Genomic DNA, 68135 nt, shown 5'->3' with positions numbered 1-68135 from the left:
ACAGCAGATAGGTCAGGAATTGTCCCCTTCCTCTGAGCGGGGTAGTGGAGCTTGCTTCTATCCTGTGGGAACTTGGGGCTGGGAGGGCCTAGGGAAGGAGGCCGCAGGCCTTTTGATGACTGGGAACAGGCAGAGGCTGTGGGCAGCTGGGCCAGGTTTGCCCACACACTCCCTAATCCCTAAATTAGGGCCAGAGGCTGGGGACTCAGAAAGCTGCACCACAGTTGTGAGGAAGCTTCAGGAAGAGCAGTTAGAGTCCGGCCCAGTGCCACCCCTGTGCATAGGGCAGCAGTGTGGCACCTGACAGCTAGCAGTCCTCCCCTCCCTACTATGTGGTTCCATGTTCTCTTTCCTATAGCGTAAGATAGTCGGGAAAGGCTAGGCCTGGGTCCTGTCCCACTGTCTTGCTCTGAGAGGTCCTACTCAGTTTCCTGTGGGTCAAGGAGAACAGCCAAAGATAGCCAGGGGTCCCTAGATTCCAGAGGGGAGATGCCACACCATGTTCCTGTCACTTTGTCCCTGCCTCTGTTTTCCACCAGGTCCAAACCCAAAGCCACTCAGAATGGGACCTTCGGGTCAGGAGCCACGGTGGTTTATGGAGTCAGAAGCGACTCCACAGCTCAGGAAGACAAACTGACCCCCTGGGGAGGCTACAGAGGCCAGCTGTGGGCAGCACCTGTGACTTGGCTGGCTATGGCTCGACGGAGCATGAGTGTCCAGTACCAGCAGGCTCTGCCGAAGCCATCGGTGGTCCCAGCCATCCCTCTGGCCCAGAGCCTGCATCACCTTCTTTGAAACAGGGATGGCCAGGCGCCCCCTGCCAGCACTCCCAACACAGCGCCCCAGAGCTACCTGGCAACCTGGAAGACGCACCCCTATGGCTCCACCCGGAGTCCTTTCTCACAGCAGCAAGGGCAAAGGGTAAGCCCGACACCCCAGGGCCAGCCGAGCCAGAGCCAGAGCCCGTACACACTCGTCTCTGTGTCAGAAGAACCCGCTACCATATCACTGTCACCCTGCGAGGGTGCGGACGGGTACCTGGGGAGGAAGGTAGGGAACCGGCCAGACCAGCTCCCCACCCCTGCGGCCCTGAGGAATCCAGGGGCTGGCAGGAGCCTCCTCAGGAACTCCGCCCCATCACTGGGTATCCAATCAACCCGCCTGGGGAGCCGCCGCTGAGAGCCCCACAGCATCAGGCAAGCAAGGTCCGGCAGAAGCTCCTAGTGGGCTGGGAACCTGGATTCCCACACAGCCGGTAAGTAAAGGTTGGCGCCCGAGGGACGTGATGGCGGAAGGTGAGTCTGATGTGGCAACTCCTACTTGGGTCCCTCTGCCTTGTTCCTGGACTCCCCAGACTTGAAGCTCCCATTCATTTTGGTACCCTTGGGTGTGAGACGGGGCTTGGGGAGACTCTGTGTCCACTCCCTCATTCTCTCTCTCATATTCTCTCTCTCATATTCTCTCTCTCATATTCTCTCTCTCATATTCTCTCTCTCATATTCTCTCTCTCATATTCTCTCTCTCTCTCTCTCTCTCTCTCTCTCTCTCTCTCTCTCTCTCTCTCTCTCTCTCTCTCCACCCCTAGGCTGAAAACCACCTCTGCCTTCCTTCCCTGTCCCCCCACCCCTGGAAGGGAAACCTCATCATGGAGAAGATAGGCTAGCCAGGGTAACCTTCCTTTCAGCTACTCTTGTTAATCCTGGGTTCTTTGCAAGAGATTGCAGACTCAGCCTGGGAATAGGCACCTTGCCAAGGTGCTGGGCGCCCTGGCACAGGTTGCTTAACTTCTCTGAGTCTTGCTTTGCTGAATGGGTATGGTAGTCAGAGATGAGGAAGAAGGGGGTGGCTACTGGAGCATGCTTTGAACTCCATTGAGCTGGGCTGGCAAAATAACAGGGATGCTCATTAAGTACACGCCATTGGCAATGGTAATTATCCCACCGGGCTCTGCGGGCAGCCACGAAAAGAGGCGCCGAGACTCCCAAGCTTAGAAGAGTTTTATTTGTGTTGAAGTGAGTCCCCTAAATCATCCTGGTAGGCTCGGAGCGGGGAGGCATGGCTTCTTCATAACTCAGTGAGGAGGAATGAAGTTGGGGCCTCTTTAGGCGAGTCCTAGGCCACCAGAGGGGCCTCTGAGAAGCTGCTGCTGATGGCAGAGGCACCAGTCATCTATGCTTTGTTGTTCAAGTGTAAGTGTAGTCTTCTTTAATCCACAGACTAGGAGCTAACCTTCCCATCAACCCCAGCTAACAAGAGCAGGAGACTGAGGTTCCGAAAGAATAAGTCACTTGCCCAAAGCTAACCAGCCAGTCAGAATTCAAACTCAGGTCTGTCTATGCCCTAGCCACCTCCCCAAACCCCCTAAGGCTGCACACCTTGCAAAGAGGTCTCTTTGGCCCTGTGCAGAGCACAGGGTAACCTGTGGTTGCTGTGTGGAAAATACTATGGATCTAAAAGCACCCTTAACAAAGCCAAAGTGAGGAGGTCCAGGTAGGGGTTGGTGTGCCAGCTCTGTGCCTAGGGAGGAGGACACAGATGATCCAAACTGGCCCTGAGAGCTGTCAGGGTACCCCAGCATGGGAAGGCAGTCTGTACAAGGACAAGGGGATGGAAAGTGAGCTGGTTTTAGATGCAGATGGGAAACAGGCAGGAGGGTGAGGTGGGGGACATGGGGTTCTGGTTGACTGGGGTCTAGGTATGAATACAGCCTGGAGTTGGAATGTAAGAGGTCCCTAGAGAGGAAGGAGGTGACTCTCAGGGACACTGTCCTTCTGGACCCACTCTCTGCTGGAGGGTTCTTTAAGCAGGTTTGACTAATGTGGGGAAAAGGGCAGAGTACAGCCGGGTAGCACGCAGGAATGTGTGAGCTCTGCGTGCACCAAGTACAGGTCCCTATTCAAGGGCAGATGAATTGCAAAGCAGAGAGAGCTTGTTTGTTGGCTGTGAGCTGAATGGGTGTGTGCCGGAGATACGTGCACACATGTGCTGTGGTGCCTATGTGTTCTATAACGGAGTGTGTGGCTTGCACGCCTACAGTGCCCCTGTGTGTTTGTGTCTCTTGGTGTGTGACCATGTGTGTGTTGCTGTGTGTTCCTGGCTGCGTTTGTCTAGGCGGGTATCTCTGTATTTCTGTGCTGTGTAATGTGGTGGGTCTTCGACTCTGTGAATGCCTGTCTGATGCGCCATGTGTTTGGCAGCATGTGGGCCTGTGGACTGGTTTGGCCTAGTTTGGGGGTGACTCACAGGTAAGCGGGGAGAATCCCAGGACTTGTTGGGTTAGCTGAGATTTTTTTCCCACGCTCCCCCCACACCCCCCTTAGCCTCTCCCTTCCCATACCCACACACCTTGCTTAGAGGTCACAGGTCACCTTGCTAGCAAATCCACTTGTAGACGTGGAGAAGAGAGGGCTCTTGGAACAGGCCCTTGTGTTTGCAGGGGTGGTAGCTAGGTTACTGGGGTGTGTCTCCAGACAAAGACAAAAGTGGGGAGCTATAGGCAGGCACATTCCAACACACATGAAAAACACCCTAGCCATCTTGACTGTCTAGGGATGGGACATGTGAACTGTCAGGAGGTGACCTCCCTGTCCCTAGAAATATTCAAGCAGAAGCTATGACCACATGCTTAAGGAATGAATGGCCATCAGGGGGTGTTGTCCCTGGGTTGGGCTGGGCCCAGAATGGCATGGAGCTGATTGCTGGGACGTCATCAATACAACCCTGCGCGGACTGCCTTCCTTCAGTTTCCCCCGAGCTGTTTCCCTGTGGCCTTGCTGAAGCCCATGGGACCTTCCAAACATCTGACCCTTTAGCTGCGGACTCCTGGGATATCAGCTTCTTAAGAAAGCTAGCCTTGGGTGAGTCTGGCCAGGACTTGGCACTTGGCCCCAAATAATTAGCACTGAGTGAATGAATGAGCGAACAGTTCGAGCTCAAGCTTTGTCACTTGCCGCCAACAACAAGCGATCTCGGGGGATGAAGACAGGGGACTCTGTGAGGAAGAGGCCACTTGTGTGGTGCTGAGTAAGGGACAAAGTGGGGGATCCCAGGGGAGAGAGCACGGCTTCGGTGAGGGTGGCAGGGTCGGGCTGTTGTAAGGAGCCGAGTTTGGGCCTAGGGTGTCTATGTGTGTCTGTTCTCAACTGACCCTGGCTAAGGAAGTCTTGGGGGTCATCCAGGACTCCCCATCCTTATTCACAGGCTGTCAGAGGCCCCACAGACTCTATCCCAGACACTAGTAACAACCAGCAGGGGTCCTGGAGTTGAGTCAGACATCTGTGGGCCTCAGGCCCTTTCATCTATGCCCTCTTATAAAACCTGAGTCACTGCTGGGCCACAGGGCAGGTCAAAGTTCTGTTTCTTCCAGTTTCTCAGGAAGGAGGGAGGTAGGGAGTGGGGAGAGAATTAGGGCAGTGGGCCTATTTCTCACTCTGGGTATAGCTGTTGGGGGCTAGGTGAGCAGGGTCTTTGGAGTCCCTGGGTCTGAAAACAGCCTTGCTATGTCATACTTGGAGATATAAGCGAGGATTGCTCCTTAAGGTCTGAAGTGAACCCCAGGGCTGAGAGGTACCCCAGTTGGTAGAGGGTTTGCCTAGCACCTCTGAAGCCCTAGGTTACATTCCAGAGCTGGGAAAAGGAAGGGTTGGGCATGCCTATCATCTGACCAACCATTCAGAGGAAGTAGACACAAGAGAATCAGAAGTTCAAGGTCACGGCTAGGGAGTGGACAAAGGTTGTCTGCAGTCTGCAGTAGTCAACCCATATGGTGGAAGGGGACAACCCACAAGCTGTCCTCATGTGCATCGTGGGACACACACACACACACACGAATGTGGACACACATACAGGCACACACACTCACCAAATGTAACTTAAGAAAAAAACAAGTTCAAGACCCTCTTTGGAAACAGAGAGTTCAAAGCCGCACTGGTCCACATGCGGCCCTGTCTCAAACAAATGAGCAAACCCTGGGGTGAACCCCACTCAGCCATGCTAGTATACGCATATAATTCCAGCCCTCTGCTTGGGAAGGTGAGAAAGGAGACTTGTTATAAGTTGGAGCCCACAGTGGGCTACATAAATGCTATCGGGCCAGCCAGAGTTACATAGCAAAATGCTATCTCAGAACATCAAAAAAGGGCCAGGCGTGGTGGTACAAGCCTTTAATCTCAGTACTTGGGAGGCAGATTCAGGTAGAGATCTCTTGTGAGTTCGAGGTCAGCCTGGTCTACATAGTGAGCTCCAGGACAGCCAGGACTACAGAATGAGACTCTCCCTGAAAGGATAAAAGCAAACAAGTAAATATTAAAAAAAAATTTATAGAGTAACCATCAAAACAGAGACTCAGTTTACCAGATAAATATGTAAACCTATATAAACATTTATATGGGGAGTTTGGAATGTGGCTAAGCTCTGAGGTTGGGGTACAAGTCTCCACAGCTAAGGGATGACTCTGAATAATAGTTTTGCATCCATCTGAACCTTCTAAATCTCATTGGCAAAATAGGCGTGTTTGTTTATAATTTACTAAAGATTTATCATTTGATGTGTGTGTGTATCTGTATATATGGTTATGTGTGTGTATGTATGTATCTGTATATATGGTTATGTGTGTATATGTGTGTATCTGTATATATGGCTATGTGTGTGTATGTGTGTATCTGTATATATGGTTATGTGTGTCTGTGTATGTGTGTACCTGTATATATGGTTATGTGTGTGTATGTGTGTATCTGTATATATGGTTATGTGTGTGTATGTGTGTACTGTATGTATGGTTATGTGTATGTATATGTGTGTATCTGTATGTATGGTTATGTGTGTGTATGTGTGTATCTGTATATATGGTTATGTGCACGTGAACACAGGTGCCCTGGGGCAGGAGGCACTGGGTTTCCCAAAGCTGGAGTTACAGGTAGTTGTAAGCAGCCCAACATGATTGCTGTGGACTGAATTAGAATCTTCTGTAAGACCAGCATTTCATTCTTAACTACTGAGCCGTTGTTTCTCCAGCTCACGCTGAGCTCGCCATGAAGTCTGCACTCCCTGATCAGGCTCAGTAGAACAATGAAAGTGGAAAGCATTTAGCCAGAAATTCCCAAACCCAGATTTCCACTTCGGCAGGTGTGGTTCACTGTCCCCGTTTAGGGAAGAAAATAATAGAGACTCAGATGAGGGAGGGACACAAACAAGAGGGCTGAGAAGAAGACTCAGTCAGGGTGTCTGCCTAACACACACCAAGTCCTGGGTTTGATCTCCAGCACTGCAAAGAAATAAGATCCAAGGCTCCGGAGAGCTGGCTCAGGCGTTAAGAACACTTACTGCTCTTGGAGAGGACTGGGGTTCAGTTTCTAGCATTCATGTGTTGCCTCAAAACTGCCCGTAACTTTCATCCCAAGAGATCTGAAACCTTCTGACTTCTGTGGGCTCCTGAATGCATGAGGTGGACAGCAGGCATCCAGTCAAACACACACACACACACACACACACACACACACACACACGCAAGTGGCACGATGGAGTGGCACGTGTCTCTAATCCCAGCACCTCTCTGCACCCCTCCCCCAATTTCTCCACCTATGGGGCAGGGGGGGATGGTTTCAGGGGAAAGATATCTCAGGCGTAGTGCATTGTAAGGCTGAGGGTATGTGTAGGGACCTCTGAGACCCACAGTGGTGCCCTGTTCCCTGCCTACTTCCCATGTGACTCAAGTACACACTTGCCAACATATAGCCACAGACCCCTAAGGGGACACTGGGAAGTTCATGAGCCAGCATTTTAGTTTGCAAAGCCAGTTTGTGCTCTCTCTCTCTCTCTCTCTCTCTCTCTCTCTCTGTCCTGAAAAACCCCTTGAAGTGTGAATCAACCCACCAGGAGCCTGCAGTTGAAGAAGTGACCTGCCCAAGGTCATCTGCTACTGATTGATAGATGTCTAGATGTCAGAGACCGGACACTGTCACTGCTTGAGGCCAAACATTTTTTCTCAGCTTCTCTTTTAAGAAACCTTGGAAGGCAGAGGCAGGTGGATCTCTGAGTTCAAGGCCAGCCTGGTCTATAAAGTGAGTTTCAGGACAGCCAGGGCTACACAGAGAAACCCTGTCTCAAACAAACAAACAAAGCAAACACTTTGAAGGACCCAGGAGATGGTGGTGCATGCCTTTAATTCCAGCACTGGGGAGGCAGAGGCTAACCTGGTCTACAAATCAAGTGCCAGGACAGCCAGGACTACACAGAGAAACCCTGTTCTTAAAAAAACAAAAACAAACAAAACAAAACCAAAAGAAAAGAAATGTATGAAACCTTGGTGGAATAGAGACAGAACACAATTCCAGAAGGGTTCTGTTTCCTGTTTCTTAGCCTTTGGTCCCCTGCATAGAGACCCAGCCTTGCTCTATAAGCCAATGAGACCGTGACCCATCCTCTCTTCTCTCTCCTTTTGGTGTCAGGCCTTAGCCTACACCCTTTGGGGACCTGGACAATGGGCATCATTTGGAAGTGGTAAGGTGAGCCCATAAAAGTCTCTGGTGACTCCAATCTGAGCGGAGACTCTTACTCCATTTTACAGATGTGGAAACAAAGACCAAAGGGTCACATGACTTGCCTGAGGTTACTCAGCTGGGTCTGGGCCTGGCGGGTGCTTTGTGCTGTGGGGACCCCTCCTTCTGCTTCCTGGTGCTCATCTTTCTCCCTTTTTAACTTTCGGTAGGGAGCCAGTCCACAGGGTGACAAGGAAGATGGAAGAGACAGCTGGGTCGCCGGCCCGAGCTGAGGCCCGAGTGGTCAGTGCCACATTGACATGGCGCCAACGGCCTCCTGTCCAGGAAGAGAGCAGACACCGTTTTCACAAAGTGTCCCTGGTGTCAGGTGCCAGGATGGAAGCCCCACAGGAGAACGTGTTTGAGCACAGCTTCCGGCGAGAAGAAGTCAATGGCTTTGTTAAAAAGGAAGAAGAGACTGTCAATTGCCAGGGTTCTGGGGAGGAGCCTGGATCCACGAACTTCCAGAGCCATGGGCCCATCTTTTCCAAGAAATATATTCCACCCCCCAAGGAGAAAAGGCCAACAGTGAGGGTGCAGGAGGCTGCGGATTGGGGTGATGGTGGCCCCCAGGCTCCTAGACCTGAACTACCAGGCATGGGATCCATGGCTCGGACTGAGTTATTGGTGCCCTTGCCTGGGCCTCGTGAGCCAAGTCCGCATCCTCACGTGGGCGTCGCCAGCGGCGGTTCCAGGAATCGTGAGGAATGGCGTGTGACACGCACGGTGAGGACCACCACCACCACGACTGTGGTGGGAGGTCATGTGGACCGGCGAGTGAGCAGCTCCGTGAGCGTGGGACCGTCAATGTCAGGTGAGACCCTGCCAAGGGGCCGCAATGTGACCCGAACGGTCCGGGCAGTAGTTGTGAGCCCCAGAGCTGAGGGCTCACCCAGCCGCAGCCAGGCCCTGGAAGTGCTGAGCAACCTCATGCCCGCTGAGCGCATCCCCCCTGCCAGCCGAATCCCAAGGCTCACTATGCTTACGGCAAGGGGCTCAGGTCCAGGTGGCACAGTGGGAACGACGCTGGGACAACCACTCGAGACCAGCACAACTGAGCTGAAGAATAGCAGCTCAGCCTTGGCCCCAGTCGGTGTCCCTGCGGTTGATCGTCCTGCTCAGAACATAGATATCCCTGTAGCCCATCCAATCCGAGACCAAGGCTCGGATGCCAGAACTGAGGAATCTTCAAGGCTGCAGGGAGCCTCCAGTGTCCTACTTCCCAACCAGACTTCTCAGAGCCAAGTCCCAGCATCCTCTTCTCCCAAGCCCCAAACCTGTGCCGCCTCCTTGACTCAGTCTCCAGAGCAGCCTGTGGTGCCCTCACACCTCGAAGCCCAGTCCACCCCTCACGTTCTGCCCGCTGTGAAAGAGAAGTTTACAGGTCTCCCTACGGCAAAGGGCGAGGTTACAGTGCCGGAACCACCTCTGAGCCCGTCCTCTCCGAGGAGGAAAGCTGTCCCTAGCTCACAAAGCCCTTGTGCTCCAGCTTCACCAAAGAATAAGCTCGTTCCGGACCCCGAGAATGTGCCCAGTCCTGCCCTTACTCAGAAAGAGGTGTATCCAGGCCCGAGTATTCCTGCCCATTCCCATACCCCAAAAGAAGTTCTGCAAGCCCCTGGTGCTCCCAAAACTTCATCCTCCAGGCCAACCACGGTTGTTGAGAACGCAGAAGGAGGTCCTTCCATCAAGAAGGAGGTTGGCCAGCATCCTCAAAATATCCCTCCTCCCTGTTCCGTTCCCTGCAAAGAGGCTGTTGAAGGCCCCACCTTCCCTGCTCCCCTGCCCCCCAAACAGGACGAGATGATCCAAGATTCTCCAGGGAACTCTCTCTCATCACCTACCCCAAAGGGAAGTTTCCAGAGCCCTGCTGTGCCCTTTGCCCCATCTTCTTCAGAGGCCAAGGAGTCCCTCAGTCTAGAAGGCTCTCCGACCTCAAAGCCAATGGGAGCAGAGGCCAGCACAGAATCCCAGCCCATCCCAGACTCCACTGAGGGGAAGGTGCCCTCAGAGCCATCTAGGGAGGAGGACGAAGCAGCCTTGACTGCAGACCTGGAGATTTTCCTGGATACTCTGCGGAGCATGGAGCCCCCTGAGATCCTCCGAACTCACCGATTGCCCCGAGCTCCACGTTCCTCCTACCTGGCTATGTACGCCACGCTCCCCGCCATTGAAGAGGATCAGCTGGGGCCGTGTGTACCAGGGCCCGGTCCCCAGGAGAGACCTGTATTGGAAGAGGAGGAGGAGGGGGAGGAGGAGGAGGAGGAGGAGGAAGAGGAGCTAGAGAACCCTTATCTCAGTGATGATGAGAAGCTCCGGCGGAGGCAGGAGAAAGCAGGGCCCCGCCCCTCCCTGGGTCTCCACCCACCCACGCCCACTAAGGTCACCTGCTCTCCCATGGAGATGATGAAGAAGCTCGTAGCTGGACAAGGCCCGGAACCTCAGCCCAGTAACCGACCTACTTCCCGCCTGGGAGGCAGTCTTCTCTTTGGCAATCTGGTGCCAACCAACAAGGATGCCCCTGCCCTGGAACCACTAGGCACAAAACTATCTGCTCTGCCACTCCACGGAGCACCAGGGGTCAGGAAGGTGCCAGGACAGTTGCCCTTGCTCTGCAGCGGAAGGCCACCTCCAGAGAAGCCAGCACCTATCGAGCCCCCAGAAGGGTGGGTGAGTGACCTTGTAGGGGTAAGGGACGATACCTGGCTTCCCCTTGAATGGTTGAAGAGAGTGGTGTTGGGCGGCCGGGTCCCAGGAGGCAGGGTCATCAGATCAGAGCTTAGTTGAACTTTGCAATGCACAGCATTGGGGTCTCAGTGTCCTAGTATAGTGGAGTGTATAGTTTCCAAATGGCTCGCTGTTTCTCAGAGCCTGGAAGCTGGGGAAGAAAAGTCATCCCAGCTCCTGGGACAGGGTGATGAGGCCCTGGGAGCTGGAAGCGATGGTGTAATCTTCTCTGTTTGCTGTATCCTTGGGGTGGAGGCCAGGTGAGGGAGCAGTGTGGGGGAAGTGGTGACCCCGTACATTTCTAATCCTGTCTCTGTCTCAGAGTCCAGCACCGAAGACCCAGGGCAAGCTGAACACCAGGCCTGGGAAGGTAGGCGTTTGGGGGCAAGTGGAGGCTGGCAGGGGACAGTGCCTGGGGACAGGGCCTGAGGACACCTGCTATGCTTTCTCAGGTGATCCTCTTCTCAGAGCCTGGCTGCCGGGGCAGAGGCAGGGAGGTCTGGGGAGACATTGCGGATGCTTCAGCGTGGGACCCCGTTGCGTCCATAAGGGTGATCCGAGGCTGGTAAGTGGAGAGTGCCCGGGGAAGGGGGCCCTGGCTGTGAACGTGGGGCAAGGAGGGTGGTGAGCTCTTCGGCAGTTCCATCAGCTACTCAGACTCTCTGGGTGCCATCTCCTGCCCTGTGACCCTGGGGTGTCTGGGTCCACAGCTGGATACTATACGAACAGCCAGAGTTCCGGGGCCAGAAGCTGTCCTTGCCTGAAGGGGACGTGGAACTCAGAGCCCTGACGTCTGCGTGGAGTCTCCAAGGCTTTGGCTCCCTGAGGAGGGCTGTGCAAGTAAGTGGGCAGCTGCCTAGAGTGATACCCTCTCTCCGCAGGGGTGGGGTGGGGTGAGGGGGTGGGGCAGAGGTCAGAAGGGGTCAGAATGGAGTACCTCTCAGTTCCTGGCCATGGAAGGTTGGGGTGAGCTGATGTGTATGTAGGGCCTGTGCCCCTGGGTAAGCAAGCTGGAGAAGTGTGGGCTGGAGCTAGATCAGAATCAGGTCAGAGTGGTAGGAGTGGGCCGGAGCCACCCATCACTCTCGGCAAGGGTCCACGGGGCTTACTCATTTACTTGTTCATATCTTCATAGACACTCCCCTGTCTCATGATTTTAATTAAAAGTTTTATTACATTTATTTGTGTGTGTGTGTACACGCGTGCTCACGCGTGCCTCAGCATGAGGGAACGCAGAGATCAGAGGACATTTTGCGAAGGTCACTTCTTTCCTTCCTCCATGTGGGTCCTGGAGATGGAACCCTGGTTGTCAGGCTGGGAAGGAGGCACCTTTATATGCAGAGCCATCTTGCCAACCCCACATGTTTCTCATATCCATTATGTGTCCAGCTCTGTGCCAGGCAACTGGCATAGGTTTCCCTCCATGATTCTCCTTTGGGTAGACACTGAGGGCCCAGGAGAACAATAGGTCTGGCTGGGAACTTACAAATCTCCACTAGGTTTCCAGGAAGAAAAACCATGAGACCTGAAGGAGAGTGATTTCTAGCTTAGGGATAGCTCAAATTTTTTGAGACTAGCTCTTAGATAAAAATAGACTGATTCTTGAATTCACAGTCTTCTGGCCTCAACCTCCCAAGAGTCGGCTGGGATGGCAGATGCGTGCCACTTCAGTTGTAATTTTTGAGAGATGGGTGCGTGGTATGAAAAGCCAACATGATATTGCATCTGACAGTATTGTCTTCATGGATCGAGTTTACAAACTACTGATACTGAATTTGACCAAATGGTATCCGCCCCTAGAGAGATGCACAGCAATGCTAGCTATAAGACCCATCAGACACCTTGGAGGCTTGTTTCTGGGTTTCTGTTTTCTTTTGTTTGAGACAAGACCTCACACAAGCTCAGACTTAGCTAGAATTTACTGTGTAGCCTCAGCTGACCATGAACTTGCATCAAACCTCCTGCCTCAACTTCCCCAATGCTCTGCTTACAGGCTTACAGATGTGAACCACCATGCCCGGGGCCCTTATTATTAATTGTTAATTTGAGACAAGGCCTGATGTCAGCCTAGGGTAGCCTCAGACTCACCACGTAGCCAAGGCTAGTCTTGAAATCTTGGTCGTCCTGCCTCTGCTTCCTAGGTGCTGGGACTCCAGGAATGCTCCAGCATAACCAGCTAGTTGTGTGTTTAATGAGATGAGCACCTGACCCCAGAACTGTAGTTCTTTCTCTGGTAAGGATGATGGAGTCCGAGAGGCGAGGAGCTAAGAGAAAGGAATGGCGGTTTCCAAAGGCGCTGCAGATACACACTTGTTGGTGGGCGAGTCACTGTGAGACACAGTCAACTCATCCCTGTGGAGGAGGGCGTGAGGCACAGGAGGCAAACAAGAGCTCCGAGGTCACACAGTACTGAGATCACTTGATTCTCTCAGCACTGAGTTGGCACCTACTGTGTGCCAGGCCCATGGGATGTGCTGGGTTGCAACACTGAACAGAATGCTTCTCTGTCCTTGGCTGTCTTGCTTCTAAGCTGTGTGACCTTGGGTTGTTTTCTTAACTGCGCTGAGCTTGCCCTTCCCATCTGTAGATGGAGACCATCCCTATAGACGGACCAAATGGGATCCAGTAGAATATGGCCCTAGCACAATACGCAGATGATTGGTTCTCGTCTGAGCGAGGACATGGAAATGGTTCTAGAGAGGAAGAAAGACCCAGAATGCAAAGGAAACTTGCCGCAGCTTGGGATGAGACGCAGGCGCAGCCGCGGCTGGATGTGGGCGTTAGGAGGAGGGGGCTGGGAATGGAGCTCAGTCGAAGTGCTTGCCTTGTGAGTGTGAATTGTGATTTGGATTCCCCAGCGCCTCACAAAGCCAGGCACAGTGCCATATGCCTGTAATATCATCATTCAGGAGGTCGAGGCAGGGAATTAAAAAGCTGAAGGTTAGGACTGATGAGGTGACTCAGTGATGTGTCACCAGACATGACAACCTGCGTTTGAGCTCCTAGACCGGCATGGTGAAAGGAGGAGACCTATTTGCGAGTTGCACTCTGACCTCCAAGCACATGATGTGGTATGCCTGTGCCCCGTCACCCCACAGACAAACAAAAATCCAAAATATTCAATGTAAAAAATCAGTAAGCTTAAGGTCAGCATTGGCTACACTATGAGTTCAAGGTTCAAGGCTAGCCCGAACCACATGAAACTTTGCCTAAACAAAACAAACAAACCAACCAACCACCCTGGAGCATGGGGTTTGGTAAGAGACCTTGCCTAGCAGGTGCAAGGGCATGGATTCTACACACAGCACCCACACCAAACAATAACAAAAAGCCAGTCTGGACCAAGGTCAGAACTGTCCATCAAGGTAGAATCAGGAACTGGTTAGCTATCTTGCACCCCTATCCCCTCCCAACAGTGGAAAGTTGGCCACCCAGGGCGAGGAAGACCCTGACACCGAAGGTTAAGGGTTCTAGAAGTCGCTGGGCAGTGGTGGCACATGCCTTTAATCTCAGCACTTGGGAGGCAGAGGCAGGTGGATTTCTGAGATTGAGGCCAGCCTGGTCTACAGAGTGAGTTCCAGGACAGCCAGGACTGCACAAAGAAACCCTGTCTCAAAAAAAAAAAAAAAAAAAAAACCAAAAAACAAAAAACAAAACAAAACAAAAGAAAAAAGAAAAAAAAGGGGGGGGGGGTTTCCAGAAGTCCAGCAGGCACCAGTGAGGACTCCGCCTGAGGTCAAGCTGGCTGTCCTTGTAGAGACCACTCCCCTGGTTTCTTAGCAGCCAGCCAGCTGGGCTTTCCCAGAAGCCCCTGGGAGCCCTGCCAGGCTGGTGTAACAGGGAAGCAGGTGAGACAGAGAAGTCTGTAGTTTGTACTTGAATGCCCACCCCCAACCCCTTCTTTCACAGGACTACTGCACTCCCAGGATCAGCCTGTTCTCTGAGGAGGGCCTCAAGGGCAAGCCAATGACGCTGACTGGAGACTTGAAAGACTCTCAAAGTCTGGAGAGACCCCTACAGGTGGCATCTGCCACTGTCACTGCAGGACTGTGAGTCTGGCTATCTTGGGATCCCTTGACATTCTCTGCACTGCCACATGCTGGGGACACAGAGCAAACAAGACACCCAGTTCCTTTCTTCAAAATCAATCTGAGGGCGCGGCTCCGAGGTGCACACAGCACACAGAATGTTCTGGAATGGGAGGGTTGGAAGTGCCATGCACAGGGTTGCAGGGGCTAAAGTATCAAGCCAGCAGAAGATGGGGAGGTGGGGACCTGGGTGTAGTCATGAGGCCTTCCTGGAGGAGGAGATGCCTCCATTGCAGTGAGCTAGCTAAGAAGCTAAACTACAAGAGGACAGGATTTTCTTTCTTTTTTTTTTTTTTTAAAGATTTATTTATTATATGTAAGTACACTGTAGCTGTCTTCAGACACTCCAGAAGAGGGAGTCAGATCTCATTACGGATGGCTGTGAGCCACCATGCGGTTGCTGGGATTTGAACTCTGGACCTTCGGAAGAGCAGTCGGGTGCTCTTACCCACTGAGCCATCTCACCAGCCCAGGACAGGATTTTCTATTCAGACGTGATCGGGCACATTCAGAGAGAGATAGTCTCAGTTTCTGTGTTTTAATCAGTTCTGTAATCCTGGTGTTAGAAGCCGGCCCTGAAGTATTTGTTAACTATGTACCTGGGGAAGGAGTCTATCTGGATGAGGGACCAGCACATGACAAGAGGAATGAAAGGGCTACATCTACCAAAGTTTAGACCCGGTCAGGTGGCGCATCACATGATTCTAATCCCATCCCTTGGGAGGTGGCTGCAGAAGGATTGCCACCAGGATTTCAAAGCCACCTTGAACTGTGTCGATCGACAGACAGACAGACAGACAGACAGACAGATAGAATAAAATACAAAGCATGATCTGAGACTAGGAGTTACCCAGTGGTCGGGTGCACACTTTTAGCAGGTGTAAGCTCCTGGGTCCCAGCCTCAGAATCAGACTACAAAAGATCCAGTATGAGCAGTGATGCTCTGAAGTACCAAGGAAGGAGGATCATGGGCCCGTGTGTAGCTTGGCTTTCCTTTGAGAACTACTTGGGTTTTTATAAAGATTTATCTATTTATTTTATGTATATGAGTACACTGTAACTGTACAGATGGTTGTGAGCCACCATGTGGTTGCTGGGATTTGAACTCAGGACCTGTGGAAGAACAGTCGGTGCTCTTAACCGCTGAGCTATTGCTCCAGCCCATGAAAGAACTCTTAACTGCTGTGTGTGGTTGCAAGGGGCCAGCCACAGGAAGGGACATCAAGGATCAGCTTCTAAAATGGAGAAAGAATAGGGATGTCTTTTCTGCTATTCCTATGCAAGGACCCCTCAAAAACTCTAAACTGCCCCACCATGCCAAGTCTTTGTCCTAAGGAATTCAGTGGCTTCTCTGTTTCTCTCCCAGGTGGCTGCTCTACCCCAAACCATTCTTTGAAGATACTCCCTATATCCTAGAGCCCGGAGAATACCCTACATTGGAGGCCTGGGGTACATCAGGCCCCAGTGTGGGTTCACTAAAGCCAATGAGATTGGTAAGGAGCATGGGACACCCACAGGCCTCTCTGTCTCAAGTCCCATGTTGGGTGGCCCTGCACCTGAGGGCAGGAGATGGGGGAATACCATAGATCAGCTCCTTGGTGCCTCACTGCCCAGAGCTCCTACTGGGAACGGGACTGGAGGAGAGAGAGGACTAACCTGAGGTGTGGCACAGGGTCAATGGGAGGGAAAAGGGGAAATATAGGGCTGCAATTCTTAGGAGTCTTAGGATCAAGGGAAATCTAGATTTCCCAGGTCTTAATTTGTCTTTAGCCACCTCTGGACTAGCCTTTCAGCCATGTCTCCTTTGCAGGGCTGCCCAAGCGTGGAGAAGCCAGGGGAACCCAAGGTAAGGGGGACAGACCAGATCTGAGGGTATTTGGTGTGTCTGAGTGTTTGTCACTGTGACCAGGACAGGAGATTGGGGCCTTGAGGGGCTGAGGGCACAGGAGTCTAGGTGGGCAGGCCTGATGGGCTCATCAGGCTATGGCTTTGGTGTGTGAATCCGACTAGAGGCCAGAGCACACAGTCAGCAATGCTCACAGGGAGGATGGGGGCTCCAGGTTGGTGTTGTGTAGAGCCATTCCTAGAAAGCCAGATTCACCATTTATCACCGGGGCTCCCCTTTCATCCAGGCTGTGGTGTATGAGGAACCAGGTTTTCAGGGGCAGAGCTGGGAAGTAAGTGGAGACATCTACAACCTTCAGCAGCCTGAGGACAGCCAGAGTCCCCAGCTGACCTCCGTGGGGTCCCTGCGAATCCTTGGGGGCTGGTGAGGATTTAAGAGATTTCTTCTATCTGCCCTGTCCCTGCAGGTTTTACCCTTGGTGGGTGGAGAGTGACTGGGGCTGTCTGGTAGACTCACTGGTGTTTTGGTCTATCTTTCCCCTTCCCCTAGCTGGGTAGGCTATGAGAAGGAGGGCTTCCGGGGTCACCAGTACCTGCTAGAAGAGGGCGAATATGCTGACTGGTCACACTGGGGAGGCTATGATGAGCTGCTGACCTCCCTGCGGGTCATCCGGACGGTGAGCAGAGGCAATTGGGCTGCTTGGCCACACCCCAACTTCCACAGCACAATTTGAGAGAAGAATTTGCACCCTCAGTCTGTTCTCCCCGGCAGAATGCCCCCAAGAGCTAGCTTCCCTCCTGTGGCTTTTCCCCAGGATATGCCCCACACCTAATCCCGGGGTGGGTGGCTTCCCTGAGATCTGGGCACTCCTACGGGTTTGCATCGGTGGCTGGGAGAAACCTGACTGTCTCGGGGGGCCCCAGGACTTTGGAGACCCGGCCGTGGTGCTGTTTGAGGACATGGACTTCCAGGGACACAGAGTGGAGGTGAGTTCTGCACTGCCGGATGTGGAGCTAGCCCAGCACGGACCCAGCACGCAAGCCATCCACGTGCTCAGCGGCGTGTGAGTAATCCCCGCCCCAGGCGCAGGGCGGGCCCAGGAGCATTGCCGACCCCGCCCTCGCCGACCCATCCCACGCCCTCCCCGCAGGTGGGTGGCCTATGAGCGAGTAGGCTTCTCCGGCGAACAGTACATCCTGGAGAAGGGCGTGTACCGTAACTGCGACGACTGGGGCTCGGGCAATTGCGCCCTTGGCTCCCTTCAGCCAGTTGTGCAGGTGTGTATCTGAGCGATGGGCGTGACCGGGGGCGGGCCGTTGGGCGGGGCCAGGTGGTTCGCCTTGACTGCTTAGTTAAGGCAGGAAGAGGGAGGCCTTGGCTAGGAGGGACGGAGGCGGGAGGGTGGGCAGGATATTGAGGGCGGGAACTGGGGCTCAGTGCCCCGTAAGGGGGCGGGGCGATGAGCAGGAACATCTTAGGGGCGGGGCCTCAAGGAGGGGCAGAGCCTGTCGAGGCTGGACTGAGGGATAGCCACAATGGTTTTGAATCTCAGTGGCTGCGGGTAGAGGCTGACCTCCTCCTTCAGTCACAGCGCAGATCTCTTCCTTCAGGTGGGGGAGAGCGATCTTCACTTTGTCTCGAAGGTAAGGAGGCGGCTGCACGGAGATCTGGTAGGCTCTTCACAGCCTTCGTGTCAAAACTTCCCTTGGCCCTTATCTTTGCCCCTCGCCTCTTTTTTCACTCTAACCTCGTCACCTCTCTGTCTCCAGATTCAGCTTTTCTCAGGCCCCAATTTTCTGGGCGACCACATTTCCTTTGAGGATGATCAAGCCTCTCTGCCTGCTTCCTTCCATCCCCAGTCATGCCGGGTCCACGGTGGCAGGTGAGCAGGTGGATTGGGTAGAGCCCAGAGTGCTGGGAGAGGCAAGGGGAGGGGCAAAGGACACACATTTCCCACGATTTCCTTCCTTAAGATTAACTGTTATGTCCTGAGTCATAGAATGTGAAATGTAACCCTGGAGATATTAGATAGTATAGTACAGAAAACCCCAAGAGAAGGGCACATGGCCGTAATCCCCCCATTGGGGAGGGAGAGGCTAACTTTAGCTCAGTTACATAGAGGTTTAAGGCCTGAGTGAGACTCTGTCTTTTTTTTTTTTTTTTTTTTGGTTTTTCGAGACAGGGTTTCTCTGTATAGCCCTGGCTGTCCTGGAACTCACACTGTACACCAGGTTGGCCTTGAACTCAGAAATCCGCCTGCCTCTGCCTCCCAAGTGCTGGGATTAAATGTGTGCCACCACCACCCGGCGGTTAGACTCTACAAGTCTTGTTCCATTTATAATCGTGCTTTAAGGAAATCAGGGGTTGGTGAGACAACTCAGGAAGTGTGAGGGCCTGGGTTCAGTCCCAGGATCTCACAAAGGAAGCAGAGAATCAGTTCTGAAACTACTCTAGCGTTCACATGAGAACAGTGACATGCGCGGGTACATGCACAGGTACACGCACGCACACTCAGACACTCGAGTTTTTAAAAATTCTGACCCCCTTCCAAAATTTCAGAAACTTTCAAGACTGGAGAGATGGTTCAGTGATTAAGAGCACTTGCTGTATTTTTCGGAGGACCCAAGTTTGATTCCCAGGACCCTTGGGAGTCAGGTCAGGCAGCTCACAGCCATCCTAATTCTAGTTCCAGCCACTCCCTAGAAGTCTACAGGAGCTGTTTGCCTTCAGACCACTGCATTGGCCCTATGTCCATACAGGCTAGACACTCATACAAATAAAATAAGTTGTTTTGTTTAAATCTAAAAAGTAGCCAGGCGGTGGTGGCACACATTTAATCCCAGCACTCGGGAGGCAGTGGCAGGTGGTTTTCTGTGAGTCTAAGGCTAGCCTAGTCTACAAAATGAGTTCCTAGACAGTCAGGGCTACACAGAAAGAAACCCTGTTTCAAAAAAAATCTAAAAGTAATTTTAAAATCTTTAAAAAGAAAGAACTTTCAGAGCAAGTGCCTGTGTTACAGGAAAGCACTGGGGATGTTTGGAGGGGCAAAGTGGGGAGCCATAGAAAGGATCTCCACACCCACATAGGCACAGGTCAGTAGCATAGCTACACACATAGACCCTGTCCATGTCCAGCGGATTAGCTGCTGCTCTTGGGACCCAGTGAAGGTCACAAATGGCCTTGCTTGACTTGACCCCATTCTGTCCACCAATCCTCCTCCCCTCCTTGTTTGCTACTATATGTTTGTTTGAAGGAACATAACCATCTTACTTTCTGCTCTCTCTTTCTCTCTCTCTCTCTCTCTCTCTCTCTCTCTCTCTCTCTCTCTCTCTCTCATTTTCCACAGCTGGTAGCTAAATTGAGGGATAAGTTGTCTGATTTTGTTGGCAAGTCTGTGTAATGGTGACATAAACTTTCTATTGCATAGGTGTGAGACCCATGAGTCTTGTCTTCCCTTTTACCAGAGGGTAATTACCAAATTTATTCCTTCTTCTTTAATTAAAACATTTATTTATATGCATAGGTGTCCATGGGTATCGGTGGAGATATAACAGGAAAACAAAAATTTTTGAGATAGCATCTCACTATGTAGACCAGGCTGGCTTTGATCCCATGGAGATCCACCTACCTTTGTCTTCTTGGGTGTGTTACTATGCCCAACAATACTATTTAAATACAAAGTGTTTGTGAGACAGGGCCTCACTATGGAGATCTGAACCAGCAACAGAGACCGTTGTGTGTCTGGTATGTTCAATCCGTGTAGTCACTCTTCCTGGGCATGCTCAGATCGCTCCACCTTTGGAGCCCAGTCTCTTAGTCCTTTTGACATGGCCCCATAGTCTGGGGAACATCCTTGTTTCAGGGGCACAACATGATGCCCCCTTCCCTAAAACAATTATGTATGTTTCTCGCCCAAATCTAGAATCAAGAATTTCCTAAGGAACTCCAGTTCCCTTTATAGGAAATGGTAATTAGCACCCCACATCTGCATACTAAGTGTTTCAAAATTATAACGCTTGTATTGCTCCCCAGGGTATTGATCTTAGGTCCAATTCTTCCTCTCAGCCCCATGCTTCCAGAAATAAGACTCAGACTCAAGATATATTTACAAATACCGTGGCCATATAGCTAGGCTCTTCTCTTACTAGATCATAACTAAAATACCCTATTTATATTAATCTATATTCTCCTTGCGTCTTCCCTGGTGAATCTTCCTGTGCCTCGCTCTATCCCAGAATTCCTTTGCCTCCCAAATGCCCCGCCTTCTATTTTCTATTTATTCTTGACAGGTGTCACATCCATACAAACATAAGATATTCTCTCTACACCGGAGTGGAGCCATTGAGAGCTGTGAAGTCCTTCTGTTTCTTTTTACCCTCAGGACATTCTCTTGCATCTGCATAGTTGTTAATAGTCAAAAACTACCTTTTAAAGAAAATAGGCGGAGGCAGCAGGATCATGCATAATTCGAGGCCACCCTGAGGCTCTGAGACCCTATCTCAAAAAAGCAAAAATAAACAAAGCCTGGCACACAACTTTAATCCCAGCACTTGGAGAGTAGAAACAAGAGCGTAGGCTCATTCTTGCCTGGGTTGTGAGTTTGAAGCAAGCCTGAAATACATGGGAGAAAGAAAATCTGAGAGAAATTTAAAATCATCTTTTTGAGGAAGATGTACTTATTATTGTTTTATAGGTTCGATTGTTTTACCTACCTGTATGTATGTTAGTGTATGTGTACCATGTGCATGCAGTTTCTGGGCAGACCAGAAGAGGGCGTCAGATGCCTGGAGTTGGAGTTACAGGCAGTAGTGAGCCCCCATGTGGATGCTTTAAACCTCAGAGCCATCTCTCTGGCTCTGGAAATACTCCTGTTTGTCTATGATTATGTTACAAACTTGGTGTATAGTGAGGTTAATTTAATGTGTTTTTAACTTTTGGGAGCACTTTACCTATGCTCACGTATTCGTTTGTAAGGAAAAGGACTGATCCCCCGGCCTCACATGCGCTCGGCAAGCATCTGCCAGTGAGCTCTGCACCCAGTCCTAATCTCCACTTTTTTGGAGGGGGGTATAGTCTTTAAGATTATAAAATTAGGCCGGGCGTGGTGGCGCATGCATTTAATCCCAGCACTCGGGAGGCAGAGGCAGAGGCAGGTGGATTTCTGAGTTTGAGGCCAGCCTGGTCTACAAAGTGAGCTCCAGGACAGCCAGGGCTACACAGAGAAACCCTGTCTCGAAAAACCAAAAATAAATGAATAAATAAATAAATAAATAAATAAAAATTTAGGCTGGGCAGTGGTGGCGCACGCCTTTAATCCCAGCACCTGGGAGGCAGAGGCAGGCAGATTTCTGAGTTCGAGGCCAGCTTGGTCTACAGAGTGAGATCCAGAACAGCCAGGGCTACACAGAGAAACTCTATCTTGAAAAACAAAAACAAAAACCAACAACAAAACAAACAAACAAACAAAAAGATTATAAATTTAGGGGCAGGTGGATCTTTGTGAGTTTGAGGCCAGTCTGATCTACAAAGCGAGTCCAGGACAGCCAGGGCTCTGTTCTACAGAAAAACCCTGTCTCATAAAACAAACAGAAAAAAGATTACAAATTTATACAAATAAGCAGGCATGGTAGTGCACACCTTTAATTCCACCACTCACAAAGGCACAATCACTGTGAGTTGGAGGCCAGTCTGTCTACAAAGTGAGTTCTAGGACAGCCAGAGCTACACATAGTGAGGTCCTGTCTAAATCAATCAATCAGATAATCAATTTATGCAAATAACCTGAACAATTCAGTGTGCAGAGAGATACAGGAGGAGGAACGGCTGGGAAGAAGGTGTGTCAACTGGTCTGAGGCAGATGGACAACACACAAGCTCACTCCTGGCCAGGAGCTTAGTAGGTTTTTTTGTTTTGTTTGTTTGTTTTTAAGATTTATTTATTTAACACTGTCACTGTCTTCAGACACATCAGAAGAGGGCATCAGATCCCATGACAGATGGTTGTGAGCCACCATGTGGTTGCTGGGATTTGAACTCAGGACCTTTGGAAGAGGAGTCAGTGCTTTTAACCACTGAGCCATCTCTCCAGCCCCAAACTTAGTAGTTCTAATGATAGAAGCTGTTTCCACAGCTCCTGTTGTAACTCAGCTTCATCTAACAAGATAAACTGTGTGACTTAAATAGCAAAAAATAATCTTTTCCTGTTTTTCCCTCCTGCATCCTCCCTTACGACAGAAAGCAGAGCTCTTGTCTCTTCTGGGTTTTGAGTCTGGTGCTTTAGAGCCTTTGACACCCAGACATCCATCTTCCTGTTCCATTTTCTTTTTTGGCAGGGGTGGGTTCATGACAGGGTTTCTCTTGTGTAGCCCTAGCTAGCTGTCTTCGAACTCAGAGATCCACCTGTCCCTGCCCTGCTCCTGCCCCTGTCTTCATAGTGCCAGGACTAAAGGCATGTGTGCTCCATCACTGCTCAGCCCTCTTCCTGTTCTTAGAAGAACACTCGTCCAAGCTTAGGGACTCAACTTCCCAATCTTCTTGAAGGTACCCCGGAAGGCCACATATGGGAGACAGAAGTTGAGCCTCTCCCTCCACCATATGCGTTGTAGCAGTTGAGTTCAGGTGTCCTTCTCGGCATTGAGCACCTTTACCCACATAGCTGTCTCACTAGCTTGACTCTTCTTTGAGACAGGGTCTTACTAAGTTGCCTAGGCTGGTCTTGAACTTGTATGCTCCTCTGCTTCAGCCTCCCGGGTAGCCAGCAGGCCCAATGCTGGTGGACACTGGGGTTTCTACCGTGCTTTGCAATAGCAGTGCTGAGGGGTTAGACTTCTGACTGTGTTCTTTTGTGTGTTTGAAGAGTGCCCTCGTTTAGAGCACTGGCAGGCTGCCTGCCTGCAGAGCGCCATGTTCCACTTCAAAGGGCTAGCTTCAAACTCACCAAGATCTGCCTGCCTCTGCTTCCCTGAATGCTTGGATTGAAGAAGGGGCACCACTGTGCCCATGCCTTTACTCTTATTCCTTCTTTTCTTTCTTTCACCCTTGCTCCACTCAAGTCCTTTCTTATGTCTGTCCACCATGAACCTCTCCTTGATTAGACGAAGACCCAAGTTCACAGGCAGTGTGCACTCAGGGTACCTGGTAGGTGTAGCATAAGCTAAGCTCTGATGTCACCTTTCCCTCTCTGTCTCCTTCCAGCTGGGTCTTGTTTGAGGACAAGAACTTTGAGGGAGACCAGCACATTGTGTCAGAGGGCGAGTTCCCCACTCTCACAGCCATGGGCTGCCTGGCCTCCACGGTCCTGGGCTCTCTCCAGAAGGTTCCACTGGTGAGTTCCCCATCCAGACCACAGAGGTAGAGGGAGTGTCCTGTCTCACCTACCACCTAGTGGCCTGGATGAGCAATGGCTTCCGTAGTCTCTCAGTGTGCCCTTGATTCTGAGGCCCCTGAGGCAGTTCAACTGACCAGGTGTTTTTTGAACATTCACTGAAATAGTTCCTGGAGACATCAGACTTAGATAGTGGGACCTAAAGGTGACAGTGCAGAGGGGTGTGTCGCACTGGGATGGGGCCAACTGACACGCAGACTGGCTGAGAGGCAGGGCCAGCTTTTGCTCAGGTGATGGCCCATTCAGAGAGGGCTGTGCAGGAGAGACCAGAAGGGCAAGGCAGGGAGAGGCTACCTCAGTGACCCACAGTGGAGGTAATATGCTGTTCCCTGGAAGAGACTGACAGAAGCCGCATGCACACTGTGGGGACCAGGAGAGTGACTGAGCACTGCTGAGTCAGAACAGCTGACATTTGCTGAGCGACCCTTTTCAAAGTTTGTGAGTCCCCGAGCCACTCTGACTTGTTCCGGGCCACACAGCTAGAAACAGACAGAGCAGATGTTCTCCTGGGCTGCTTGGTTATCCAGCTTGTACCCTATACCAGCACATACACTGGGCGCTAGGGATCATTAGACCTGGGTCTGGAGCCCAGGTGTTGGGCTTCAAGTCATTGGTCTTGCCTTCTTCAGCCTCAGTGCCTTCTCTGCTAAATGGAGACCATGATAGTATCTATCTCAGAAAGGGATTGGACAAATTGTTCTCCCAAGGATCTGGCCTGCAACAAGCCATGGATAAAGGAGAGCAGTTATTAATCTCTGTGACGATTAGTTATCATCCCTGAGAAATGAACAGGAGATGATACAGAATGAGCCCCAAGTTTCCAGCCTACCCATTAGTTCTCAGGAGTTCTGACTCTCTGATAGGTTGGCGCAGGGATACACAGAGTCCTGTAATCCCAGCTAAGGCCTGTGCTATGTAGCGAGGGGATGGTTGAGTTTGAGGTGGTGCCAGTCTGTCAACACATTGAGACTGAAAATCTGGGGACACAGATAACAGTCAGTGTCCTCAGAAGGGAAGAGGCCCTCAGATCCGAGACACGGATCTTGGGGTCACAGGGCAGAGTCTGGACTCGGGTTATTTCGCGGCCTCATCCATCTCTCCTCCTCTAACCCCAGCACTTTTCAGAGCCTTCCCTGTCCCTCTTTGGCCTCGAGTGTTTCGAAGGAAAGGAGATCGAGCTGACTGGGGAGGTGCGAAGCCTGCAAGCCGAGGGCTTCAACAATCACGTGCTGTCTGTGCGCGTCAAGGGCGGCGTGTAAGTGTGTGCTCCAAACTGTGTTGGGAGACTGGTAGGATGGGAACCCCCCCCCAGGCCATGAAGGAGGGAGTAGTAGGTCTGAAGGCCTCTGGCTCGGGGGGGGGGGGGGGGGGAGAGGTGGTGGAGGTGGGGCTCAGTTGAATGCTGAGTTCTGAAAACCCCGAATGGATTTGCTAGCCTCTTCCTCCCACTGAGGGCCCTCACCCAGTGTCAGAGAAGAGGGGGCAGAGGTGGTTCTAACATGTGTACTTTGTCCTCTTGTCCTCCTACCTGTCTCTGTCTGTGTCTGTCTGTCTGTGTTCCTCTGTGTTGCTGGCACCTGCTGGGCACAGCTGGGTAGTGTGTGAGCACAGCGACTTCCGGGGCCGCCAGTGGCTAGTGGGCAGCTGTGAGATCACCAACTGGCTGACCTACAGCGGTACTCAGAGGGTGGGCTCCCTCTACCCTATCAAACAGGTAGGTAGCAGCCAGCTTGAGCACCTCGGCGGGTGTGCCTGTCCACACATACGCCTGCATGTGTTTCCCAAGTTTGCTGTTGGTGTCAGGTCACATGATGACCTCATTCTCTTCTTGCATTGCCACCTCAGTCCTTTTTCTCTAAATCAACTTGAAAACAAAGCAGCTTTACCTGTCCTAAAGGACAATACAATATATACAATAAGCTTATTCACCCAAAACTGCAAATCATCTCACGGACAGAGTTTGCATGCAAGAGTGTATTGTCTGTATCTGCTTGTCTAGACTTTGGCTTCAGTTTTGCACACATATATTTCTAAGCTATGGCTGTGGCCTGTGTGTGTGTGCGTGCATGCATGTGAGGAATATGTATACGCACACACATGTGCCCTTCTAAGAGTCTATCTGTACGTAAGCTATTTGGGGTCTGGAGGATATGGGTGTCTGTGTGCCTGCCCATGCCTGTGCCTCAGAGAGTTCTGAGCCATGTATGAGGACATGTGTTTAGTCTCGTTGTTCACAGACTCTCATGGCAACATTGTCGGAAGAAATCCTGGCAAATACCTCTAACTCTCATTTGGGGAGATAAAGACCCAGGGAAGTGAACAAGGAGTTTATCCGCAATTTTGGGCAAGCACTGTTTGTCTATGGATCTTGCATTGTGTGTGTGTAGTATAACCCTGGCTAGTATAACCCTGGCTGGCCTGGAACTCTCTGTGTAGACCAGGCTGGCCTCGAGCATCCATCTCCCTCTGCCTCCTGAGTTCTGGGATTAGACGTGTGGGCCATCTCGCCCAGGTGTTTCCTCATCTATAAAATGGGGATAACATTTGTGGTCCTGCCTTTGTTGAAGACTGAAAATCGATAATGACTGCAGAACCATTGGGCAGTGCTCTAGTGGGAAACATGGCTCAGATCGCACCGAGGGCTTACATCATCCTTTCTGCTACCATCACCGCAAACAAAGACCCTGCTAATGCTGGAAGAGCCACTTCTGATCTCTGGACATCTAATGTCACTGTTCTTCTCTTTAGCTTTAGCATGTATGTATGTATGCATTTTCTCTGTGTGTGTGCATGCGTGAGTGTGTGTACACGTGAGTGTGTGTACATCTGTAGTTTTATAATCAGCTGTACCTGTAGTAAGCATAAGTTGCTGGTTCAGAACAGGCTGGAAGGAGCTGTGTGTCAGTTATGATGTGAATGTGATGGCCGCATAGACCTGCGGGATTGTTTGTGCCTTCTATAAACTGTGCCACCTTGTGGACTGAGGGTATACCTGCCAAGGTCCCTTAACACATATCTATAGTTACCGCACTATGCATATAGTATGGGTGTGTAAAAAAGATGTGACGTTGTCAGGGGGAACATTTGGAGGCAGGGAAGGTTTAGGAGTATGGGTCCCTCGAGGGTCCCGAGTTGAGGGTGGTAGGGCATCCCTGACAGCAACGTCTCAGCCTCTTCTCACCATCAGCGCCGAGTCTATTTTCGCCTTTGGAATGCGGCACTAGGGGGATTCCTGTCAGTGCCTGATCACGTGGAGGACATGAAAGCAGGCCGCGTGGTGGTCTCCGAGCCCCGAGCTGGGGGCAGCTGCATCTGGTACTATGAAGATGGCCTGCTGAAGAACCAGGTACTGTTCCAGAGCTTGTTCTGCTGAGACCAGGTTTGCCATCCTGCCTTGGGAAGTCCCAGCCCAGTTAGATGCAAGCTGCATGCAACCCGGAAGTAGAGATGCGAGCTCATTCATCTTTCCTATGTTATATCTTCAAAGAACTAGTGTTTGGGGTTGGACAAGGGCCACAGTAGTTAAAAACACTTGTTGCAAGCCGGGCAGTGGTGGCGCTTGCCTTTAATCCTAGCACTTGGGAGGCAAAGGCAGGTGGATTTCTGAGTTTGAGGCCAGCCTGGTCTACAGAGTGAGTTCCAGGACAGCCAGGGCTACACAGAGAAACCCTGTCTTGAAAAACAAAACAAAACAAAACAAAACAAAACAAAACAAAACAAAACAAAACAACAAGAGCACTTGTTGCTTTTGCAGAGGACCTAAGTTCAGTTCCCAGCATAAAAATGATGGCATAGCCATCCCTAATTCTAGTTGCAGAGTATTTGATGCCCTCTTCTGACCTCTGTGGGCACCAGGCATGTGTTTATTTCACAGACATGCATGCGGTCAAAGCACTCATAAAATAAATCTAAAAATGAATGAAGAGACTTACCTAGGGCTAGCATTCAAAAGTAGTGTATGAGCTGGGCAGGGTGGCCCACGCATTCAGGAGGCAGAAAGAGTTGAATATCTATGAGCTCAAGGCCAGCCTGGTCTACATAGCAAGTTCTGGGCTAGCCAAAGCTACATAGAGAGATACTGCATCCCAGACAAAAGAAACAGCAACAACAAAAATCCAGCGAGCGAAGGATGGCTTGAGTATGGGAGATTTCCTAGGCCAAATCTCACGATCTTCTGGGGCCTCAGGTGGCCCCCACCATGAGCCTACAGGTGATTGGACCTCCTAGCCCAGGCTCCAAAGTAGTACTATGGGCCGAGAGCCGCCTACCACGCCAAACCTGGAGCATCAATGAATTGGGTCACATCTGCAGCCAAATGTTTGAAGGCCAGATCCTGGATGTGAAAGGTAATGTAGGGGTGGGGTGAGGGTGCACGAGAGGGGAGTAAAAACTGGGCTGCGTCCAGCACTCTCTGACCACCTCTGAATTTTCCCCCCTCCACCCCCCCCCCCAGGCGGACGAGGGTATGACCGTGACCATGTGGTGCTGTGGGAACCAACCAAGGACAGACTTTCCCAGATCTGGACTGTCCGTGTACTTTGAACCAACCAACGCCATCACCAGTTTCCTGCACGAGGCTTTTGCTGGGATGGAGTGTTTTATACAGATTTTGCTGTGAAATAAGCTATTTTCTACTATGCTGCTGGTGGTGTCATCTCTGTACCTTGATGTTGGGGTGGAGAGGGTCCAGTTGCCCCTCGGCCTCCTCTTCTGGTTGGTTTTGCTTCCTGTGCAGCTTCCCCTGGCCACCAGGGGGAGCTGCATACCCACACTGGTGTGTCATCCATTCTGCCTCTCTGACTGTGGGGACTAGCCAGCCAAGCCTCTGTGGTTCCCACCCCAGTGCAGGACTCAGATGGGTGTTCAGGGGACACAAGTGGATGGCTGTCCCACTTGGAAGAGGTACTGTAGGAGTTGGCCAGGCCAGAAAGAAGTAACAGCAGAAACTATTCCAGGGATCGAGATGTATCCAAGGGTGAACTTTCAAGGTTAGGTCTGTGAGTCCACAGTGGGCAGGGCAAGAAAGACAGGAGGGTCTACATTCCTGCTTCTTCTAAATCTAGTCACAAAGCCTGAAGGTTTAGCCTTGGGCAGAAAAGCTAGGAGAAGGGGCTGGGTCCCTAGCTGAGTGACAGGTCAGGATATCAGAGACCTCGAGCTGCAGTTACGTTGCCATCCTCTGTTGACATGGGTTCCTGGGAAGACACAGAGGCAAGGACCCTTGGGAATCAGTCTGAGCTTCCTTGTCTCCTCCAAAGACCACCCCCAAGCCCAGGAGGGGAGGGTGGTTAGAGGGGCTGCTGGTCCTGCCTGCCTTCCCTGGCTGAGGGTGTGGGTAACAAGCCTTGCCCCCTCATCCTCTTGCCCAGTGATAGAAGGCATGAGGTCAGACGACTTGGGAGCCGCCCTTCCGCAAACCTTCCCAGGCACGGGCTGCTTCTGGGTCTGTAGTACTCCCGTTGGGAGTTTTGAGAGAAACAGCCAAACGATATGTGATTTCCCAGAATCTATGAGTATGAAGACATCAAAGGCATGGGCTGGGCACCTGCCTGAACCTGGGGTGTGTGGGGCTTGAGAGTCAAGGGCAGTACTGGGTTCACTCCTAATACTGCCGCCCACGTGACTCCTGGGGCCAGTGATGTGCAGTGATCACACGTGGGACCCCATCTAAGCATAAGTATAACTTTATTGTGCCCTAGCTGGGTGTCACTCCCCCCGCTCCCATTCCGGCCATTGGCTGTCAACGTTAGCCTCCTTGGATATCTGCTGTCAACCCTTCCCGTGGGTTGGGATGTCTCTCGCTACTGATGGTGGCAGCAGTGTGTGGAGCACGGGGCTTCAGAAGCCGCGCCTTCACCTCAGCTGAGGTAGAAGAGGCACATTAAGGTATTGGCAAAGAAGAGGAAACTGCAGGCACCCGCATCGATGATGGATGAGGCCCCACTCTTTGAGGGGGTTTTTTTGGTGGAGGTGCTGTTTTTGTTAGTACCAGGAGCGGCCGTAGCAGCTTGTCCCAAGGCTCCCGTTTGTATCTGCAAGAGAAGCGCCGCTCAGTAGGATTTGAACCTCCTGTTGAGGACTCCTGCCCCTTTGTTCCCTTTCTTCAACTCTAGGCTTCCATAAAACTGCCATCAGCCCTGTTGAGGTGTTTGGCTTCCCATCTCATCACAGGCAAGGGAAAGGCAGCCCCCGTGTTTGCCATTCTTCCACCTCAAAGAAACTTCCCACCACTTTTCAGGCTGTCAGATCCTCCAACATAGAGGGAAACAGAAACCTGAATGTGGGCTTCCCCTCCCAGAGCCTCGGTTTCCTCATCTCCTGGTGATCAGAGTCCACCATGGTCCAGAGTATCACACGTGACAGGCCTGAGTAAGGCCCCTGGCAGAGGGTGGGGTGGGGATGGCAGGTGACAAGCTGTCCTTGATGCTTGATCGGGCAGTAACTGAAGCTGCCCTTGATGGGCATCAAACTAGTTTTGGTGGCCATCAAACTGCCTTGATGCATGGTCTAGATGTTCTTGATCAAGAACTTGATGGCTCCATTCCCTGTGTTAATCAGGCCTCTCTGCGTACATAGTGCCACAAAGGATGCCTCCCAGGGTGGCAGTTGATCTGCAGAGTATATGGGAGACTTCTGTCTCTGTATTCCTGCACACCCATGATTCACTATGGCAGGGGCAGGGGACCCTCGGTCACCTATGGCAGTCTATTAGACCTCTCTTCAGCCCTCTCAAAAGGGCCACTTCTGCGGCTCTCCTCAGCAGGGCTTCCTCTCCATGCCTCCTGATCCAGAATTGCACAAAACCCTCTGAGTAGCTTCACACACCTGACACCTTCTGAGGTTTCCCTCTCTGAGGCCAGTCTGATAGCGCCTGTGAGGAGTAGAAACCCAGCCATATAGGCCCTCCTAGATCCCTGGTTTCCAGTTGGCGACCATCTATCTCTGTCCCTGTGGTAGAAGGCAGGGTCTCCACCACCACCACCACCACCGAGAACCTGCATTCCTTCCCCGGAGCCTGGACCAGACCATTAAGCTGAGACCTGGTGGTAGCTGCAGTGACTCTGGGACCTGTCCTTACCTGAATCACAACCAGAAGAATGATAGTGAAGAAGAGGAGGAAGCCCTTCATCCTGGAGTCTTCCTGGGCTCTGGAGCAGCTTGGAGAGATGAGTTCAGGGCAGTCTGCAGGCCACTTTGAACCTGGCTGCTTTTGAACTCGGAGGCAGAAGAGAAAAGGAGGAGGCGGGAGGAAGGAGGGCCTAGGGGCGGGGAAAGGAGCTTCCTTCTTTCAAACCTGGGGGTGGATGAAACGAGCCTTGAGGTTCCTGTAGATGAGTTGTCAATTCTCAAAAGAAGCGCAGGCAGGGCATACAGAGCAACATGGAGACACCGGGCAGGATGGATGGATGGTTTCCAGGCTTGGAGCCCTGTGTCCTGGGCAAGGAATCTTGTTTTCATGATTTGACAACTCAGACCTCAGGCCTGAGGCTGAATTTATGAATCCTTAACATCCCCCTCAAAAAACAAAAAGTATGCTGCAGTGATAATCCTTATTTTTTTTAATCTATGTATTTTGAGACATGGTCTTTGTCACTCTGGATGGGTTTACATTCAAGATGCTCCTGCCTCAACCTCTGAATTCTGGAATTGTAGCCCTACATCACCCTGATGACTAATAAGTTACTTTAAAAAGAGCCAACAAGGGGCTGGAGAGGTGGCTCAGAGATTAAGAGCCCTGGTTGCTCTTCCAGGGGACCCAGGTTCAATTCCCAGCACCCACATGGCAGCTCACAACTGTAACTCCAGTTCCAGGGAGTCCAACACTCTCACACAGACACACATACAGGCAAATATATCAATGCATATACAATAAAAAAAAATCATTAAAATAAAAAGCACGCCAGCTCTTAGGAGACAGAAGCAGGTGGGTCTCTATGAGTCTGAGGCTAGCCTGGTCTACATAGTGAGTTCCAAGTTCCAAGATTGAACTACATAGTTAAGATTCCGGCTCAGGCCGGGTGTGGTGGTGCATGCCTTTGATCCCAGCAATTGCGAGGCAGAGGCAGGCAGATTTCTGAGTTCGAGGCCAGCCTGGTCTACAGAGTCAGTTCCAGGACAGTCAGGGCTACACAGTCTCAAAAATAAATAAATAAATAAATAAATAAATAAATAAATAAATAAATAAATATTCTGGCTCAAAACAAAAATAAGCCAAAACAACCAAAAAGCCCTGTATATTGATAATACCCAACTCTAGCAACTATTATATAAATGGCAATTGTGTTTTGTTTTAAAGATTGAGTCCCGCCGGGCGTGGTGGCGCGCGCCTTTAATCCCAGCACTTGGGAGGCAGAGGCAGGCGGATTTCTGAGTTCGAGGCCAGCCTGGTCTACAAAGTGAGTTCCAGGACAGCCAGAGAGCTACACAGAGAAACCCTGTCTCGAAAAACAAAACAAAGCAAAACAAAACAAAACAAAACAAAAAAAAGATTGAGTCCCTGTAATCCCAGAACTCAGGGTAGAGCCCAGGAGACGATCAAGGGCAGTTATATCTATATGGTGACTTTGAGGCCAGCCTGAGCTATCTGGGACTCTGTCTGAAAACAGGCAAGCAAATGATCAGACAAGAGAAGGGAGCTAAGAGAGTGCGGTGGATGTAGAAGTCGTGGGAAATGGTGGGTGGATCCTACCATTGGATCTATGGAGGAGGCTCAGGGCCACTGAGATGCAGGAACCGGTAGCAAGATTTGATTAGTTTTGGGTCTGGCCCCATTTCCTCTGCTCCCCTGCTCTTTATTTTAAGTGAATCATTTTTGAAAAAAAATAAATCCTTAACAAAGTGTGTGTGTGCGCACATGAGTGTTTCACCTGTGTAAACCATGCATATGCCTGGCTCCTGTGAAGGCCAGAGAGGATATCAGATGTGCTAAGAACTGGAGTTACAGCTGTTCGTAGGTGATGGTAATGGAACCTGGCTCCTTTGCAAAAGCAGCAAGCGCTCTTAAACCGCTGAGCCATCTCTCCAGCCCTTCCTGACGTCTCTTAAAGACTTGATGTTTTGGAATTTGGGTGAAGAAGGGTCATCCTACTCAGGGAGGGCTGAGAGGGGACTCTTGGGAGGACAAACAGGTAAACACAGTCCAGCATCCAGGAATTAGAAGGCAGCTATTGATCTCTGCTGTGGGCAGAGCGATGGGAGAGTCCCCAAAACTGTGCCCTGCCCTAACTTAGACAAAACAAATCTGTGGTCTCAGTGATACTGGGCAATAATTATCTCCACTTGGCTGATTGAAAAAAAAAAATGACTTGGTTCAAGTTCATGACTTATCGAGTCATTTGAACTTGAGTCCAGGTCCCTCTGATGTCACAGCCACTTCCGGGGCTGCTCTTGAATGAGCCAACCCAGTCTGTGCTGTTGTTGTTTAGTCCGCTTTAATGTGGTTCCTCACACAAGTTAGGCAAGTAGTCTCCAGCCCCTGATTAAATCTTGACTCCCTCTCCTTCTTCCTTGGCTCTGCAGCCCAGCTCCTGCCTCACCCATTCCCCTGGCTTAGTCTATGCGGTGTCTTATTTACATGCCAGATGGTAAAGGGGACTCCCCCGGCTTCTCATATATGGTTCCGGACTTTTGTCACAAGCCTAGGTAAAACCTGAGAGGGCCTCAGGGGCCTTGAGCTCCCAAGATAAAGCTGAGAAAGAAAAGAAGTGAGAGTCTGACCTAGGGGGAGAAGGGGGAGGATTGAGGGTGGAGGAAGTGGCATCACCACCTCCCATCACCTACCTTCTTGACTGTTTTGCCCTTAGACTCTACAGTCTCAGCTACTATGCTTGGGAGAGAAACCTGGGAGCCAGGGAAGCCACAGGAGACAGGAGGCCCATGCTGAAGCCCAAGATAACCCTGCTGAAAACTGGACAAGTGTCTCCCCTCTCCTGAGAAGAAGCTAGAAAGGGTGAACCCTAGAGCTGGCCGTGGGGCAGTTACTGTGAATTCATGTGATGGCTTAAACTATTTCTCTTTTATGACTTAAAAAACATATAGTGCATGCATGTGGTATGTGTGTGTGAGTGAGGGAGAGAGAGAGAGAGAGAGGGAGGGAGGGAGAGAGAGAGGCCATGCTGTTCAGAAGAGGGAATTGGAGTTACATAGAGTTGTGAATCACCAGAAATCCAGAAATGGGTGTTGGGATCCAAACCCAGGTCCTCTGGAGGAGCAGCAAGCGCTTTAAAAAAAAAATTATTTATTACTATATGTGAGTACACTGTAGCTGTCTTTAGACACATCAGAGGAGTGTCAGATCTCATTACGGATGGTTGTGAGCCACCATGTGGGTGCTGGGATTTGAACTCAGGACCTTTGGAAGAGCAGTTGGCGCTCTTAACCGCTGAGCCCAGCCCCTCCAGTCTGGATGTAAACCTTTTTTTTTTTTTTAATAAAGTATCAGCGTGGGGCACAAACATGCCACTGTTTGTGTAGAAACTAGAGGACAACTTTCAGGAGTTGGTTCATTCCTTCATCAATGTGGGTCCCGAAGACTGAACTGGGTAATCAGCTTGCCTGCAGGCTCTTCTCCCACTCCGGCATCTCACGAACCCCTTAAGCTTGGTGTATTAATGTATTTTCCAGCACTGGGTAGGTAGCATGCGCTCCACCACTGCCCTACTCTTCAGGTAAGAAAGGTTAGCTTGCAAACCCCTCAAAGTTTCTTTCTCGGATCCTGAGGTGTGAGGTGTGCGGTGGGGGATGAGTGGGATGGGACACAAGGATGCTGGGAATATCTTTAAGGACCTGGCCATGAAGAGATGTCTGCTGTCTGCCCATACCCAAGAAGAGAAGTAGAGCTTCCAGCCTTTGCCTCTTTTGGCCTCTGAGCAGCTACATTCTGTTTTGACAGCATCTGTGTAGACAGAAGCCAGGTTGCCAAACTGAGAGGAAAAGCCCCATTTGACAGATGGGGAAGCCGAGGGCAAGGCAGAGGCAATACTAGAACTACATACAGACTAGACTTCTCAATGGCTGTGCTCCCCTGGACACTTTCTCTAACGGCTGACTTCCTAGCCTTGACAAAGCAGGAGTCTGTCCACACGCCCCATGCCTCTCCTCACGAATTGAGACCAAATTTCCTTAGCTTGATGGTCAGCCTCCCTCCCCCGCCAGCCTTCTTCCTTATTACCAGACCCCATTTGGTAACATCCTCTACTGCCCAGTGCGTACCACTTCCTAGCTGGCCCTCCCCCACACTTGCCTGGCTGCCTCCGGCTCTCTGACACCTCTGCCCTTCCTTCCCCGGAGAAACTTTCCACTTCCTCTGTGAAACTCCCTCTGAGATGGCTGTGATCTCCACTCTTCAAGTGCTTCTTTGGCCGCTGTGAAGATGACTGTTTCCTGAGCTCGTGTGTAGCCCTGTAGAGCGCTTCCCTAGAAGGCGAAAGGCTTGGTTTTCCAGCCCGGCCATACATAATTTCGGGTGTGGTGGTGAATCCCAGCATTGAAGAGGAGTAGAGGTTCAAGGTCATCCTTGGCTACGTAGTGAGTCTGAGCTATGACGGAGCTACATGAGACCTTGCCTCAAACAAAACAAAGCAATAAAAGACTGTACCTTTTTGTGTGTGTGTGATCTGACCTAGAACTTGTCACCTCTCCAACCCAGTAGAGCCTTGAACATGGGACCAACTGGTGTCAGGTGCTACATCCACTCCAAGCGCGTGACAAGGTGAAAAGTTCACGGAAACTTAGTCTCCTGGAACCGTGGTGTCCTGTATAACGAATGCTCCAATGTCCTTGCTTGAGTGGGAAATGGATCTGAGTGCTTTCCCTTAATATTGAGGAACCAGAGTAGATACTTAGAACTGTATCGCCAGGCTGTCCAGGAACTCACTCTGTAGACCAGGCTGGCCTCGAACTCAGAAATCCGCCTGCCTCTGCCTCCCAAGTGCTGGGATTAAAGGCGTGCGCCACCACGCCTGGCATGGAGCTATTTTTGATCCCAGTTGTTAACATTGAATTTTATCCCAGTTGATTCCTGCCAGTCCTTCCATGTTTGCATTCCTCTGTTTTGTGTAAGAATCCAGTAACCTCTTTGTACCTTGCCGGTGTGTCACCTAACTTCCCTATTTTCTTCTGTATAAAAAGTTTGATGCTCGATTTGACAAATTACATTCAGATCCACACTCCCTTGTGTCAAGTCTGTTTGTCACCCCAATTCCTGCCGACTCTATGCCCATCTTCTGGAACCCCTGATTCCCACGGATTGAGGGGGGCCAATTAGGCCCGGTCCGTGGCAGTCAGGGACCACAGAAAGAATGATTGAAGGTTAAGGTGTCTGCTTTCACCCCACTACCAAGCCTTGGCACTGATTGGCCTGGTAACTATGGGCAGGCCCTGGCTCTGTACTGAGGAGTTGCCAGTACAGAGAAGAATTCTCAGGCTGAAAGAAGAGAGGCCTTCATTGGGGCTGCTTTGGTCCTAAAAGCATTTGTCTCTTCCAGAAGAGATGCCTAAGCGGCTGAATGGAGCTGAGTAGTGGTGGAAGCAGCAGAGATGAGCGGTTCCTAAAAGGATCTAGACAACTGGCTCTGATAAGGTGACTTCTGAGCACCTGTCCCTGGAATATTCAAAGGCTCATGTGACAAGAGCGCTGAAAGGTGGAGAGAAGAACTAAATGGAGATGTGAGAATGGAGAAACCCAGCCTTAGAAGAGCACAGAGGACAGGGTGGACCTCGGGTTGGATACAACTGAAGAGAAAATTAGTGCCATGGGAGGCAGATCATAAGGAAATAAATATTTCATTTCTCAAGTGCCTGCTCTGTGGCTGGTACTCGTGTTTGTTTTAGCTCTGGGGATAAAGCAGTGAGCAGAAAGATGAGTTCTCTACGCGTGGATTAGACCTTCAAATGGGGGAAGACAAAAAAGACTGGCATTTTCATGTTTCCATAAGTACTGAGGAAGTCGACATGTGAGAAAAGAGAAACGGAAAAAGGGCATCCAGACAGTGGTCAGGACAGGCCACACAGAGGAAGTGTTCACGTTGAGACTTGGAGGAGAGTGTGGAAACACACAAGCATCTTACATTGCTACTCGGCCCAAATGCACAGTATTCTCTCTCCTCTGCTTCTCCCCCAACCCTTGTTTGGGACAGAGCCTTACCATGTAGCCCAGGCTGCCCCTTGTGATCTTCCCAGAGCTGTGCTGCCTCTGTTTACAGGCATGTGACTTCCATGGCAGGCATGGGCTTCCAGGCCATGGAGTGCAGCTGCCTAGGGTTCTTTGATAACTATCCCAGGGCCCACACAGGATGAATGCTCTTTATGTACTTCTTCCATGATGACCTGGGACAAAGCAGGGTCAAGGTAAGGGATGGAGGTATTGCACACACCTTCCAGTGTGATCATGTGATCTGCTCTAAGATTTTTTATTGTCACTGAGAGAGGTATCCTTTATTTATTTTTTTAAGATTTATTTGTTTATTTTATGTATATGAGTACACTGTCACTGTACAGATGGTTGTGAGCCCTTATGTGGTTGCTGGGAATTGAACTCAGGACCTCCCGCTCACTCCAGCCACCCTCGCTCAGGCCCCCGCTTGCCCCCAGCCCTAAGATTTATTTATTATTATATGTAAGTTCACTGTAACTGTCTCAGACACACCTGAAGAGGGCGTCAGATCTTATTACGAATGGTTGTGAGCCACCATGTGGTTGCTGGGATTTGAACTCAGGACCTTTGGAAGAGCAGTCAGTGCTCTTATCCGCTGAGCCATCTCTATAGCCTCTCTCTAGCCCAAGAGGTATGATTTAATAGCACCATAGAGCACTTAAGCTATATCTTTGTTGTTACTGCTGTTTTTGAGACAGCCTACCTGACAGTGTAGCTCAGGCTTCTATTAAGGTAAATCACCCATCCATCCATCCATTCATCCATCCATCCATCCATCTGTCCATCCATCCATCCATCCACCAGCACACCCATCCATCTGTCCATCCTTCCATCCATCATCCATCCATCCATCCATCCATCCATCCACCCATCCATCCTTTTGTTCATTTACTCTTCAAATTTATTTATACTTACCAGCTTGGGCAAGATAAAGGAGAGGGGACCCTCCCCTTGAGGACTTCATAGGCCTGCACTAGGGCAGGGTGTCTATAGGTCACAAAACTTGATGGGAATATCACCATGGCATCAGGCTGTAAAGTAGAGTGTAACTCTGCTTAAGAGGAAGGAGAAGGCCCAGAGCTGGTGTCGCTACGGTTTGAAGGAAAAGCAGCGGAAGGTGTTCCAAAAAAAGCCCAACACTTGGGAAGAGCATGCTGTTCCTGGATCATGAGGAGGGTGGAGGGCGGGACTTTGACTATAGAGGCTTCAAGTATCCTAAGCTGGGGGTGATGGGCATTCATCAGAGGTGGAGGCTGTAGGGGTGGCCAAGGCGGAAGAGGAGTAGTACAGAGAGCACAATTGTCTCCTCAGGGACTCTGTGGGCTTGAAAGACTCCCTCTCTCTGCTTCTTTCCTCCCAGAGCTGCTAGCTCTCAATAAACTCCCTAGCCCCAAAGGAGCCATGTCTGCTAAGCATCTTTCAGTAAATGAGCTAAAAGTCAAGTGGATTCTGTCCACCCAAGAACAGAATTCTGCTCAAGCACTGGATGGGGTAAAGAGGCAGCCAGAGGAGCTACATCCCAGAAGTGAAGAGAGAGTCCTGGGTGGTGTGGAAGTTATGCAGACCCATCTCCAGGGGCTCCTAGCATTCAAGGCTGGAGACCCCAGAAAGATTTCCAGGGTCTCTAAGATGGAACACTGAGTGACAAGGGCTGAGAATGTAACCCTGAGGAGAGTTTAGCTGTGGTTCTCAACCTTCCTAAGGCTGTGACCCTTTAATCTGGTTCCTCTTGTTGTAGTGTGCTCCAACCGTAAATTTATTCCATTGCTACTTCATAACTGTAATTTTGCTACTATCCAATATGCAGGATATCAGGTATGGGGCCCCGAACTGGGTCACAAGCCACAGGTTGAGAATCCCTGGATTAGAGTCTTTATGGTTTTCTTCTTCTTCTTCTTCTTCTTCTTCTTCTTCTTCTTCTTCTTCTTCTTCTTCTTCTTCTTCTTCTTCTTCTTCTTCTTCTTCTTTTTTTTTTTTTTTTCGAGACAGGGTTTCTCTGTGTAGCCCTGGCTGTCCTGGAACTCACTCTGTAGACCAGGCTGGCCTCGAACCCAGAAATCCACCTGCCTCTGCCTCCCAAGTGCTGGGATTAAAGGCGTGAGCCACCACACTTGGCCTGGTTTTGTTTTTCTAAACAGGGTTTCTTTCTGTAGCCTTGGCTGTCCTGGGGCTCACTCTGTAGACCAGGCTGGCTCCGAATTCAGAGATCCCTCTGCCTCTGTCTCCTGCTGGGATTAGAGGCGAGTGCCACCACCACCTGGCAAGAAATATTTTTGAAAACATCTATAGAGGTGTTTGCTAGGTACTTTGCATTACCTTCCTAATCGCCGACCCCAGCAACCTTGTCAGGTAGGCCGTATTTTCATTTTACAAGCAAAGGAAAGGAGATGTGAATGTGTTCAAAGTCCCCCTGTCTGTACTGGTGAGGACCCAGTGCAGTCCTGACTAAAGTATCTCTAGTACTTTGGTGCTATTAGGATAATTTTAGTTTTCAGTTAATATTTATTTGGCCACTTATTTCGTGTGTGCATCTGGACAGTGCTCCTGCAAAAGTCGGAAGACAGATCCGGGAGCCGTTTTCTCCTGCCATGTGTGACCTGATCGAACTTGGTCTTCAGGCTTGGTAGTCAGACCAAGGCTTAGTACCCGCTGAGCCATCTAGCTATGAGGCTGAGGGAGGGAAAATTACTCATCATACTGGGAGTGGGGTGTTAGCCAATTCTTCTACTTAGGAACTAGAATTAGAACTTTCCTGCAGGGCATCATCTAGTCCATAAATTAGAGGGGGGAAATGAGATTTAAATATTTATTAAGTCACCTGCATCATTTCCATTCATCTTTGCATGATCAGGTGGGAAAACAAAGGAAACATGATTTCTTCAAGATCAAATAGCACAACAGTGACAACGTCGGGTTCAACACCTTCAGGTCTAGAGGCTTCTAGGGACCAATCTCTTGAACTCAAGACCCGGCCTTAAGAACGCCCTGTGACCTCTGACCTTTAGAGCGGTGCATTCTGGGATTTGAAGTCTCACGTGCAACTCTATGCCCGCCTTCACTGCCCGCTGGTTCGTTAGAGAGCCTCTCGGAATTAGCCAATGAGAAGTGCTCGGGTCCTGGTCGCCTGGGAAACCCCGAGACAACAAGATGGCGGCGCCGCGGGACGGCTCGCTGGCCCCGTGGTGAGTGCCATCTCCCGGCCTTTCTGCCCCGCTAAGTCTTCCCGCAGGCCGCGGCCCTCGTCCTGACTCCGAGGGTCGGCGACATGCATGACTTGGCTCAGGAGGGAAGTGGGGACCATACTCACCGTGTCCGCGCGTGGAGGCGGGGCAGGCGGCGGAATCCTGGGGCGGGCTTTGGGCGCACTAACCTTCAGAGTGCCAACGTGCCCAGCAAAGGATAAGGAGGATGTCGCGCAGCTATCAGGCTGTCGCCTGGTGTGTCTAGTGCTAACCGCCTAGGGCAGCACTCAGTTTGGTCCTCCAGATGAAGAAACATAGGACACGTTTGTAACCCTCACCAGAGGCGACAACCGTACCTTTACAGACTTAATGGGTCGTGACATAGGCCTGCACTCTATGTAGGGGCCGAGGCGAGAGGACTGGAGTAGGAAGCCTATCTGGCGACATTGCGAGTCCCAGGCCAACCAGGATAAATCAGCGAGACTTTACCTCAAATTAAAAAAAAAATAATAAAATAAAACAAAGCCAGGAGTGGTGGCTCACACCTTTAATCCCAGCAAAGTTTGAGGCCAGCCAGATTTACAGAGTGAGACTCATGTCTCAAAAACAAAAAACAAATAACTAAACAAAATAGAAGCTGGGCCTGGCGGTCTGCAGACGTGTAAATCTACTCAGGAGGCTGAAACAGGCGGAGCACATGTTCAAAGTCAGCCTGGACTTTAGAGCCAATTCAAGGCCAGTGGGGGCAAAGACCTTTATATATATTTAATATATATTATATATTTATTATTATCATTTCATACATATATGTGTCTGCATGTGTGTATGTGTACCACATGCATGCCTGGTGTCAAAGGAGGCCAGAGGAAGGCATCACTGTCCCTGGAACTGGAGTTACAAGAGGTTCCGTTCTGAGCTGCGATGCAGTTACTGGGAACCAAACTGATTCTTCAAGAACAGCAATTGCTCTTAACCTCTGAGCCATTTTCAAGCTTAAGACTTTATTTCAAGCTGGGCATGGTGGCGCACGCCTTTAATCCCAGCACTTGGGAGGCAGAGGCAGGCAGATTTCTGAGTTGGAGGCCAGCCTGGTCTACAGAGTGAGTTCCAGGGCAGCCAGGGCTATACAGAGAAACCCTGTCTCGAAAAAAAAACAAAAAACAAAACAAAAAAAAAAAACTAAAAATAAATTTAAGGGGCTGGAGCGATGGATCACCAGTTAACAGCACCAACTGCTCTTCCAGAGATCCTGAGTTCATTTCCCAGCAACCACATGGTGGCTCACAACCATCTGTAATGGGATCCGATGACCTCTTCTGGTGTGTCTGAAGACAGTGACAGTGTACTCTCATATATAAAATAAATAAATCTTCAAAGTCAATAAACAAATTTAAAGGGACTGAGTGTCTTGCTCAGCGGTAGATCCTCTCAGCCCCCAGTGCCAAAACAGCAACAAGAAAATATCTCTGGCCCAGGGGAGAGAGAAGGCACAGTGGTGCCCAGGAGAAATCCCCAGACGGAAGGCACTAGCTAGGTCTTATCCTCAGGGGCCAGGGCTCACAGGACGGGCAGTGTAAAAGCTACCAAAGAATTGTCCTGTGTCACAGGAGAAAAGAACCCACAGCAGAGACAGGGTGGCATTTGACCTGAAGGGTTTGGGAGCTGATAGAACGAAGAGAGACTAGAGAGAGGAAAACTTTGCCCTTGGGTGATGGGTCCCATGAAGAAGGGAAGATGGAGGGGGTGAGTCTCTGGGGCAGTGATTTTTCTGTGGTAGCTTTACTGATAACAGAATTGATACAGCCCGCACATCGCTCTGTACTGTGTAAATTCTAGTCATTTTTTATAAAGATTTATTTATTTATTTTATGTATGTGAGTATGCTGTAGCTGTACAGATTAGATGTTTGTGAGCCTTCATGTGATTGTTGGGAATTAAATTTTTAGGACCTCTGCTCACTCCGGTCAACTCTGCTCGCTCAGTGCCTGCTTGCTCTGGCTCAAAGATTTATTTATTATTATACATAAGTACACTGTAGCTGTCTTCAGACACACCAGAAGAGGGCATCAGATCACATTACAGATGGTTGTGAGCCACCATGTGGTTGCTGGGAATTGAACTCAGGACCTTCGGAAGAGCAGTCAGTGCGCTTACCCGCTGAGCCATCTCTCCAGCCCCAGTCCTAGTCATTTTTATGCTTCATTTATAGGAAATGTCCAGAATGGGCAGATCTATCAGTAGCCACCTGGGGTTGGCTGGGAGAAATAGGGTGGGGACTGGAAGGCAAGCTAATAAGGTGTGCAGGGTTTTGTGTTTATTTTTTAAGTAGATCTCCTCATGTAGCCCTGACTGGCATGGTACTTGCTCTGTAGCCCATGCTAACCTTGAATCCAGCCTTGCCCTTACCAGATCACAGGTGTGTACTGTCGCACTTGGCTTTGCAGTCTTTTGGTGAATTGGATCTGTGATGTCCACATTCAGAGGCAGGAGGATCCCCGTGACTTTGGGGCCAGCTAGGGTTATACAGTGAAATTCTGTCTCAAAATAACAAAGGGCTTAAGGGAGATAGGTTAGTTGGTAAAGCACTTGCCTAGCAAGCTTGAGGGCCTGACTTTGAGCTATAGAATATGTTCACTAAAAAAAAACAAAACAGCCGGGCGGTGGTGGCACACGCCTTTAATCCCAGCACTCGGGAGGCAGGGGCAGGCGGATTTCTGAGTTCGAGGCCAGCCTGGTCTACAAAGTGGGTTCCAGGACAGCCAGGGCTTCACAGAGAAACCCTGTCTCGAAAAACAAAAACAAAAAAAAACAAACAAACAAAAAAAGAAGTGTGGGGCTGGAGAGATGGCTCAGTGGTTAAGAGCATTGACTGTTCTTCCAGAGGTCCTGAGTTCAAATCCCAGCAACCACATGGTGGCTCACAACCATCCATAATGAGATTAGATGCCCTCTTCAGGTGTGTCTGAAGACAGCTGCAGTGTACTCATAAAATAAATAAATAAATCTTAAAAAAAAAAAAGTGTGAAACTTGGCAAGCTGACAGCGGGGCCAGGCTCCTGCTGCCACGGCCATGTCTGAGCACCAGAATTCCATCCTCAGCATCCACAGGATGGAAAGAGAAAACCAATTTCTTCAGGGTTATCCTCTGATTTCCATACACACTCCATGGTGTGCACGGGCCTATCTACACAAATAAATAAACAAATGTTCAAAACAATACAAAAACACATGGCTCGGGCCACCCCGTGCTGGGGAAATGCAGGCACTTGGGTCCCTGGGGCTTGCTGCTTGACAACTTAGATTGTTTCACAAGTTCCAGTCTGGTGACAAACCCTGTATGTAATTTTAAAAATAAATAGAAGTGTGGAGAGTGCCTGGGGGCAGGACTCCAGATGGCCCTCAGAGCACTGCCATGCAGATGTTCCTGTCTGTGAGTGCCATGGACACACAAATAAAGAGTGATGGCAGTTGAAGGACGGTGACACCGGGAGACTGAGGCAGGAGGATCACGAGTTAGAGGCTGACCTGGACTAGCTAGTAGGACCTTGTCTCAAGAACAATCAAACAAAACCCCAAAGCGTTAAAAAGGAACTCTTGCCAGATGGTGGCAGTGGCGCATACCTTTAATCCCAGCATTTAGGAGGCAGAGGCAGGCAGATCTCTGAGTTCAAGGCAGGCAGATCTCTGGTCTATAGAGGGAGTTCCAGGACAGCCAGGGTTACACAGAGAAACTGTATCTAACAAACAAACGGAAAAACAAACTGAAAAACTTTTAATTTTATACTTTGAAATGATGAAGTTTATGAAGCCTGACTAGGTAAAGCTAAGTAAGAAAAAAGGTAGTTAGCTAATATCTGATTCCACTTAGGTAAGGAACTTTATCAAAGAAAATTCCAGAGCTGAGCAGGAATGGTGGGTCATTTCTCTACTCCTGGCACTCAGGAAGCAGAAGCAGGTGAGACCTCTGACTTCTAGACTGACCAGGGCTACATACTGCGACCTTGTCTTAATAAATAAATAAATAGGGGCTGGTGAGATGGCTCAGTGGGTAAGAGCACCCGACTGCTCTTCCAAAGGTCCAGAGTTCAAATCCCAGCAACCACATGGTGGCTAACAACCATCCGTAACAAGATCTGGCGCCCTCTTCTGGAGTGTCTGAAGACAGCTACAGTGTACTTACATATAATAAATAAATCTTTAAAAAAAATAAAAATAAAAATAAATAAATAAGGAAAGGAAGAAAGAAAATTCCAGATGAAAGCACTGGTTGGCCAGCAGTCCCAGCCAGTGAGGGGGAGGGGAGCTGTGACTCAGGCAGCAGCAGGGCTGTGACTCAGGCTGTAGCAGGGCAGAGATGTGGGCTGTAGCAGGAGGCCCGTGGGGAGGGAAGGGGCTGCTTGGTGATGATGGTGGTTAAACCCTATCTGTTCCTGTTATCAGATGGCGCCAGCCTGTGCCTCACGCTCTGTTGTGGTTGTGTGAATGGTGACTGCAGGAGGAAGCTTGGTGCCGGGCACCACAGGGCCTCTCAGAACTACTGTCCTGTGACTGATAACTTCCAAATAAAAAGCTAAATTATGTCCTAAGAACAAATAGAAGGGACTTTGAGCTTAGCCAGAGGGAGAGTATATGGGTGAGGAGAGGCCAGGCTGCCTACTGACCAGGACCCCTGTGTTCAAGTCTTGGCTCAGCTGTCTTCCTGGCAGGGATAGTCAGGTGGGTAGGGATAAGTTGAGAGGCAGACAGGGCCAGATAACCCATGGGAGTTTTATTTTTCCTCTCCTTCTCCTCCTCTTCCTCCTCTTCCTCCTCCTTCTCCTCCTCTTCTTCCTCTTAGGATCTCACTATGTAGCTCTGGCTGGCCTGGTACAAACAAATCGTCCTCCCCAGGTCCTGGGATTAAAGTGTGTACCACCATGCCCAGTTTTTGTTTTTTGTTTTCATTTTCTTTCAGGGAAGAAAGGAGCCCCTGGGGAGGTTTGTTCAGGGTTGTGGCTTGTCTTTGTTGCTTGTAAGCATCCGTGAAGGGAGCCACTAAGGGAACTGCCATATTTAACTGCATAAATCACGAGGGAGCCCAGACCCACAGAGCAATGCCGGGAGGATGCTGGATGATGGGGTGAGAGGCCTCTGGTCCCTTCTGAGGAAAGGGCGGGGCATGAGGAAGAAGGTGAAGGAGGCTGCCTCCAGGCAGCATGCAGTGTCAGCTCAGCGGTCCCCCTTTGCTTTCTATTGAGGTGACAAAGACCCTGCCATAGGGAACCTGGGGAGGGGAGAATTTATTTCGCTGACTGTGACTTCCCAACATGGAGGGAAGTCAGGTAGGGACTGAAATAGAGACTTTTTATTCAACTCAGGACCCCTCTGCCCAGGAGTGGCTCCACCCACAGAGCCTGGGCCCTCCCTGTCAGTCATCAATCAAGGATAGGCCACAGCCTTGGCTGCAGCCTCATTTGATGGGGTTTTCTCAGTTGAGGGGCTCCCTCTTCTCAGATGACTCTAGCTTGTGTCACGTCGACAAAAACTATCACATCGGGCGAGGAGAGTGTTGCATTTCCTGCTTTGGATTTAGCCTGAAAAAGACTCATTTCAGACCCTCCCTAAGGAGATGCCCCTCTTTGGCTCTAGGCTTGTTAGATTTTAGTCCTGTTAGGTAGGGAGCAGAGTGGTGGCTCTGAGGTACAGCTGGCTGTACACATGTCCTTTCTTCATCAGAAGAAGTGTATGAGCATTTTTGTGTGTCAGTCCCATCTGTGTGCCAGCCAATAAGGATGACCCATACAGCTACAATCCAACCTTCAGGTGCTCCCTCTGAGCTTGGCAGATGTTTTAGGACTTTGTCCCCTGCCAAGTCATCTGCCTGCTAGGGGCTGAGACCATGCACATTTTACATGGGAGGAAATAAGGTGCCACATAACCATACACAGCAGAGCTTGTGTCCAAGGTACACGACTGTGTTTCCAATGACTTCTCTCTGTGGGCTGCCATTCTGCCTCAGAGATGGCGGAGGTGGTACCTGGCTTCCGGAAGCCAGGAGGAGATGCCTTGGCATTCTGCCTGGCAGCTCAGCGCTGAGTTAGTAGTGGCACCAGCCTTTTGAGGAGTCTGTGCCCACACTCCAAATGTGGAGAAGCTGCAGGCGCTGCACCGCAACGGGCAAGGACTTCCATGTTCAGAACAGAGAAGCAGCAACTGGGAGGAGTCACCATGCCAGGAACCTCACCCCATTCCTGCTTCTCCCCGGAACAGTGCTTCTCTTCAGGAAAAGCTGCAGCTCCCTCCTGTGACCTGAAGCCCTGGGTCTCTGTCTCCGAGGCCTGATTTCCCTCTTTCCCCTCAGGAGTCCCTGACAGTGAACGTCAAGACTAGAGCTATGAGCTCACCTCTGGCCTCTCTTAGCAAGACGCGGAAGGTGCCCCTAGAGTCGGAGTCTGTGAATCCTGGGTAAGGAGCCAGCTGGTCCTTGACCCCTGACCTGTCTCCTCCTTGATCCTTTCCTCACCAGAGGAAAATGACCCCTAGCATCTTGGGGAAAGCAAAGAGTAGCTAGTGGCCTTCTGTGTCTGCCCTCCTTCTCTTTAAACCTTCAGGAAACTGGTTTGTGCTGGCCAAAGATGGGTGGGACCTTTCTGTAAGGCATGGCCCTGTGAGAGTGGCTGAGAGCTTGCCATTCACTGTTTACCCACCAGCTCTGCAGACGTGAATGTCCTGCCGGCCTGGGCCAGGCTCTGTGCTGGGCTCTTTTAAATGCCGTTGCCTGATATCTTGAGGCAACCCTTGTGCAAAGCCTTTTTTCCCTCCTGTTCCCTGATTGCTTTCCTGAGCTCACTCAGAGTCTGGCTAAGGAAGGCCAAGGTGATCCAGAGCAGCTAAGCAGCAATCCCAGGGGTCCACGGTACTTCAGAGAGGAGCCAGGGTCAGCTTATGGGCTTTAAAGTCTTGTGGTCTTCCCATCTAAGATGGCCCTGCAGTGTCCCCTATTTTCCTCTGTTGGGAGGAGTTAGGCATTGGACAGCGTGTCTCTTGGCTCACCCTGGCTAAGGGTAGCTGGGGGTGGGAATCTTCAGGAGATGGAGGCTTAGCTTCTATCTCTTTAGCTTTGCATGGGGCCTGAGACTTTCCCTTGGTGGCATTCCAAGGGGGTTAACTTATATTTGTTCCTTTTTCTTGCCTGGGTTCCCAGGAGACGAGGGATAAGAATCTACGGAAATGGTGAGTGTGTGCCCTGTTCCCACGTCCCCTCCCCTCTCACCTGCCCACATCTTCTTACAGCTAGGCATGTAGGGAAGGAGCACGCTGAGGTCTTGTGAGACTGGGCATCTGGCCTGCCTTCTGTATTCACGCTCCCTACCTGTTGCTCAGGGGCCTGGGCCACCCACTTGCTCTGATCCCTCAGCAGAGAGCTCCACACCATCATAAAACTCTGCCCCCCAAAAAAAAGATGGTTAGGGGTACCTCAGAGCTATGGGAAGACCAGAGATGTGGACCTCAGCCTTTGCCTTGTAGTCTTCTCTCCTGGAGCCCTGGCCTCATCACTGGCCTGATTGTGCACCTTGTGGGGCAGTGTATAAGCTGTTTCATCTCGGCCAGGACCCAGGCCAGAGTGGGACTCTGGGTTGTGGTCCCAGAGCAGTGACCCGGGCATTCCTGTCTGCAGAAGATGAGGTGGACATGTGGAATGATGGCCAAGACTCAGAAGAGAAGATCTCTCTGCCTTCCTGCTATGGAGGCATCGGTGCCCCTGTGAGTAGGCAAGGTGAGAGTGGAGGGCTAAAGGGGCGTGGCTCTCCCTTGCTCTGGGAGAGGCTCTGAGAACAGTGGCTCCTACCGTCTCACCTGCTGTGTTTAGATGCTGCTCCCACCTCTGGCTAACTGCCCCAGTGCTTGTACCCCCACACCCATCCAGGACAGAGTTGACCTAAAGCCACAGGTTTGGAATCTGGCCAAGCCCCAAGCCAGGCTGTGGCTGGAAACCCTCCAGTTTCCAACAAGTGTGATGTCAACAGGTCTGTGATTGAGGCTCAGAGACAGTGAAGGCCCCGAAGGGCGAGCTCATCCTCATCTGAACGCTCCAAAAAGGGCTGAATTCCTTAGGAGACCGTTTCACCTGACCCTGTATCTTCAAAGGGCTGTATGGAGTCACCTACAGTAGGATGGGGACAGAGGGAGAGTGGGCAGACAGGCACTGGGAGGGATTAGGAGAAGTTGTGACGAGGCTAGAACTTTCCATCAGAGGTGACATCTTAAGCCTCCCTGTCGTCTGGGGGAAGAGCAATGGGCTGGCATGCTATGAGGATTGGGTGAGATGCTGCTTGCTGGGGTTCCTAGCTATCACACAGGGGACTCAGAGCAGAGGCCCCATTAGCCAAGGCAGTGGGAGGCAACTGCCAGGTCATCTTGGACCAAACTCCCCTCCATTTGACACTGGCAGGACTTGCCCAGTCCAAATCCTGCAGTGGCTTAGTCACAAAGCCAGGATCTCCCTCACCCAGCCAGGCACAGTGGTGGTCCTGCAGCCACCTCCTTCCCTTTTAGGGACTGTACATCCTCTCACTGCTGCTCCCTGCCACATCTAGCTAGTGTGTCCCCACTAAGGTCTCCAGTAGGACCTGCCTCTCCTGCTTCATGTCTCTGCTTAGCAGCCCCTCTCCTGCCCCTACTGCCTTCCTTTCTGAGCAGCTCCGTGCTGGCTAGACTATTGATGGTGTCCCTTCTTCCCGGGGTCTCTCTCTTACTGTCCTCAGCACCTCCTTTTCTTCCCCAGTATTCACTGTGGACATTCCAGGCTGCCCCCACGCCACACACTGGCAGGTCCCAAATACTTCCAGGCTGCCCCCACGCCACACACTGGCAGATCCCAAATGCCAGGCTGCCCCTATGCCACACACTGGCAGGTCCCAAATGCCAGGCTGCCCCTATGCCACACACTGGCAGGTCCCAAATGCCAGGCTGCCCCTATGCCACACACTGGCAGGTCCCAAATGCCAGGCTGCCCCTATGCCACACACTGGCAGGTCCCGAATACTTCCACTTCTGTGGCTTACGATGCTTTGTCTCTAAGCCCCTGACAGCCCTCACTGAGTGAGCATGCCCACTAGGGATGGTAATTCAGGGACTTGAAGATGACATCAAGGTCAAGTTAAGGTGTCTCCATCTTTCTCCTGAGCCATCCTGGGCTTCCTGTGTGGTCTCCTGACAGTGGCTGCAGTTCCTGCTGTCCGAGTTAGGGGAGTGTCTGGTGACAAAGAGGGCTTGTGTTCTTTATCTCACTCTTACCATTTTTTTTCCCAGAGACTGGGGTTTGGGACAGTCAGGGTAGCCTCAAATTTACTCTGTAGCTGTGGATGGCCTTGAGCTCTCTTTGGGATAAAAGGAGCACATCTCTATCCGAGGCACTCAAGCTTTATTGTGAAAGTTTTTACTGTACAGAAAAGCGGAAGTAGGAGGACAGTGCCTTCCCTCCCCTCCCCTCCCCTCCCCTCCCCTCCCCTCCCCTCCCCTCCCCTCCCCTCCCCTCCCCTTCCTTTCCCTTCCCTTGCCTTCCCTTGCCCCTCCCCTTCTGCCTCCTCAGAGATACTCTCTCTCATACAGGGGCTTCTCACAGAGGTCCTGACAGTCGTATCTAACTCCTTTGGTACCCTGCATGTCCTAATCACAAGACACAGACAATGTTATTGCTGCACCTCTGAGCATGAATAATCCAGTAACCCTCCTAACACCTATCTCTCCTATATTACAGGCTCCTCAAGAGTTCCAAATAGCTCTTAGAATGACTTGTCCCTGGTTGGGGACCTGAAAGGCAGGGAGGCCTCATGTGTCATTGCAGTGTCTATGCCTGGTTATATTGTACCCAGTTTTTTAAAAACAATGACATTAACTTTCCTTTTGGGGGACAGGATCTCACTGTGTAGCCCTGCTGTCCTAGAACTCACTATGTAGACCAGGCTAGCTCCCAACTCACAGAGATCCTGCCTTTGTCTCCTGAATGCTGGGATTAAAGATGTGGGTCACCATGCCCATCTGAGATAGTCCCGACCACTTGAGTTTCAGAGTCCAGATGTGTTGGGTGATTTACTTTGTGTGCGTTTGTTCCTGTGTGTGCACACAACAGTGAGTGTGTATGCGTCAAAGAAAACTCACTTTTCCTTCCATCGTGTGTGTCCCAGGGAATCCAACTTAAGTCACCAGGCTTGATGGCAAGGAGGGGGCAGGTTAGGTAAACACCCTTGGTATGAATGCAAGAGGCCCTGAGTTCAAGTCCCCAGGACCTGTATAAAAGGCTCTCATGGCTGTGTACACCTATAATCTCACCATTAGCTGTCAGAGATAAGTGGATTGTGGGAGTTTCCTGGCCAGCTAGCTTACCCCAAACAGCAGTCTTCAGGTGCAGTGTTTGCCTAGCATACGTATGGCCCTAGATTCGGTCCCCACACCCCACAAAAGGGTGGAGAGCGATAAAGGGAGGCATCCAATGTTCTCCTTTTCCTCTGCTTGTGTGTGCATGGGAGTATGTAACCCTGTACATGTATATGTGCATGCGCATGCGCGCACACACACACACATAAGCACGTGCGCGCGACTTAAATACAGCCTATATGTTCACCACTGATAAACATACCTGGAACAAGTTGCTGCACCCCCACCCCCACTTCCCCAAGCAGGCCCACTGACTGCATGGCCCACTGACTGCATGGCCCACTGTAACTGACTGCATGGCCCGCTGACTGCATGGCCTGCTGTAGCTGACTGCATGGCCCACTGTAACTGACTGCATGGCCCACTGTAACTGACTGCATGGCCCGCTGACTGCATGGCCCACTGTAACTGACTGCATGGCCCGCTGACTGCATGGCCTGCTGTAACTGACTGCATGGCCCACTGTAACTGACTGCATGGCCCTCTGTAGCTGACTGCATGGCCCACTGTAACTGACTGCATGGCCTGCTGACTGCATGGCCCACTGTAACTGACTGCATGGCCTGCTGTAACTGACTGCATGGCCCACTGTAACTGACTGCATGGCCCTCTGTAGCTGACTGCATGGCCCTCTGTAGCTGACTGCATGGCCCACTGTAACTGACTGCATGGCCCGCTGACTGCATGGCCTGCTGTAGCTGACTGCATGGCCCACTGTAACTGACTGCATGGCCTGCTGTAGCTGACTGCATGGCCTGCTGTAGCTGACTGCATGGCCTGCTGTAGCTGACTGCATGGCCCATTGTAACTGACTGCATGGCCCACTGTAACTGACTGCATGGCCCGCTGACTGCATGGCCCACTGTAACTGACTGCATGGCCCTCTGTAAGCACCGCATGTGCTGCTCTCTGTAGAGCTTCCAGCGCTCCTGACACCAAGCGGTAGCTGCTGTTGGAATTGCTGGTTCTGTTCTTGTGGCTTTCTCCCCCTCTGGCCCCTCTCATCTCAGCCTCAGCTCCAGGACTGGCACAAGAAACTTTGTCCCCTTGTCAGGACCCCATGACTCGGAGCTGATGGCCTCCATGACCAGGAAGCTGCAGGAGCTGGAGCAGCAGTTGCAGGCCCAGAACGACGAGATGCTGTCCAAGGTCGGCCCTGGGGAAGGACGGTCAGGGAGGACCGTTCCTCCTGTTGAACTGGCTGTTGGGATGGCAAGCCGGGACCTAGGAATGATCTTGGTCCCCAGAAGATGAGCAGAAGGCAGAGGCCGCTAGAATGCGGGCTGCTGAGCAGAGCTGGCGAGCTGGACACTGAGCCCAGGACATGGGCTGTGTCTTTCTCACCTAGTGTGACTGTAAGAGAGATGGGTTATCTGAGGCTCAGGAGCAGGGGCTGTAGCAAAGGTTGGGAGGGACAGGCTCACGCTCACACTCAGGCAAAAGCTGTGCACTGCCCAGTGGAAGGGCTAACGTTCACCTGGTCTCCACCTACTCACCCCGAGTCTCACTGCTTCAGGAGCAGAAGATCCTGGACCTGGAGGATTTGGTACAGGCCCTCCAGCAGCACCAGAGTAAGAAGCCCTTGGTCAGGTGCTCGGTTGGGTCCATGGGTCGTGGGTGCTGGACAGAGACTTATGGGTATCAAGGCTCCAACAGCATCAGGCAGACTGCTGATGGGGTCAGGACAGCTGGGACCAGAGAAACAAACTTTACCCAGTGCCTTCTGTACAGATGGCACTGTCCACAGCATGGCAGAGCCACACTCCAAGGGATGAAGGGATGGGTGGCTCTTGAGAGTCAGTTCAGGCAACCCTCTCCCCCCACGCCAGTGTTAGAAGAGAGGTCTAGGGTCTAGACAGACTCAGGGGCTGTTCTCAGAGGTCCCCAGAAGACCTTAGGGGCAGTGCACCTGCAGCCTCCAGTTGTGACAGTAGAACCCCTCACCCACGTCTTCCCCCAGACAATACAGCCCTGCAGAGGCAGGAGGAGCTGGAGACACGATGCATTCAGCTGCAGCGGCAGATTGGTGAGATGGAGGTAAGACTGGTGGAATGGATGGCCAGGCTGCCCTCCCTAGTCCAGAGCCGCCTAGGATTTGCAGCAGCGCCTGCCCCTCAGGATTCTCCAGGCCCCTGCCTGTTTCCCTGCTCTGGGCTGACTCAGAGTTTAGATCCAGGGATTAGGGGGAGGGGATGTATCTGGCACCATGAGGCATGACTCCCTGTGGGGCTGAATAAAACCCTGAGCACACGCCCACTCTTCCTTAATATACTGCCTTATTCTGCTGGCCCCCACTTGCTCTATCCCAAGTCCTCGCTATGGGTTTGTGGCTGGGCCCTGCTCTCCTATCTGGAACCTCTCCACGCTCCAGCCACATCATCTTCCTCTGGTCTCTGACTGAGCTCATCCCTCCTTAGACCCCAGCCTGTGCTGGTTTCTGCAGGGCCCGGCCTGCCTCCTCCTGGAGAAGAACTTGGACTCATTTCCTTGAGGCCTTCCTGACCTCTGCTCTCCCTCTCGCGGGGCCTCATCTCTCTTCCCCTGTGGGACTGTAACCTCCATGAGGGGCAGATGGCTCACGCTGGACTTAGTGCTAGGTGGTCTCCTGCCTCAGGCCATGACTTCTTTACCCACTTGGTCACCTCAGTCACTTTTCTTCCACTCAGAATTGTGGGCACGCTGTAAGACTTGAGCGGGGCCACTCCTGCCTCCTTACTGCCAGTGCCCAGTTCTCTGCTGGCCCCCTTCAAGTCCTTTCTAAAATGTCTCTCTTCAAGCAGAAGTGTCTCCAAAGCTCCAGCCCACTGCAGGCCTGTTCACATCTGGGGCTGTGAGGTACAGCTGCAGCTGGGCCCCACCAGCCTGCCAGGATTGGGACAGTAGCGTGGGGTGGGGCTCAGCCAAGCACACCCCTGGTTTAAGCAAGGACCTTTCACATGTTTATTGAGTCCTTAATTGTTTTGTTTTGTTTTGTTTTGTTTTCAGAGACAGAGCTTCTCTGTGTAGCCCTGGCTGTTCTGTAACTCCTCTGTAGACCAGGCTGGCCTTGAACTCAGAGATCAGCCTGCCTCTGCTTCCCAAACACTGGGATCAGAGGTGTGTGCCACTACCGCCTGTTTGATTCATCAATCGAACAAACCTACAGTATCTATCCTGGTAGACACTGCCACCATTAGGCTTGTGTCATCTGTACTGAAAGTCATGGCCCCCACGTGCATGAGGCCGACAGTCCACAGAAGCAGGGAGTCACATGTGAGAGGAGATAGAGGAAGATAGGAGAGTGCAGGAAATCATTAGTTAGGGGACCTCTGAAGCTGAGCTGGAGCTGGGTCAGGTGGCAGACTTGGGGTAGCATCTAGGCAATGAGGTAGAAGGCTCCACCTGCCACCTTCCCCTGGTCGGAAGTCAGGAGAAGGGGAGGGGGAAAGAGTGGCCAGGCCAAATAGGCCTCACTGTGTGCTCAGTCTGGAGGGAGTCCTTATGTATGTGGAAGCAGAGAAGAGCCATAACAGGGAGAGCATGGTTGGAGCTCTGTGTGTGTGTGTGTGTATATCTGTGGGTGTATCTCTCTGTGTGTGTGTGTGTGTGTATGTGTGTGTAGGTGCAGACAGAAGGGCTTCAGGGTCTCACAACAGCAGGCAGTTGGCAACCATGCCACAAGTAGGGCAGTGATCTGTGGAGCGAGGGGCAGAGAAGAAAGTGGTATTGGAAATATAGACTGCTCTAACCAGGTGTGGTGGCACACGCCTTTAATCCTAGCACACAGGAGACAGAGGCAAGCAAACTCTGTGAGTTCGAGGTCAGCCTGGTCTACAAAGTAAGTTCTAGGACAGCTATGCAAACCCTGTCTTGAAAAAAGCAAAAAAGCAAGCAAAGAAAGCCTAGCATATAAATGACTTCCTGGGCTGGGAAAGGCTCAGTCAGTAAAGAGGACCTTTGTCCTGTCCCTAAAAGCCATTTAAAAAACCAGAAAAGCAGAATGGTTTCATGGATGGATCATCTTGGAGCTGGGGAAACAGAGTTGAGTAGATCTCAGGCTTCTTGGGTAACCTTGGCACCCAGTGGACACCAAGATGGACAGGGCTCGAAGAGGAACGACACCCAGCCTGTCCTCTGACCCCACATACAAGTGCCTGTGTGCATGCGCACCTGCACACGCCTGGGATCACAGACACATGAACACATGCATGCATAGTCTAGTGTGGCAGGAAGAAGAGGGAGGCCTGCTCTTGTAGAGCAGGTGTCTCTGCCTCTTCTTCGTGCTTAGGTCAGACCCACAAAGTCCTCGGCGTTCTGGAGTAATGTCCTGGCTTAGGTACTGGCATGAAGGGTCTCACTGAGCGCAGTGAGACAGGGCTGTCATGTCTCCTCCTAGAGAAGGAGCTGGACCTGCTGTTCTAGAGGTCAAGAGCTTTGGGGTCACAGGCAGGAAGTGCTCAGGGCCTCCAGCACATTCTTTGTCCACGCCACCGCCACCCTGGGTTGACTGGGGGGGTTGGCCAGGTGATGGTTTCCATGGAAACCAGGCAGGTGGTGCAGCATCACCTCTCCCTCTGCCCCATAGCGGTTCCTCAGCGACTACGGCCTGCAGTGGGTGGGCGAGCCCATGGACCAGGAGAACTCAGAGGAAAAGACAGTCTCTGAAAATGATGAGCGAGACTGGATGACGGCCAAGAAGTTTTGGAAGCCAGGTAGAGCATCTGCCCTGGCCCCCACCTACCAGCTTCCTGAGGGCCTGCCAGTCTTCCAGAGGCCCATTGTTTCAAGCCCTGCCATCCCAACCATGGAGTGAGGTAGGGTTGTGAGTTAGCTCATCATGGAAAGAAAAGCCAAGGGCTCCCTCCCTGGTGTTACTTTAGTAAGACCCTTGCTCATCTTCCAAGGGTCAGAGAGTCCCGGAGTTACCAGACATTTGATGCTCAGCCCTCCTCCCAGACAGGGTCTCTCTGGGTAGCCCTGGCTGTCCTGGAACTCACTATGTAGACCAGGCTGGCCTCGAACTCAGAGATCTGCCTTCTGACTGCTGGCATTAAAGGTGTGCACCACTGCCTGAGGCCACTGGCTTTGAACAAACAACAAAACAAAACAAGACCTCACCTGGCATGGTGGTGCAAACCTTCAATCCCAGCACTTGGAAGGCTGGGTCAGGAAGATTGAGAGTTCAAGGCCAGCCTGGACTACATAAAGAGCTTGTGTCTGGTTGGGGAGATGGGAAAGGAGGGAAGAGTAAAAGTGATCAGGTTTCCAGGCCTCAACCACCTCCCTGTTCAGCTGCAGCTCTGTGAGCCAGGGGGTGGGATTTGCTCTGGCAGACTCCAGTTCTCATGGTTTGTCGTCATCCTTCATTTTGATTTGTTTTGCTTGTTTTTTCCAGACAGGGTTTCTCTCTGTAGCCCTGGCTGTCCTGGAACTCACTCTGTAGACCAGGCTGGCCTCGAACTCACAGTGATCTACCTGCTTCTGCCTCCTTTTATCACTGATAACCATGGGTATTTAGTGGGGACCCAGCCCACCTTGTCCTTAGAGCTGCTTCTGAGACACAGCTTGTTGTCTTTGAGGGTGGAGAAGATCCATCTGTAGGAATCTAACTCAGACCCCCTCATTTCTACTCCACCCCTTGTTCAAGGTTGGTTTGTGGCTTGAGCAAGCCACTTCCCTTTCCTGACTCTCAAGTTCATCAACAAAATGGGGCAGGCTCTCTCTCACCTTCAGGGTGGGGCCCCTTGCATGTCTCGTTTCTGCTTCCCGGGCTTTTCGGGAACAGGAATGGTGGCAGCACCGCCCCCAAGGGCAGTCTAGAGGAGGACAGCAGTGTTAGCCTCAGGAGGCTCTTCCTGCATAGAAATCCAGATTCCAGGGCTGAGCCTGTGGCTCGGCTGGTGGGGTGTGTACTCAGAGTGCAGAAAGCCCTGGGTTTATTCCCCAGCACCCGTTAGGACGGGCATGGTGAACCACACTTGCAATCTCAACACCCAGGAGGTAAGGATAGAAAGATCACAAGTTCCAAGCTGGTCCTGAGCTATGGAACAGTGTGGAGGATACCCTGGGCTACAAGAGATCCCAAGTCAAAAAACAGATGTGGGGATGGGATGAAGCCATGACTCAGGAGTGTTTATTGCTCTTCCAGAGACCCTGCCTTCAGTCCTAGCACCCACACTGGGTGGCTCACAACCACCTGTGACTGCAGTGCCAGGGCTCCAAACCCTCTTAAACCCTGGTACAATCATCATGCTACATTGCTACTTTGTACTTGGGCCTGGGCTCCATCTCTCTGCCCCTAAATTGAGACAGGACTTCACTGTACAGCTCTGGCTGTCCTGGAACTCTGTCATGGAACTTGCCATATAGACCGGGCTAGCCTTGAACTCAGAGATAGATCCTCCTGCCTCTGCCTCCGAGTGCCAGGACTAAAGGCATGCACCATGCCCGTCTCTTACTACTTTCAAAAAATCTTGAGTAATAGCCTTGGCATAGGCTAAAGGTATTCCAGCTTATGGCCGACTAAGATAGAGTAGCTGACGAAGGCTGAACAGAGGGCGTTGAGAGCTCACTGGGAGGTGGCCCCAGGCATTGGATGAGGATGAGGTAGGCACTGCTGTGGAGGACAAGAGGAGACAGGAGCGATTTGGAGGTGAGGTCCTTGGCCTTTTTTTTTTTTTTTTTTTTTTTTTTTTTTGGTTTTTCGAGACAGGGTTTCTCTGTGTAGCCCTGGCTGTCCTGGAACTCACTTTGTAGACCAGGCTGGCCTCGAACTCAGAAATCCGCCTGCCTCTGCCTCCCGAGTGCTGGGATTAAAGGCGTGCGCCACCACGCCCGGCTGGTCCTTGGCCTTTTTGAGGGATGCAGAGGAGAGGAGGAGGAGGAGTCAGAGCTGGCCCTGGAGCACTCTGTGAGAAGGTGCTGGGAGCATGTGTGGCCCCAGACTGTGGGAGGTAACCTGAGGCCCTGCTGGACAAGATCTATGTGTCAGGCCAGAGTAGCCAGGGCCTGGCACTCTGGCCACCTTTCTCCAGGGACTAAGGCCACAGCAGGGGGCTCTGTGTGCTGAGAATGCTTGGGGGGGAAGGGGGGGTTCTTGCTTCGCCCCTGGAGCCCACCACAGGAGGCGGGGCTCTGCTTCATGCAGCCCTCACACCCCCGAGAGCAACCTGCCTTCTGGTGGAAGTTTCTTCTGTTTCCTTTAGGAGGGGTCAGACCACATGGCTGATCTCTGAACGCATCTTCTACACGTCCCAAGTACTTCCTCCACCAACCCTCCCCAAACAGCATCCTGTGTTGTGTTTTGTTGGTGCAGCCGCTCCAGGCCTGTGGCTCTGAAGCCACCGTTGCCTTCCACGTCGGGGTTCCTGGGCCACAGAGCCTTCTACACTTCTCTCTTGCTTTTGCCTTCCGGTGTGGGAGAAACCTTTAGTTCTTCCTGCCAGGGAGGAAATGTCCTCTTTTTCTAGGAGCTTTTCCTCCTCGGAACTCCCTCTTGTCTCAGGGAGTAGCCTGACTGTCCCTGGGTCCTCTGCTACCTGCTTTGGCTTCTTGCTGGTTTGTGTCTGGGCATCTGTCCGTCACTTCCTACAGCTGCCAGTGGGCAGGTGAGCGGGGCATCCATGGCTGGGGGAGGGGGTTGAAATGGACTAGATCCAGAACTTTTTGCCTTAGGAAGGAGTCACAGTTTCTCCATGAAGGGGGCCAGCAGAGGGGAGCCTGGAAATGGGGTGATGTGCAGCTGGAACCCCCCCCCCCAGCCTCTCACCAGGGTACAAGTATCACATTGGCTGCTGTGTCACGTGCTCTGGCCTCAGCACACAGCAGGTTTTGGCCCTGGGTGAAGAGAACATTCGAGGCTTGGTGCTTGTCTCTCTCCTGTCTTTCCTCAAATTCTCACCCTTCCTCCACATTGCTCGCCTGTCTCTCTCTAGGTCCCTACCCCCACCCTAGCCTCCGGCCCAAGCCCCTGCCCTGGTGCTTCTCACATTCCTAGGTCAAGAGGCCATATTGGCAGCCCTGCTTGATTTGCCTGGCCTAGTCCTGGGTAGGCAAGCTTCCCCCCAAACTCACTTTTATCCTGACATTGCCCCTCCTGCAGATCCCCACAGACACTGGGGCTGCTGCTGTAACTGTGCCATTAACTCACGGGAAGAGCAGTGCTGGAACAAGGGGTTTAAAGACTCAGGCTAGATGTTCTGGGGGGCAGCCAGCAGGCTCTGAACTCACTGTCTCGTCCCCTGGTGACACCCAGGAGCATGCAGTACAGCACTTGGCACAAGGAAGGCTATGGCACCTGGGGAACTGGGACTATCAGTCCCCCAGAACAGCCCCAAGCTGGACTGCAGAGGTCAGGGTGAGAGCTGCAGGCATCAGGACAAACCTGTCCTGGTTGAGGGTGTGCTCGGAAACCACCCAGAGGCTCAGAGCACATGCGTGCAGGGAAGTGGCCGGAGTAGGCCTGGCTCGCAGAGTTGTGGTAACAATGGCTGTTTCCTGATGCAAGAGGCTGAGAGGTGGACCATCTCCATCCTGCCCCAAAGTAGCAAGTTATCCTTCCAACAAGCCCGCAGGGGGCGCCGCTCATCCTGCACCTGCTGTGGGCTGTGCAGTACACACAGGGCCTCTGGTGTATCTACCATTGCTGTTTGGCATCCTGACTTCTCTAGGGATGAGCCCGAGGGGACAGGACTCTGGGAGGGCGCTGGCAGGACTTTCTGAGCTTAACAGAACCACACTGCTCCTCCAGGGGTAGACAGTTGGTTCAGCACATGCTTCTGGGGGACCCCTACCCCCCAAGCCAGGTTAGGGTTCAGTGCTCTAACTGGTGTTTAAGAAGTGTCCAGAGTAATTGGAAGGCAAATGATCATACCCAAAATGGCAAGAATGTGTGACCAGGGCCAAGGGGATGGGCTCAGGAGCAAAAGAATCAGGCAGGAGTGCCAAGGGTTCCCCGGCAGGGTTCAAGGTAAGGCATGGGGTAGCCTGAGGCCAGAGTAAGTTGGGACAGGCAACAGCAGCTACCCTCTGAGCTTCAGGGCTGCTCTTGTCCACCTTTTACACAAGAGGAAGTTACAACGCAGAAGCTTAGAAGCTTGTCCCAGCCTACAGAGCTCACAAGCAGCAGCCCTGGCTGTGTGGCCTTGCAGGGCCAAGAAAGAGCCAAGGAGAGAGGTCAGGCCAGCACTTGGGAGGGGGAGGAAGGGAAGTCCTGAGTTCAAGCTTCACCCTCACAGTGTGGGCTACCTGTCTTAAAACCAAACCTAACGTTATGCGAAGTCTCAAAGGTCTTCCCTTACACTGTGACCCTTCCTAGAAAGGGGTCCTAAGTAGCTCTGTCCCAAGTGCCATCACTGGGCAGCTGCCACCTACACAGAGCTGAGTCACGTAGGTCCAGTAGGGCTCACATGACCTTGAGCATGGTACCTCACAAGGCCTCCAAGGGCCATTAAGTCAGGTCCACTGACATGATTTTGAGGCCAGGTCAGGGTTCTTGCCACCCCCCCCCCCCCACACACACAGGGTTTCTCTGTGTAGCCCTGGATGTCCTGGAACTCACTCTGTAGACCAGGCTGGCCTCGAATTCAGAAATCCGCCTGCTTCTGCCTCCCAAATGCTGGGATTAAAGGCATGTGCCACCACACCCAGCTCAGGTCAGGGTTCTTAACCTGCTCATGCCACAAAAGGGTCATGTCTCTCCGTTGGCCTGAGCCAACACAAGGCTGGCTTCTTGCCTATGCTGTCTTGTGTAGGAGCACCTGCTACAGGCTACAGTTTTCTCCAAATGAAGGTTTCTTTTGAACCTTGGCTGTTTGGCGAGTGCTCTCTGATTTAGCTCTGCCCTGGGCTGGCCATAGCAGGCTCACCCTGCCCTACTTCCTGAATGTTTCTCCATGGAGCTGTGCTGCCTCCTCAGGTACCCAGTCTCTCCCGCCTGTCCATTGACCCAATGGCAGCCCAGCCCACCCTACCTATTCTGTCCTCTCCTGGCCAGGGCTAGATGTCCTTTTCGAGGCAGAAAGCAGACCAGTTCCCACTTCACTAAACGTCCTGTCTCTCTGCTGTCTTCCTCCACATCTCTTTTCTATGGAAATGCTCTGCCACATGGGTCCATAGCCCCTGTCCTCCAGGCCAGTATTCTGAGGCAAACTTTTGCCATCAGTATTTCTTAGTACCATCCCAAGGACTCCATCTGTCCCCTTGCCCCATTACCCACCCTGTGGCTCTCCCTAAGCCTTGGCTCTGAGGTTGCCTGTTTTAGATAGCAGCCTTAGACCTCACTCTCCTTAGTTGTGGGAAGAGGTACGGGGCCAGTTCCTGAAGTCATTGTAAAGAAAACTCATGTCGTTGTCATTGTGGGGCAGGAGGTGCAATACAGCGGGCTGTTGGTGGTCACAAAACAGGGAAGCCCAGTGGCAGGAGGGACAGGCTACCTTCAGAGAGTAGCCAGTGCCTGGGAGAAGGGGGGGGGGAGAAGGGAGGGCTGAAGGAGGGCCTGCAGCAGCTGCAGAGACAGCAGGAAACATAGCCCCTCCACCTGTACTTCCACTTGGGGGCGAGCAGTTAGATCCCCAGTGCCCTGACCTACATCCTGCCACAAAACAGCTCTCAGCAAGCTAACAGTCCTATGTCTGCTGGATGCTTGTCCTCTTTTTGTTGTTGTTGTTGTTTTAAGATTTATTTATTTTATGTATGTGAGTACAGATAGTTGTGAGCCTTCATGTGGTTGTTGGGAATTGAATTCTAGGACCTCTGCTCGCTCCAGTCAACCCTGCTCGCTCCGGTCGGCTCCATTTGCTCAGTCTCTGTTTACTCTGGCTCAAAGATTTACTTATTATTATACATAAGTACACTGTAGACAGCTACAGTTGTCTTCAGACTCACCAGAAGAGGGCGTCAGATCACATTACAGATGGTTGTGAGCCACCCACCATGTGGTTGCTGGGATTTGAACTCAGGACCTCTGGGAGAGCAGTCAGTGCTCTTAACTGCTGAGCCACCTCTCCAGCCCTGGGGCATTGAACAGAGGCTGGCCAGCAACCCCTCTGCCTGCCATCCTTTTATGGCCCCTTCCTCAGCCCTGGGGCATTTGACAGAGGCTGGCCAGCAACCCCTCTGCCTGCCATCCTTTTATGGCCCCTTCCTCAGCCCTGGGGCATTGAACAGAGGCTGGCCAGCAACCCCTCTGCCTGCCATCCTTTTATGGCCCTTCCTGAGTGTCCTGGTTTCTCCCTCTCTGCCCCTAGAACTGTGCAGGGCCACGTGTGCAGCAGTTTCCAGAGGAGTACAGAGCCTTGGCAGATGCTCAAGAGTCTGTGACCATCTGGTCAGCAGCTGCCCCACACCCTAAGAGCCATCTGTCCCCACCCTTCCCCTCCCTCCCTGATGATGTGTCTGGTTTCTACGTTCTCCAGCCTGCCAGGTGGCCTGGGGTGTGTCAGTCACCTTTCCTTTCTCTAATGCTGTTTCCTCGTGAATCAAGTGGAGATTAAACAGCCCCTGCCTCCCAGCCTTGGGGTTGGCCTGAGGAACATTTGTACAAGGTAGAGCTGATGAACTTGGACAGTTCAGGCTGTTCCAAGTTAGCCCTCACGCGGCCACTTCCTTGGCGCCTTAGAGCCACCCAGAACATTGTGGTAAGGCCAGCCAGGAAGAAGTACAGGAGCTGGGATTTGAACCGTGAAAGCTTTGATCCAGAGCTGGGAGCTTTGCCAGCCCAGTGCCCAACACAGGTCTAGTATCAAACTTAACTTTTGCTCTTAAGGCTGTGTGTTGCTAAGAAGCCAGGGAACTCTCTTTGGCCTCAGTTCCCATCTCTGAAAATGTGAAGGAATATGAATAACCCTTACAATGTAGGATCGGTCATAAGCGGAAGAAATGGGACGATGGATAGCAAGCCCCTGACCCAAAGTAAGTGTCCCGCTAGATGTGGTGACACACATGTAATACCAGCACTTGGGAGGTGGAGGCAGGCGGATTTCTGAGTTCGAGGCCAGCCTGGTCTACAGAGTGAGTTCCAGGACAGGCAGGGCTATACGGAGAAACCCTGTCTCGAAAAACAAAACAAAATAAAACAAAACAAAAAGTTCAAAGTAATTATCCAATAGCTGCCATTGTTAGCTAGTGTGGTGAAACCTCTGCTCAATGTGGGAGGGCCCAGAGCTGCCAGGGCACACAGCAGCTACAGAGGCTCATGGGCATCTATCCCTTTTGCCAGGGGATTCTTTTGTGCCCCCCGAGGTGGACTTTGACAGACTGCTGGCCAGTCTACAGGATCTGAGTGAGCTGGTGGTGGAGGGAGAGGCCCAGGTGACACCGGTGCCTGGTGGGGCTCAGTTCCGTACCCTAGAGCCCATCCCGCTGAAGGTCTACCGGAATGGCATTATGATGTTTGATGGGCCCTTCCGGCCCTTCTACGATCCCTCCACGCAGGTAGGATGGAGCTCTGGGTCCATGCCTACTCACGCCTGCTTAGACATGGTGGGGTGTCACTGCGAGAGCGTGCCCTCCACAGAGAACACAGGTCCCACCCCTCCAATCTCAGAACTCCCAGTATTTCCAGAATATGATGTTTATGGCTTGCCAACTAAACAGGTAGCAGGCTTGGCATGGCATGGCATGACATGGCATGGCTACAGAGGCCTCACCTGTTCACTCCCCTGCAGCGCTGCCTCCGGGACATACTGGATGGCTTCTTTCCCTCAGAGCTGCAGAGGCTGTATCCTGATGGAGTCCCCTTTAAGGTAAGCAGCCCTTCTCAACCCACCCTTTCCCTGTGCAGTGTTGGAGAGAAAGGGGTTAATAGTCTCCTCAGGGATCAGTCTTCCTAAGAGGGAGCCATGCACTCAAGGGACCCACCCACTCAGGATGCCCTGCAGGAGGGGGAGCTGGGACCGCAGTGAGCAGCTGAGAGTGCCCTCTGCTGGCATCTTGAAGGTACAACATTGCCAATGGGACCACCCTTCCCAGCATTCAGGGCACCTTAACAGCGCGAGAAACTCCCGAGGGATCTGTAATGCGCAGTGGGCCTAGTTTCCCCTACAAGCTTCTGAAACCACGTGGTTCGGGTAGAAGGCAGGGCATGAGTTGCAAACGCCAAGAAGAGGCAGAGTTGCCTGGGCTGCAGGGACAGGAGATGAGCCCATCTGTCGCCAGGGCTGAGTGGGATGAAGGTTGTCCTCGTGGGGAGCAGGAAGCAGCAGGCTCCAGAGGCGGGTTATCTCCACAGCGAGGGTGTGTGCTGTCATGATGCACAAGATAGCGTGAGTCATGACGGGGGGGGGGGGGGCGGTTGAGGTGGCTGTGAAGCTAGTCTTGAGACTATGCCTTGACCGAGCTGTGGTGACCTGCAGGGATGGAGTGGGAACTGCAGAGCAGACCGGAGCAGGAGCTCTGCCCTCTCCTGACATTCAGACCCCCCAGTGGAGTGGGGAGGGGGTCTTCAGTACTATGCCTTCAGCCAGTATGAGTAAGAAGGGTGCTTGCATAAATAGGGCCTGAGTGTGAACTGGGGTGCCCTTGGGTTCCTGAGACCTCTGGGCAGGCAGGAATGGGGAGAGGTTTCAGGGCTGAAGAGTTGGGCTCCCCACTTCTGTGGCCCTTTTCCCCTGTCAGGTAAGTGACCTGCGAAATCAGATCTACCCAGAGGATGGTCTGGGCCAATTCCCAGGTGAGGGTCGTGTGGTGGGCCGGCAGAAGATGCGCAAGGTCACAGACAGGGTGGAGGAGACTTCAGGTAAGCGGGACCCCAAGGTTGGCTGGGGGGCTGTGCAGAGCAAGCTCCAGGTGGCCTCTCCCAGCACTTACAGTCCCTCCTGGGCCAAGGCTCCCAATGCCCTCCCTGCAGGCTCCAGGATGACTGCTGAGCAATTCCTGAACAGGCTTCCCAAGTGTGTAATCCGACAAGGCGAGGTGATTGACATCCGGGGCCCCATCAGGGACACCTTGCAGGTGAGGCCAGCCCTAATTACCCAGCAGCCTTCTGCAGGGGACTTTTATCATCAGCCCTGGCTCAGCCTACAGCCTCTTGCCAGGAGACCCTCAGAACTAAATCATGTCTCTGTGGAGCTGGTGAGGACTCTGTACCCCACCACCCACAGGACAACTTGGTTGGTGGCTACAACTGAGGGGGTGAGCCTATGGACCCAAGGCCCAGGTCCCGCGTGTTCTGGAGGAGCTTGGCCCAGATGCTCCTGGCTAATGTCCCGCAAGCCTTTCAGATGCAGTTGTCTTTTGTCTTCACTCCCATTCTCCCTTCCCAAGTCTCCCCACCAAAAAGTGGGTGTCAAGCCGCATGCCTCCTGACATCTGTCTCCTTTGCCCTTTGCTGCCTCGTCCAGTTTGGCCACCCCTTGAGGTCCTCCCTGCAGCGCACTGCCCATACCTAGGCTCCAGTATCTCACAGATGCCCTTTCTGGGCTGGCCTTCCTCTCTCATTTCTGCCCGTACCAGCCATGTGCCCCAACAGCTTTCTCTGTTGGCATTGTCTGGGGATTCTTGGAGAAAACCAAGGTCACTGCCCTGGCATTGAAGGCCCATTTTGTGACACTGCCCTCTCTATCTGACTTTTCCTTCCTGCCCGCCTGATTTGCTTCCTTGCTTCAAGAGCTGTCAACGGCTGGCAGTTTCCCAACTAGACCTCTCCTTTCATATTCCCGTGAGTCAGGGTGATTAATGTCCTCAGTCCTGTTCCCTTTCAGATGACTGCAGGCTAGGTTAGGGCCCCAAGCCTGGCCATCATCTGGGCGGCCTTGTTTCCCACACTGGACTTGGAGAATGACAATGTCACCGTCCAGAGCCTCCTTTCCTTTCCTTTTCTTCTTGGGCCTCAGCTGACACAGAACACCTGGGCTCTTTAGCTCACTGGTCCCATCGATCCCTGCTCAGGGATGAGTCAGTCCTCCCTGAGGGCGGAGGAAATGATTTAGGTGAGACCTAGGCTCCAGCCACTCTCCATGGCTGCCTTCCAGAACTGCTGCCCAATGCCTGCCCGGATCCAGGAGATCATAGTGGAGACACCTGCCTTGGCTTCTGAGCGGCAGAGGTGAGGGCGAGGCAGAGATGGGAGCAGGGCGGAGAGGAGGCCTGGGAGCTGAGGAGCACTGAAGGCCTCTGGATCTGCAGGAACCAGGAGTCACCCGACATGCCAATGCCTCCGCTCTCCATGCTGCGCATCAAGTCCGAGAATGGAGAGCAGGCCTTCCTGCTGATGATGTGGCCTGAGGATACCATTGGCGATGTGCGGAAACTCTTAGCACAGGCCAGGTGGGTATAGGGCAGGACTGGGGCTGCAGGGGGTTCCTGGTTCCATGGCCTGGCCTGATGTACTCTGCTGGACACCCAGGGACATGGATTCAGCTGCCTTTGAGATCTTGAGCACCTTCCCGCCCACGGTCTACCAGGACGATACAGTGACTCTGCAGGCCGCAGGCCTGGTTCCCAATGCGACACTGCTGTTGCGGACCCGACGAGCCCTGCTGTCCAACCCCAGCTCCCGCCCAGGCTCACTGCCCTGAATAAAGTGCCGCCCCTGACATAAGCTCCACAAGGCTCTCCAGAGAGGGGTCAGGCCTGTAACTGTAGGGAGGGGGTGGTAGAGATGCTCAGGCCTGTAACTGGAGCCCCAGCCGGCATAGCCACTGACTCTTTGTCCCCTGGGTTCCTGTTCTCCAAGTTGTACTAAGTGAATCCAGTGGAGGGAGTGGCCAGCCCTAGCTGGGTTGACATTCTGTCGTCTCAGCTGGGTCGGGGGAGCCTCAATGGGGGGAGGTCTCTGAAGACAACCAGATGCATGTAAATCCACAAGCTCACGTGGATACTTTCTCCATAGTGTGCACAAAACCAGTGCCACAACTACCCCCATGACCCAATCTAATACCGCTGCAGCTCTACACGTCCCCATCACCCTCCTACACTGAATCAGTCAGCTCCAACACGGGAGGCAGCCCGGGGGCAGCCACCCTCAGGCAGGCAGGCAGGCAGGCAGACAGCAGAACCTGCATGGGAAACAGGGTGACTCAGCCACCATGTTGAGAAACTTCATGTCCACCATGGTCATGTGCTGCCAGCCAGCCGGCCAGCCATGTGTTCCACACACATACACACATGCACACGCACACGCAGCGGCAGGCAGCCCTGGGACAACCCAAGCACCACCAGAACTATCTGCCTCTGCCAGGCAGGGACCCGGACACCACAAGCAGTCAGCACCAGAGGAATGGACATTTAATTGTCTCTAGGGCACTCCCTAGGACGGGGATGCGGGGCCTTTGGCAGAGCTCTGGCTGATGGAAGCAACAGAAATGCTCATCAGACAGGGCCAGGCAGAGAGGATGCCCCAAGGTGTGGCTAGGGACAGCCATCGTCAGGGCTTAAGACAATCTTTTGAGACTAGTTGGTGAATAAGGAATGTTGCCTCTGAAGGAAGAGGAGGAGGCTGCGGAAAGGGTCTGGGTTTGCAGATTAGGATGACAAGGAGTTGGTAACAAGGCCTGGTGAAGAGCTAGCTGGATAGGACCGGTGGCCATCCTGACTCAGGCCAGCTTCAGGAACTCCTGCAGTGTGTCTTGCTCCACGGCCTCCACGAAGAGTTCATAGTCCTGAGGAAGGGAGGCAGTCACCTGAGTCAAGGTGCAGGGCACCCCAGTTGTTTGCCCAGGTCTGACCCTGGCTGCAGTCCTCCAACACCTCCCAGAACCCAAACCCCATACCCCACAGTAGTGGTTCCCGTTGACAATCTGAGGTGGGGTAGCTTTGGGGTTGCCAGCCAAGGCTCGCATCTCATCTCGAAGGGCGTTGTCCTGGGAGATGTCCACTAGCTGGTATTGGATCCTCTTCCCATCTAGGATGCGGGTCACCTCACTCTGCTGGGACTTGATCTAGGGGCGGAGGATTGACAGGGTTGGCAGGCAAGCTGATGGATTTGTGGGAGGAATTCCTTCCGGTGCCTGCCCACTCTGCGGGGAGGTTCTGGCCACTAAGGGATGGGAAGGGTCCAAGGATAGACAGGTAAACTACGTGAGTTTCAGAAAGAAGACGGGCAAGTTCTGTGCATGACAGGGAAGCTAGACTCGGCGAGGGGCAGGCCCTCTCTACAAGACACATCTCCACAGCCGTACAGTGGAGAGGAAGCGGGATTAAAGCGGTCGGGGGTTGGTGCAAGAGAATGGATGGCCCTATACTGGGGGAATGAGCGTGGGCAGCTCACGCTGGGGATGCCGAGGGGCCCTTGGTGCGAGGGTTCAGGCTGGGCCCAGCCCTTGGACCAGACCTTGGAGGCCATACCCCGCACCTCACTGCCTCCATCGTGGGGGCGGCTCCCGGGCGCCGGTCGGAGCACAGAGACTGCCCACCCTCTCCGGGCGCCGGCCCAGGCACACACTTACTTCACGGGAGCCGGTGACCGACGTGCTGTAGACGCGCAGGCCACTCATGCTGCAGGCGGGGGACACAGACCAACTGAGGGACGGTGGGAGCGGCAGCTGCACGGCTAGGAACTACGCTGCCGCCGCCGCCGCGCTTGGGAGCGGTTTCCTTCCTGCTCCGCCCGCGAGTCACTGCTCTCGGAACCAATGAGCTGCGCAGGCGGGTAAGGCGGGGCCTGCATGACCCCGCCCTGCTCCGTGGCCTGGAGCCCAGAGGACCCCCGGCCTCTGCAGCTACTTGGCTCCCCCACCTCCCCCTCAGCCCCATGCTGGGGACCGGCTAAAAGGCAGAAAAAGCTGGGGAGGCAGGCGGACCGGTTCAGCTAAAAGCCTTCCCCAGTCTACCCGGGTTGTGTACATTCAGTGGCCAAAGCAGTGCGACCCTGGTCACTAGGTCTCTTAA

The 68135-nt window shown here is 52.1% G+C and overlaps 4 protein-coding genes across 4 annotated transcripts; 2 read left to right on the top strand and 2 right to left on the bottom strand.

Moving 5' to 3' along the window:
• The first annotated feature begins 929 nt into the window (after positions 1-929).
• Positions 930-28232, top strand: Crybg2 (crystallin beta-gamma domain containing 2). The gene is made up of 20 exons (XM_029475846.2): positions 930-1255; positions 7706-10205; positions 10585-10632; positions 10715-10827; positions 10973-11102; positions 14172-14311; positions 15717-15843; positions 16161-16196; positions 16483-16619; positions 16746-16872; positions 17120-17259; positions 17347-17473; positions 17807-17839; positions 17966-18078; positions 23390-23519; positions 24695-24834; positions 25170-25293; positions 26767-26925; positions 27766-27925; positions 28033-28232. Exons 2-20 carry the CDS (start codon positions 7734-7736, stop codon positions 28119-28121), a joined length of 4545 nt encoding a protein of 1514 aa, XP_029331706.1. The 5' UTR covers positions 930-1255; positions 7706-7733; the 3' UTR covers positions 28122-28232.
• Positions 28233-29247: 1015 nt separating this feature from the next.
• Positions 29248-30788, bottom strand: Cd52 (CD52 molecule). The gene is made up of 2 exons (XM_021161489.2): positions 30658-30788; positions 29248-29611 (listed from the first exon to the last, which is right to left on the bottom strand). The coding sequence occupies exons 1-2, from the start codon at positions 30706-30708 to the stop codon at positions 29438-29440; spliced, it is 225 nt and encodes a 74-aa protein (XP_021017148.1). The 5' UTR covers positions 30709-30788; the 3' UTR covers positions 29248-29437.
• A 9042-nt stretch (positions 30789-39830) lies between these two features.
• Ubxn11 (UBX domain protein 11) lies at positions 39831-65873 on the top strand. The gene is made up of 15 exons (XM_021160435.3): positions 39831-39914; positions 46255-46358; positions 47098-47126; positions 47572-47670; positions 51385-51479; positions 51847-51901; positions 52291-52367; positions 54895-55021; positions 62527-62741; positions 62975-63052; positions 63924-64044; positions 64156-64259; positions 65279-65352; positions 65433-65573; positions 65653-65873. Exons 1-15 carry the CDS (start codon positions 39831-39833, stop codon positions 65822-65824), a joined length of 1575 nt encoding a protein of 524 aa, XP_021016094.2. The 3' UTR covers positions 65825-65873.
• A 638-nt stretch (positions 65874-66511) lies between these two features.
• Sh3bgrl3 (SH3 domain binding glutamate rich protein like 3) lies at positions 66512-67853 on the bottom strand. Its single transcript, XM_021161129.3, has 3 exons — positions 67694-67853; positions 67019-67186; positions 66512-66907 (listed from the first exon to the last, which is right to left on the bottom strand). Exons 1-3 carry the CDS (start codon positions 67739-67741, stop codon positions 66842-66844), a joined length of 282 nt encoding a protein of 93 aa, XP_021016788.1. The 5' UTR covers positions 67742-67853; the 3' UTR covers positions 66512-66841.
• Between the last annotated feature and the right edge of the window lie 282 nt (positions 67854-68135).

This window comes from Mus caroli, unplaced genomic scaffold (assembly GCF_978045245.1).
Source record: "Mus caroli unplaced genomic scaffold, Mus_caroli_1 scaffold_6, whole genome shotgun sequence".
Classification (NCBI taxonomy): Eukaryota; Metazoa; Chordata; class Mammalia; order Rodentia; family Muridae; genus Mus; species Mus caroli.
The sequence above is the reverse complement of the archived record's forward strand: the minus strand, read 5'-3'. Positions and strand labels throughout refer to the sequence as shown.

Excerpts from the sequence above, each read along its gene's own strand:
- Crybg2 (XM_029475846.2), top strand. The coding sequence starts at position 7,734 with ATGGAAGAGACAGCTGGGTCGCCGGCCCGAGCTGAGGCCCGAGTGGTC. Across the intron at positions 10,633-10,714 it reads TGAACACCAGGCCTGGGAAG|GTGATCCTCTTCTCAGAGCC; the intron begins GTAGGCGTTTGG and ends ATGCTTTCTCAG. Across the intron at positions 11,103-14,171 it reads CCCTGAGGAGGGCTGTGCAA|GACTACTGCACTCCCAGGAT; the intron begins GTAAGTGGGCAG and ends CTTCTTTCACAG.
- Cd52 (XM_021161489.2), bottom strand. The coding sequence starts at position 30,708 with ATGAAGGGCTTCCTCCTCTTCTTCACTATCATTCTTCTGGTTGTGATT. Across the intron at positions 29,612-30,657 it reads TTCTTCTGGTTGTGATTCAG|ATACAAACGGGAGCCTTGGG; the intron begins GTAAGGACAGGT and ends CTTCTCTTGCAG.
- Ubxn11 (XM_021160435.3), top strand. The coding sequence starts at position 39,831 with ATGAGAAGTGCTCGGGTCCTGGTCGCCTGGGAAACCCCGAGACAACAA. Across the intron at positions 39,915-46,254 it reads GACGGCTCGCTGGCCCCGTG|GAGTCCCTGACAGTGAACGT; the intron begins GTGAGTGCCATC and ends CTTTCCCCTCAG. Across the intron at positions 65,353-65,432 it reads TTGGCTTCTGAGCGGCAGAG|GAACCAGGAGTCACCCGACA; the intron begins GTGAGGGCGAGG and ends CTGGATCTGCAG.
- Sh3bgrl3 (XM_021161129.3), bottom strand. The coding sequence starts at position 67,741 with ATGAGTGGCCTGCGCGTCTACAGCACGTCGGTCACCGGCTCCCGTGAA. Across the intron at positions 67,187-67,693 it reads CGGTCACCGGCTCCCGTGAA|ATCAAGTCCCAGCAGAGTGA; the intron begins GTAAGTGTGTGC and ends CTCCGCCCCTAG. Across the intron at positions 66,908-67,018 it reads ACGGGAACCACTACTGTGGG|GACTATGAACTCTTCGTGGA; the intron begins GTATGGGGTTTG and ends TCCCTTCCTCAG.